At 42.2% G+C, this 66275-nt stretch overlaps 1 long non-coding RNA gene across 1 annotated transcript; it reads left to right on the top strand.

Moving 5' to 3' along the window:
• Positions 1–28792: 28792 nt before the first annotated feature.
• Positions 28793–47451, top strand: LOC125367167. Its single transcript, XR_007213999.1, has 3 exons — positions 28793–28846; positions 38752–38761; positions 47363–47451. It is a non-coding gene; the product is annotated as an uncharacterized LOC125367167 (long non-coding RNA).
• Positions 47452–66275: the final 18824 nt, after the last annotated feature.

Genomic DNA, 66275 nt, shown 5'->3' with positions numbered 1-66275 from the left:
CATCGTGGGCCAATCCACGCTGTACACAGGACCCTGGGCACCCCAGGGCCAGCCCTGGCGGCGGGGGGGGGGGGGGGGGGGAACGAGTTTTTCCCTCATCTCCATACTTTCTTAATTCAAGTACTGAAAGAGGCTCAACCCCTCATGGACCGAACCTCTGCCCTTTCTGCCATGAACATGCTTATCTAAATTCACCCCCATCACTAAATCCTTATAAATCCACATACCAAAAAACAGGACCTCTCCTATTGATGCCTATATTCTGATATGATTTCTCCAATCCTCCAGCATTACATTACTTCAAATGTTAAATAAAGGCCACTTTATGTCAATTCATTATCATTTATATTAAGTTATGTTATTAGTTATAATTTATATATATATGCAAACAAGTACTGAGGATCCTGGATGAACTATTCCTATTTAGAAAATGTTTTGTATTGTAATATATCATGCTTATGCAACCCTCTATCTGATGTGAACTGAAAGTAATAAGGCCAGTATTTAGGATGCACTATTCAAAGTACAAATAGTAACCAGAGTACAAGCCAAAGTATCCATAATTCTAATGGAATATCAATAAAAATAATACGTGCTTCTGATAATGAAAGCTAACTTAAGTGTGATCATTTCCTTTTTAAAATATAAAGGTACATTTTTAAATATACCCTCATGATCTAGAGGCTTAGGCTTATAGTTTAGCTACTCCAGAGGCTGAGATATGAGGATTATGGTTCAACCTGGCCTAGGCAGACATATTCAAGTTACTCTTATCTCTAGTTAATCAACACAAGAAGCCAGAACTGGAGGTGAGGCTTGAGGAATAGAAAACCATCTCTGGGGAAAAGACTGACCCAGAGTAGAAGGCCCACAACTGAACCTCCATACCCCTTACTGGCATTCACGTGCACATGCACGCACACATGCACACACACTTGCATGCACACACACAGTATATAGATTGAAATGCTCAACTAGCTCAATTTTCTGAGTGATGAAGCCAACAGAAAATGCAACAAGCTGTTATTACACCTTACTCAGACTAATGCCCGAGCCCAGTGACCCAGGCTGAGACCAGCTGTTAGGTGTGGGTGTTCTGCCCTGGGGGAATCTCACTCGGTCACTAATACCTTGCAGAGCCAACAGGACTCCTGTGTTTAGGGGCCTACATAGCCTGTTGTTCATTTAAACCTAACGGAGCTGTTCTGCCCACTCAGCAGACCCCACAACTACCTGTGTACCTCTTCCCCTCCTTCAGACAGAAGCCCCATGATGGCAGCGATGGGATGGTCACACAGGATTCATCAGCCATGGATTTGCCTTCATATGTGGCTGTACTGTTGGAACAGTACTAAGGATAGTCTCTCTTCAGAAAGACATTAACACCAGGGCCAGCGGTGTGTTCAAACTGAGCAATGAGTGATGAGTGTGAACAAGAAGGCAGAAGCTCCATGTCTGCCATTTTTTATTATCTTTTAAGTAGTTTTACAAAGGAGTCACCATTCAGCAAAGCAGTTTAGGAATATGGTGCCTGTTGAATCTTTTCAGCATTCTCACCCACCCCTCCCATCCCAACCCTTTCCCCACAGTTTTTTAATTTAAGGTTATACATTTATTTTTATGCCATTTAACAAAGCAGTTCACGTATGCAATGCATCTTGATCTGTGTCATCCCTTCAACATCTTTATGGCCTCCCTTTCCACCTGCCCATTCCCTTGTATTTCTCAACTCTGCAGTGTACAGTTGGTTCCTGCCCACTTTCTCCCCATCCCTCCACTACATCTTTCTACTCTTCTCCCCTTGCCCCCACCTTCCCCTCTCAAAAATACTCATTTACTTATTTTTTTGATTATATGATTTGTGCTCTCTATAGAGTCTATTATGTTTTTAGCTATGTTTTTAGCTAATTGTTATAATGAATTTTTTTTAATGAAAAAGGTAATCCTAAGATTCCCAGGATGCTGAGATTTGTGGACTGTTGTGTAAAGCTAGCCTGGGCAGAAAAGTCTATGGGACGCTTCTCACCAATTTATCAGTAAAAACTCTGGTAGCAGAGGCATGGCTCAAGAGATAGAGCACTAACGGTCAGCAAAATGCCAAGCAAGAGTAAAGGCTCTAAATATCAGTTCCAGTAACAGCCGCCAAAACAAAACTAAACAAAATAAATGTTTAAAAAATGCAGTAATTTGAGGTGTAGAAGAAAGGATGTGATTTACTAAATTTAGTATAGGCTAAAGGAAATGGCTTTATTTAGTCTACTGATCACAGAGACCCCCTGTTTGTAGGCTCTCATAGTCTTTGTGGCTTATAGTCTTAGTCTTTTGGCAAGAATATCCAAAACCCCAAAGCTTCATTCATGGTAAGTGCTCTAAACAATAAACCTTTAAAAATTCTTTTGTATGCAGTGTTAAGGTATTGTTCTAAATTTATATATGTTTAGATGTACAAACGTGATTTTTCTATAACTGCTTTGAGTATCTGCACAGTGAGCTGCTATTTAGGATTCTAGCTAAAAGCAGGAGGCTCTGTTTCGCTAAGCATTAACAGGCACTTACAAACACACCTTACTGTCTGGGTTGTGTCTGAACTCTGATATGCTTGTGCGATGTAGCTTCATTATAATGTAATATATGACTTTATATCAATGTTTACTGTGTCAAAGATGTCCTTTAGTTACTTTAAGCAATGAAGATTATAAGTACACACCTATAAATAGAAAATGTAATTTTTCAGATGCCATTCTAGCTAGTTTTAACCATGTAGAAAGATAAGCTTAGGATACTTAACAGTACTGGCTACTTTTCTTAGAAGAGAATGGTCCATTTGTGTGTGTGTGTGTGTGTGTGTGTGTGTGTGTATGATCTTTCAGAGAAAAATGTTCCCATTATTGCACTTAAATAATTTCAATATCTTTGTGTGTTTAGCTACAAGTGAATTATGTCTGTTTGATAACCTTGAAAATTATACTATTCTTAGGTTTACATGATTTGTAAATGAGTTTCAAGAAACATGTCTAACCATTGGATTTGAACTTGATAACGTTGCATATAGATTTATTATCATTAACCCTCCAGAAATTTAGAACTTCTCTAGCTTCTTTTGAAAAAGATTGGCATGTAAATTTTCTAGATTGCAATAAGACAAATACTGCAGTAATATTAATTACTGTCATTGATGACTAGTAAATACCATATTTGATTCTCCCCTGTAAAAAACAGACTATGGCTTCCACAAAACCTAACAGGGATATTACAGAATGAATAGAGGCAGACAGATTCAATTAAATCCTCTAAACAGGAAAGTAGATTCTCTGCTTGAGCAGAGAAAATCTGGGTATCTTTTGAAAGAAAGGATGTTAACATTCAAAAAGAGCAGAGAACATATCTAGAAAAGAGAGTAATTGAACTTCACTGGAATCTTTTGGGAGTGCGAATGTTAACTGACTATAAAGGCACATGTGGCGAGCCCAGCATCATTTCACATGCAATCTTGAAATGGTGACTGAGTGGCGGACTCCAAGTTCACCATTTTGCTCCACAATTTGTGTGTTCTTTTAGCAGAGCCAACTGGCTTGGCAAACTCCTCAAATATGTAAAAACCTTTTGATGGAGAAGAATACATGAATTTCTCTTTCAAAACATCTGCGATTGAAATGTAAATCTCAAAAACATTTCCTCATCAGTAAATTAAAAACTTGTTTATAGCATTCCAACATCTCCTTAAAGGTTTCAACACTAACTCTGCCACAAATTCTTAAACCATTGAAGGTGTTTTGGTGAGGGAAATCATTATTGTTAGTGGCTTTGTGTTGACAATTTTCTTTTGCCACCTGTTGAAGTACGATAACAGACTCCAGAGACACCATAGGAATCCCAACCATCTACCACTATGGAAAGCTATGAGTTTACCCATCACACCACATTTAATGCCCTCTCAGGCTTGAATCATGTCCACAAAGCTCTCTCTCTCTGTGTCTGATAAATCATGCTCTTCTTTTGTGTTTTCTTGCAGGAAGGAGGTTGAGGTAGAGGTAGGATTATTTGATGAGCAATAAGAAGACACAAATATATGCTCCACAGAAATAAAACCAGAAGAAGAGATTAGTTGCAACAACTCAACCATTCTATATTTTTCTCCTAGATAATTTTTCTTTCAAAATGGAGAAAAGGCACAGGAACATAATAAATTATACAGAACTCTCAGCATTCACGTACAATGAGACCGAAGGATGACTGTATTAGGAGAGAAACAGAAAGGTACAATGCCTATGTGCATCTGATCATACAAAATAATACTAGTTGAAATTAATTCTAGAAAATGAAAACAAGAGGTTATTTTTTGCTGTTTTTTATTTCCCTTTTTGTCTATCTTGATTGTCTAAATGTCTTTGGGAGTGTTAAAGGAGACAAAAATGTTGGAACAAAGGGTAAACAAATGGAGCAATGGTACTCTCTGGATACTATATAAAAAATGAACTACTGCCGTCTCTTCAACAAATGGTGCTATCCATGTGCAGCAAATGGAAGCTAGATCCTTATATATCTGCACCAGAATCAATTCAGAATGGATCAAACCATCGATGTAAGGTCAGATACAATGAATCCTACTAAACTGTTGATAGGAATGTAAACTTGTTCTACCCATCTGGAAAGCAGTTTCATTCTATCAAGCTGTATGGAGGTTCCTCAGAAGAATAAATCTAAAGCTTTCATGTGATCCAGCAATTTCAATCCTTGGCATTTGTCCAATGGACCATAAACCAGGCCACACTGAAGCCACCAGCACAAACATGTTCATTGAAGAATTATTTACCATAGCTAAGATATAGAATCAACCATGATTCCCTTCTGTAGATGACTAAATCAAGAAAATGTGGTATATGTACACATTGGAATTCTATGCTTCCATCAGCAAGAATGATATTGATGCATTCTTAAGAAAATGGAAAGACTTGGAAAATATTATGTGAAGCAAGTAAGACCAAAGAAAGATAGGTTGCATAGTTTCCCTCATTTGTGGTAACTATAACGTGCCTGGAAGTCCACAAGTAAACACACCATATTTTAATGTATACAAACACATACACACACACACACACACACACACACACACACACACACACATAGGTACTCTACCTGACTAATATATCTGTAACCCCTCTGTTTTTATCATTTTAAAATAATCCACAAAATCCAAAAAAGAATTGTTAAATTTTACTGTAGGTTGAATCTAGGTGGCTGCCAATGTACTTGGGCTTGGCCTCCGACATGGTTCTGTCTAAATGAGGCAGACACCTTTAAGGGGCGTGCATAATGTAAGGATTTGGGTCTTTTGGAGTGTCCACCAGAGAGCCCAGAGAGCAACTGTGGGACCTGGGTCTCCCCACTTTCTGGCTCCTGGTCATGAAGGAAGCTGCCCTCCACCAGGGTTCAACATAGGCTGTGCTGTGTCTTCCCCAAGCAATGATGTCACCACGCTTGGACTGGACGCTTGGATCTGTAGTCTGCAGATAAACCTTTCCTCTTATAATCTGATTTATCTCAGATGCTCATTGTAGTAATGGACTCTCAACTGGTCAACAATTTATCTATCTTAATCATGTTAGGTCTAGTTGAATTTTAAGCTTCAAAAGTATACTAGTCATTGTAACTTTAATATTATGTATTTTCAGAATATGGACAGTACATGTAATCATTTATTGTGTGTGGAAAATTACCTTTAAAATGATTGTGATTAGTGTTAAAGTTTTAGATTATATTTAGCTATTGACTGAAAGAACAGAACAGAACTAAATGTCACCTGTATATTTATTTTACATGTCTGTGTTTGGTATTTAATTGATTGCGTACTATATTTTTACAGTGAAAATACTCATATTACACAGAGTCAGTAGAGAACACTTCACCCTGGATAAAGTCATATTATCCGTGATATATGTTTATTTGGTATCAAAATAATCAACCTTGGATACAGCCATTTGGCACTGAGTATTCATGAATTTATCAGAGTATTAACTTTTCCCCCCTTTTCTGTGCTGTCAGTGGGGCTTGGACTCAGGGCCTCTAACTTAGCTTTTTCACTGTAGGATGGGACTCTGTCGTTTAAGCTACAGCCCTATTTCTGGCCTTTTGCTGGTTCCTTGGAGATAAAAAGGACCCTCAGATTTGTCTGTAGGCAGATTTCAGACCACAGTAGTCAGATCTCAGCTGTCTGAGTGAACCAAGAGTGGCAGGTGTGAGCCAGCAACTTTCCTTTTGGAAATTAAATTGTTTGAAAATTGACTTTCCTGGTAGTTGACTGATAGAGTAGTTATATCTAAACTAGTACTTAAGGCTGATAACAACCTAACTTCAGGCTTGAGTGCTGTGACTTCACCCGTAATCACATCCCAAGGTTTAGGATGCACACAGAAGTCTCTGAATTCTGACACCAGTGGAAGTTCATTTCAACTCTTGGGACTTTTGCATAAAATCAGTTCAAAACCAAAGAAGACAAAGTCAGGGGCACCCATCAGCCTGTCCCATGCTCCTGGCCATGCCCGTAGAAGTCAGCTTTCCTCCTGTGTTGTTTCTCGTTGACGTACCACAGAGCTCCAGGGTCGTAGAGAAAGGTCCAGCGCAGGGCACATTTTCTCTGTGCTCAGTCTGGGTGTGTCAGGATTTCTCAGGATGAATCCTGGGCAGCTCAAAAGCAGACTCAAACTCTGCCAAATGGCTCAGGAAGTATCTTGAAAAACGTTAGAGGCCTGATGACTTCAATTTAATAATTTCATGTAAAACATGGAATTACCTGTTTCTGTTTTGTTTTTTAAATTGCTCCAGGCCTCACGTCTCTATTGTACATTGTATGTGGGGAGCCAAAGGCTCAAGGACTTTTAACAAGGACATGGCTTGGTAAAGTATCATGGTGCCTGATGATCGTCACTTAAAAATGTGTGAGAAAAATCCCTTGGAATCTCTGCAGGCAGGGACATGGGGACTCTCTCCTTGTGCAATTCTTTTGAGACTGGACATTTCTTATTCTGCAGAGGCAGATATCAGCACAGAGCCCTGTCACAAATGCATCTTCTGTGGATGTCCAGTGGAGAGTTTGAACCTTTAAACCTGCTTCTCTAATTGCTGAAAATCCTGGCTTTTCTCTTCTTACATGGATGACTCCATCTTTTAGCAAAGACCTCATTTCTAAAGCGTTTTATGAGCTCTAACTTACTGAAAAAAAAAGCCTGAATTATGAATATCAAGAAGAAATTATATGTGAAAGAACTGTTTTTGAGTTTTTCCCCTCTACAAGGGCAAAAGGATAAGTACCTAGGAAGTGAAAGATGAATAACCACACTGGAAGCCACCACACCTAGGCCCCGGCCTGCTGTCCGCAAGTAATGAATGGCTCCGTGCTAGAAAGTCACTTCAATGTTGTGCAGCTCAAGGATTTTAATTTGTAAGGTGTTTGGTGTCAAACAGTATTTTTCAAGGCAAATTTTATTTCCAAATCAAGAACTGTTGAGATTATGCGTCAGAGGCCCTAAGGAGGTGACTGGAATGGAGAAATAGAAGGAGGCAGTTTGCTCTGTGGTGCTGTGGGTGATGAGTGGGAAAGGCCCAGGCCCTGGGGCCTATGTAGACGGGGGTAAGAATAGAACAGATGTGGTAATTTTCAACACACCAAGAGCCTGAAGTATATGTGTGCTGACTGAGTCCTTCATCTTTTATTTCTCAAAGCCAAAGAAAACCTTTCCAAATGAACTTTTTGAAGTATTAGTAACAAATTTATAACCACGTGGGCTCCAAAATTTACCCTCGTTTCCAACTCATAACCTTTATTTCCCAATATGTGCTAGATAAATGGAAAAATACAGTAGACAGAGGGAAAAGCTCCATGACTTGAGTCCTATTTCAGAGATATTATTGGCAATATTTTTGCAGCTCACAATTTCTTTCAGATGATTAAATGTAGTGCAAATTGAATACGCTATAAAACTCAACATATTGTGAAATTGAATGATGACAATTTTTACAAAATAGTATATGGCAAACATACTACATATTTTAAAAGATAAATGTAGAAGTGGAACTTGAATTACGTACTCACTGAGGTGTTAATAAGCATTACATTGTCCTACTGCTCTATGATGCATGCAGCACTTGTGTGTGTGTGTGTGTGTGTGTGTAAACATATGCATTTTCTCTTGGTGTTTTGTGGGCATCTAAATTTTGGTAGTGTTATTAAAATGTATTTGTGCAGAGTTGGTACATAGTTCAGGTGGTTAAGTAACCTGCCTGATGAGCATAGGCTCTGAGTTCTATTGCCAGTACTACCAAAAGCTAAGTAAAATAAATAAGTGTACATATATATTGTATACAATCAATGGTTCAAGTACGTAGCCTCAGCACCAAGAGTTTTATTTAACTCCTAACATGTCAACGTTCTCTCCTCTTTTCTGCCTTTGTCACAAAGATAAAACCACAAGGACATAAGGCAAGTATTTCTTTCCTCTTAGGTGAGTGAGTTTTGTCTACTTGCTATGGATTCTTTTGCTGTGTCTACAGTTTGTTCTGTCAAGCAGACTTTCATGAAAATCCATAGAAATGACACGAGCACCCATGGTTATCACAGACTGTATAGACTGGGTCTTTTGCTAGCTGCTTTGGTGGGGATTCTGATTTTTATTATTGTTTTGGAGTGTTCTTGTTCACTTTTGTGTCAGGACAGGGGTTGGAGCTGTGGGCCTTGGTGTTTTCTCTTTACTTTGGTAATCAATACTGACAGTCGACAGCACGAGCCACAGCTCTACAACCAGCCCGTTGATGGTCCACTGGAGATAAATGCGTGGACTTTTCTTCCAAGGCTAGTTTTGAACCTCAGTATTCAGACCTCGGCCTCCTGAATACCTAGGATAACAGATGTTAGCCACCAGTGCCTGGCTCTAGGGATTCTCCTTCTTCATAACCTGATGGTGTTATGTTCCTGTGTAACATTGCAGTAATTGAAAACATCGCCAGTGATGGCTTCTAAGGCATAAGCTATTCCCGAAGGCCCACAAGATCGGATCCCTCAGTACACACAGTGCACACACACACACAGTGCACACACAGTGCAGTGAAAGGCACTGAAGGGACTTTAATGATCCCTCCCTCCCTCATTTCACAAAGAAGTGACTTCTACTCAAAGACACTTAGATGCGCTTGGCCCCACAACCGTTCCGTGACAACTTCCAGCTGGAAACTGCACCACTGTCATTCACTCTTAGCTGCTGTTTTTCCACTCTTCTCTGCATGATGTTCTCAGACAGGAGCAGAATGGAAGATGTGCTGTGTGACATCGCACCTCCTTCTGCATTAATACGGTGATAGGAAAGCAAAGGTTTGGATGTTAGTATATACACAAGGTCAGTTAGAAACATTGGGCATAGCCTTTCAAACTGTTGGACAGAATGTTGTAAATAGGATTCAGTCTTCTTTCTCCACCAATGACTACTGGCCAGTCAATCTAATCCCCATGCCAGCACCCTGGCGCCTCTGCATGGCTTGGACCAGCCTCTCCCTTCCATGCACGACATCCTGCTCATACCGAGACCCCACTCACTGGAAATGCACGTGGTGACGGTCCACATCGTGGCCTGCCTGGCCTGGGGTGAGGAAGGTTTACTCTGACGTGAAGCATCACAGCTCCTCGCTGTAACTCCCATCATCATTGCCAGGATCAGCATAAATATTTCTGCCTCTGTGATCCATTTACGTGGGTACCAGTGCACCCGTTACTCATGCCCATCTGCTATGCTGGAGGCTGAGATCTGAGAATCTCAGTTCAAAGCCAGCCCCGGGCAGGAAAGCCTATGAAGCACTCACCTCCCATTAATCATCAAAAAAAAATCAGAAATGGAAAGGTGGCTCAAGTGGTAGAGTGCCAGCCTTCAGCGACAACACTCAGGGACAGCGACCTCACCCTGAGTTCAAGTCCACATGCTGGCACAAACACACAAAAATCCTATTTATACTCTATTCTAGGTAATGAGAAACATCATCTTATGACTTTAAGAAAGTGGATTCAAATTACTGTCAAAATGTTTTCCCCTTCAAATAATTATTCTTGGTTATCTAGTAAAAATATTCTGTAAACTGATAACTATTTTAATTTAATTGTTGTCATAATTTCCCTAAGCTGTCACATTGTATAATCAAGATTACCTCCTAAGGTATATTTAATCCTAGCCACTCCATCAAACTAATGAGCAATTGTGAAGTCTGTGGCTGAATTTCAGGAATGCAATCTATACAGTCTTTTACTTACCTTTGGATCTCCTTTCCCTGAACCTTCTTATGTAGTTCTAGTTTCCTAAATAGTGGTGTTGCACAAACTGCCCAAAGCATGCAAATTTTCTTGTTTGTAAAATCATTTCACATCATTATTTATATTTTACATTGATTCACATAATTCTTTGTATTTCTTTCCAATTATTGTTATCTCTTTCTTCCACATTCCTTTCCTGTTTTCTCTCTCCTGTTTCAACTTATTTCTCCCTTTTAGCATTTTTCTATTTGAATGATGCTAGCAGGATTTTCTATGAAAACCTACAGGCATATGAACAATGCAAATGTCACTGGAAAATTCTAGAATGTTATCAAATATATATGTATAGGTCCATCTTAGATCACCTCTTATGCAAATGTACTTTATAAGATTAACAATATTAATTTGAGGAGTAATCTGAAAAATGGACTCTAACGCCCTGAAAAAATTAACATGATAGTCCATTTGTATAAATGGTTCTGTGTGTATGTTTGTGTGTGTGTGTGTGTGTGTGTGTGTGTGTGTGTGTTGCATATGCATACGTGCTTGCCTAGTTTGGTTTTTTTTTTCTATTTAAAGCTGATGCTCTTCTTAAACCATACTTCCACTGTGACTAGTTGGTGGTTAATTGAAGATAAGGGTCTTTAGGATTTATCTGCCCACTCTGGCTTCAAATTGTGATCCTCATATCTCAGCCTCCTGAATAGCATGGGATACAGTTGTGAGCAACCAATACCTCGTGAACAGTCCATCCTTTTAGAGGTTTTCTAGTGATATGACATGCTATGAAACATATTTTCAGATGTCTCTTCTGAGACGTCCAGGTAATCAATAGTTTGCTCTACAGAAAGTGCACAGACATTACTCTACCAAATTGAAATGAAATATGTGCAAGTCTGGGTTTGTTCACTGGGATGCACCAAGTTTGGTGGCATCCGTTCTTCCCTGAGAGAGATGGGCTTGCCTAGAATCCGAGTCAGACCCGAATCTCGGGACCTCGCACGGCAGAAGATGAGCTTCACTCCTACTTACTCATGGCATGATTTATTAGAACTGTCTCCCGAGCAGCACCCCGGCAAGAGATTAGAGTTCAACTTACACTCCTGTTTCCCTCATAAATCCCTCTTTTGGAATGATTTATAACTTTGTGGTTTTTATGCATGTTTTCCTGAAACTTGGCATATAGCTACCTACACAGTGAGTCGCTAGCTCCTTGAATTTAATTGAAACTGGTTTAGTCTATTTCTTTCATCTCTCTCAGATCACACACACACACACACACACAAACACACACACACACACACACATCACATGGGACATCACAAATTATATGTTCCAAAATAGGGCATCTGCCTCCAGGGAGTGGATGACAGCTACCATCTGAGCCCTCAGGAACCCCTGTCCATATGCTACACGGTGACAGATTCGTAAAGCTTTAACTGTATGTCACGGGGAACAGTTATTAGGTCATAAACTCCTTTCATTCTTTCTCAATAGAAATTTCCCAGAACCTTATCTTGGCCTGCTGATAGTGTGATATGAATTTAAGGTACTTAGGGCTTTCATTTTTGCTATTTCTGCATAGAGACATTTTCAGCACTTGGATTTACATTCTATGTTTGTTTTTTCAGTGCTGTGCATTGACTCCAGGGCCAGATCATGCTAAGCAATTTCTCTACTACCCAGTCGCATCCCAAACATTGTTTGATGAGATGTGATTTTGGGAACGGATTCAAAACTAATTCCGTATACATAAATCAGGATAAAACAAATGAAAAAACTGATATCATTTCAGGGACACACTATTTAATATGGGGGTCAGGGTCTCCTAGGGGTCAGGGTCTCCTGGGGTCAAGGTCTCCTGGGGTCAGGATTTACTGGGGGTTGGGATCTCCTGGGGTCAAGGTCTCCTGGGGTCAGGATCTACTGGGGTCAGGGTCTTCTGGGGTCATGGTATCCTGGGGGTCAGCATCTCCTGGGGGTCAGGGTCTCCCAGGAGTCAGGATTTCCTGGGGGTCAAGGTCTCCTGGGGTCAGGGTCTCTTGGGAGTCAGGGTTTCCTGTGGGCCGGGTCTCCTGGGGGTCAGGTCTGGGGGTCAGGGTTTCCTGGAATGAGGATCCCCTGGGGGTTGGGTTCTCCTGGGGGTGAGGGTCTCCTGGGGGTGAGGTTCTCCTGAGGTCAGCATTTCCTGGGATCATGGTCTCCTGAGGGTTGGAATATCCAGGGCTCAGGGTCTCCTGGGGAGAGGGTTTCCTGGGGGTCAGGTCTCCTAGGTGCTGGGTGTCCTTGGAGTCAGGGTATCCTGGGGGTCAGGGATGGGAGTCAGGGTCACCTGGGTCAGGGTATCCTAGGGTCGGGGTCACTTGGGGATTGGAGTCTCCTGGGGGGTAAGGGTCTTGGGGTAAAGTCTCCTGGGGGGGGTCAAGGTCTCCTGGGAGTTGGGGTCTCCTGGGAGTCAGGGTCTCCTGGGGTCGGGCTCTCCTGGGGTCAGGGTTTGGAGGTCAGGGTCTCCTGGGGTCAGCATCTCCTGGGGGTTGGGGTCTCCAGAGGGTGAGGTTCTCCTGAGGTCAGAGTCTCCTGGGTTCAGGGTCTTCTGGGGGTTGGGGTTTCTGGAGGTCAGGGTCTCCTGGAGTTGTGGTTTCCTGGGAGTTGGGTCTCCTAGGGGTTGGGGTGTCCTTGGAGTCAGGGTCTCCTGGGGGTCAGGGGTGGTGGTCAAGATCACCTGGGTTCAGGGTCTCCTAGGGTCGGGGTCACCTGGGAGTCAGGGTCTCTTGGGGGTCAGAGTATCCTGGGGGTAAGGGTCTCCTGGGATCAGGGTCTCCTGGGGGTCTAGGTCTCTTGGGGTTAGAGTCTCTTGGGGTCGGGGTATCCTGGGGTTCAGGGCTTGGGATCAGGGTCTCTGGTGTCATGGTCTGGGGGTCAGGGTCTCCTGGGGATCAGGGTCTGGGAATCACGGTTTCCTGGGGTCAAGATTTCCTGGGAATCTGGTCTCCTGGGGTTCAGGCTTTCCTGGGGTTGGGGTCTCCTGGGGTTCAGGGTCCCTTGGGGGTCAGGGTCTCCATGGCTGGGGGGGCAGCATTTTCACCAGGTTGGGGGAGAGGGTTCCCTTTTGTGGAGTGCAGACCAGACCCTCTGTGCTGGAGGCCCCAGTGGAGTGGGCAGGGGCTAGCTCCTTAAGATATGTCAGGATATGAGTACAGTAAGTACAGCACACTTTCAAAGTCAGAAGAATTCAAGCTTTATTGCAATCAAAATAGTGACAGCTGACCTGCCAGGGACACAGTGCAGACTTGGGAGTGTTGTAGAGCTGACTCCATCTTGATTAGTGATACATGGTAGGAAATGCTGGGGGAGTAGAGCTGACTATCTTGATTATTAGGTCAACCTGACCCCCAAATTCTGCTTCTATAAATGGCTTGCTTAACTTGCTTGTTGCTTGCTCTACCTTCCCCCCCTCCCCGCATCAATCTCCTACATCTGTGTCATGCTTGCTTGTTTGTTTCTTCCTCAACTCCTTGTGTCAACCCCTTACATCTGTGCTATGCTTTTACCTTTATAAACCCCAATTTGAGGACTGCTTGGGGTCATGGTGGCAGCTCCCGAGTCTGTGCTGTGTCCATGGATGTTCAGTTTGCTTTATACTTCCCCAATAAACCCATATTTTTGCTTTAGATTCTCTGAATGGTGAACTCTTAGAGGGACAGGAAGCCCTCTCCCTAGAACCCCATAATATTGGTTCCCTGACTGGGAAGAGTCCTTAACCACCTTCTTTTTTTTGTGGGAGGGTGGGAGGGAGGGGAAGGTGCCTGGGGTGAAGAAAAGAAACCTCCAGAGGTGTAGTTGTGTGTGTCTGAGGTTGGTCGACCAATTTGTTTGTGTCTCTGTTTCTGTTTCTGTATGGGAAAAGTGCACTGTTTGTGGGCCTGAGACAGAGAGACGCTGGATGCAGGAGCTGTCTAAGGCCAGGGTGGTCAAGGATGCCTTGACCCCCTTCTGAAGTTCCTCAGAGTGTAGGGCATATATGTTGAACTTGTTCCTTATTTTGTGTATGGTTGTGGCTATCTGTGTCTGTTCTGGATTCTACTTTTGCTTGCTATACGGCGTGTTTTACAGGAAGACATGGGATAAACGACATCCACTGAGGAACTTCCCTAGACATGGTCTTACAACATTTTAAATATTTTGGGAGAAAAAGGAGGTAAGTTATCTGTTGATTGTGTTTTCCCAGGGAAACGGACTGCTTTCTGCTGGCTTGCATGGCCCACCCTCAGCACTGGGTGGCCCTGTGTCCTGAAAAAACTTCAACCACAGTTTTAGCCTTGAAATCATGGCCAATGCTTCCTAAACAGCTAAATGGAGGAGGAGGAGGAGGAGGAGGAGGAGGAGGAGGAGGAGGAGGAGGAGGAGGAGGAGGAGGAGGAGGAGGAGGAGGAGGAGGAGGAGGAGGAGGAGGAGGAGGAGGAGGAGGAGGAGGAGGAGGAGGAGGAGGAGGAGGAGGAGGAGGAGGAGGAGGAGGAGGAGGAGGAGGAGGAGGAGGAGGAGGAGGAGGAGGAGGAGGAGGAGGAGGAGGAGGAGGAGGAGGAGGAGGAGGAGGAGGAGGAGGAGGAGGAGGAGGAGGAGGAGGAGGAGGAGGAGGAGGAGGAGGAGGAGGAGGAGGAGGAGGAGGAGGAGGAGGAGGAGGAGGAGGAGGAGGAGGAGGAGGAGGAGGAGGAGGAGGAGGAGGAGGAGGAGGAGGAGGAGGAGGAGGAGGAGGAGGAGGAGGAGGAGGAGGAGGAGGAGGAGGAGGGGAGGAGGAGGAACTTTCCATGAGACTCATGTTCCCTTCTCCTCTAGTTATCTATTCAATTGGAGATAACAGAATCCCCCTTCTCAGAGGAACCTCAGGAATTAAGTTTTTCTGACTCATCAACCCACTTGGGCTGAGGTAACAGAGAACGAAAGGGAGTTTGAGCCCTGTGCAATGAGGCCAGAGAAGGAAAGACAAAGTACCAGAAAAGTAAAGTGGAAGTTACAAAAGGGCCAGGAGAATATCCACAAGCCTTTTTACTTGTTTGTGGACAAAAAGGCTGGGGTAAGAAAAAGCACGCGCCCTGGGAATTTCCAGGGCCCTGTGGTGTTGCCACCGCTCTGACAGCCAGTGTGTCAATGCTGGACATGCCATCCAAACATTATTTAGAGATCTTCCGGAAGTAAGTCTGTGTCTCTGTCCTGTTTTGTTATATTTTGCTACATTCTGTGTTTGCCTTAGTCTTGAGTCTCTTGTTCTGTTCAGTCTTAGGCCTCTATATGGGAAATCAAAGCCAGCTTTGTGCTGTGTCCCTTTCTATAATGAGGCAGCTGGGAGTGTGGAGGCAGCTGAGGACATTGTACTAACATCTAGCTAAAGTTGACAAATTGAAATTGTGAAATGCTCCTGGCTAAAATTGGCCTAAGATAGTCAGGCCACCTGGTGGGCTAAGAGATCAGTCTCAGGTACCTGCCCTTCTTCCAACTGAAGATAAATAAAGGGTCAATTGATATGTAAGATGCTCTAGTAAATTAGGATAAAGACTAGAGTCAAGTGCTGTCTGTGGGCTGAGTCTGGCTCCAGGTACCCCCTTCCATGTATCTTCAGCAGAAAAGTATTTGGTGTTTTGGTTTTGGCTTAAATCCTGATCACCTGCAAATGTAAGATTGCCACTGAAAATGTATTGCCCAATGTTCATTTTTGTTCTCTTTAAGAACTTTTGCATGAGTGTGTGAGTATAAACATGTTCAAGATTAAAAACTGTCACCATGATGTAAGAATGGGTGAGTTTCAAAAGGTTTGGGGCATTATCTAAAGTCTAAAAGGATATGGCATTGTTTTAAAGAGAAACAGTTAAAAGGATTTCTGTAATTTGTGGTTGAAAATTTTGGTATCTTAATGCATTATTAATGCATTTAGGATGTTTGCACTGTCATAAAGCTATCTGGTTCAGCAAAGGCACTGGGAACTTAATTTATTTCCCCTGTAAAATTTGGGACTGAATGTCAGAAATTAGGATATTAATGTTTGGTTATCACTGTTAAAGAACTTCTTGGGCTTCTCATTCAGAGACAAAGAGGAAAATACAGGAAAAACCTGGGGAAGGCCTGTGTGCCAATCCTCAGGAGTGAGGGGTGATCTGGCAAAAGTGCCTCTTAGTCAGTTCACACATGGTAGCACAGGCCCTAGTGCAGAGTCCATGCATGGTGAGTCAGGCTATAGGGGGAGGCCATGCATGGTGGAAGAGGGTAAGCTGGCATCAAGGCAGCTCATCAAGCTCTAAGGAGTGGGATGTATATGCCCATTCTGCAAGACAGGCCAATGGAGACCTTTCTTTGTCCTCTTTTGTTTCAGATGAACACTGGAAACCTGATGGTAAAATGAATAATTTGATTGGTATTTCTAAAATTGCCCCTTAGGATGGATTAAAACTGGAAAATCTTAAAAGAGAATTAAAAAAGGTTTATTTGGATGATGAAACTTGACTTCTGTGCTAATTTGCAATTTGGATGTATTGAAAAAGTGAAGATGCTAAGTCTGGATTCTTGTGCTTGTAATTCTGGTATTTGTAATTCTTGCATGAAGGAAAACCTCAATTGAGTTCAGATGTTCTAGGCAGTAACTTGGCCTGAAGAAAATAAATGGTCTTTTAAAATGAGCAGCCTGAAGCAATGCATGGTACCTGTCTAAGCTTCAGAGTTCTTCATAGCAAGTGAAAGCCAAAGTATAACTGATAAAGCAGAAGTTAGCAAAAGGCTTTAGAAATCAAGAATGCATTTCTAGATAAAAAAAAATTGGAAGTAAAACTTGTCCTAGATGTTTGTTTCAAATTGGATAAAGGAAAAATTAGGGCTAACAAGATGATTTAATTGCTACTCCAGTTTGCCTTGCAAGTTTTCTGTAAAAATTATAAAAATTGCAGACAGGCCACAGAGAAGGACAGATGATTCCTACAAGTTTGTCAGATGTAACTTTGATCCTTAATAAGTTCCAGGTAAGATCATGCTTAAAAAGTACTTCTGTGTAGACCACCTTGTTACTTTTAACTGGAGTAAAGTAGCCTTTTGTAAGACTCATTGATCTGAAATCTGCGTTTCAAAGCCAGCCCAGGCAGAGAAAGGTCCCTGTGAAAGTCTTCATCTCTAATCAGCCAGTGGAGCTCTGGGAACAGAGTTGTGAGTTGTGTGGAGCTCAAAGTGGCAGAGTGCTAGTCTTGAGCTGGAGAGCTGAAGGACATCATTCAGGCCCTGAGTTCAAGTCCCGAGACAGTAATAGTGGAAAAGTCACTCCTGGGACCTTACATTCCAGCCTTTTAATAATTATGAAAAGGGGTGCCAACTCTCTCTGGCTACTTCCTGCTGGCAAGGAGCATTGACATTAGGGATTAAAGGTGGATATGTGGCCCCACTGGGAGGAGGCAGCAAGCAGCAGTTGTCCCTTGGTGGTAAGGTCTTAGACAGAGTCTCCAAGAGTTCTCCTGATGCAAGGATTGGGTCTTCAGGTATTGAAGACAGCTTTACCTTGGTAGGTCTAAGGGAGGGCACAGGTGTACCTTGAAGTAAATGTTGGTATAGAAGAGGTAAGAGCAGAAGGCCTTTTTTTGTTGACAGATGAATTTACTGTGGCTGTCCCTTGAGCTTGACTGAGGGTGTAGTTGGTCAGTAGAAGCTGGTGAAGGCCTTTCCACTCTGGCTTTTTTATCTGGGCCTTAGAAGGGGAGACTCTATATCCTTTGGCCAATAGGAAGTTGAGGAGGTCAGCTGTGTGTTGTTAGGCAAATTCAAGGGGAGGGCTGTAAAGCAAGATATCATCCACTTACTGAAGAATGACATTAGGAGATGCCTGAAGAGAGGAGATCCTTTGCTAAAGCTTGTCCAAAAAATGGGGACTATCTCGAGGGAGGACTGTTCAGGTTAGCTGTTGTGTCCTGGAGGTATATGGGTCCATCCAGTAAAAGCAAAAAGGTCCTGACAGTTGAAATGTAAGGGGTTGTTAAAAAAAAATGCATCCTTGGGCTGGGAATATGGCCTAGTGGCAAGAGCGTTTGCCTCCTACACATGAAGCTCTCGGTTCGATTCCCCAGCACCACATATATGGAAAACGGCCAGAAGGGGCGCTGTAGCTCAGGTGGCAGAGTGCTAGCCTTGAGGAGGAAGAAGACAGGGACAGGGCTCAGACCCTGAGTCCAAGGCCCAGGACTAGCCAAAAAAAAAAAAAAATGCATCCCTAAAGTCCAGCAATGAGATGTCGGTGGTGCCAGGAGGAATGGCTGAGGTTTAAACAGGTGGGGGCTCCTGCATTGAGCCCCTCCCGGGGGTGGACCTTACAGTCATCTCCCCTCTAACATTTGCATTAGCCTCTGTGTCATCAGGCCTCTAACCTCCCCTCCTGGAATGTTTTCAGAACTGGCATTTGATCATTGGCAATATTATCCCTCTAGCCCTCCCATCCAAGGCTAATTTCTTCTTTGCCTCAGACATTGAGAAAGTGTAGAGCTGGAAATTTTGGACTGGGAACTCTTTTTTAAAAGAAATTTTTATTGTCAAACTGATGTACAGAGAGTTTACAGTTTCATACATTAGGCATTGGATACATTTATTGTACTGTTTGTTTCCTCCTCCCTCATTCCACCTCCCTCCTCCCCCTTTCCCTTTTCCCCCCCCATGAGTTGTTCAGTTCATTTACACCAAACAGTTTTGCAATTATTGCTTTTGTAGTCGTTTGTCTTTTTTACCCTGTGTCTCTCAATTTTGGTATTGCCTTTCAGTTTCCTAGTTCTAATACCAGTATACACGATTTCCAATGTACTCAGATAAGATACACAGATAGTGCAGGTACGACCACAGGAAAGGGATACAAGAAGATCGTCAATAATAGAAGCTATGGTTTCACATAGCACATTTAAAGTAGTTACAACAGTGATATAACATTTGTTTCCATAACATGGATTTCATTTCCCTTAGCATCATCTTATGTGTTCATAAGGGTATCACTATTGACTGGAAACTCTTGAGAGAGATTTTCTGTAATAACTGCTTGTTCTTGGATAGGAGGTTCAGGGCTGAGTCTAATGCTGGAATGAAAGGAGTAATATGGGTGACATTCCAGGCAGTTGAGTGCCCCTTTTTAACAAATGAGTGTAAGGCTGGAGGGACCCAAACTCGTGTTTACAGAAGATTTGGTTAAGGACCAGGTGGGTTCTGACCTTTGGTACATTAACATTTTACAAAATGACAGATTTTTTGAAAATGGTGAGATGCAATATAAGGGAAAGTAGAAAATCTACAGTGTTAATGAGTTACAACTATAATTATACTGTATAATAACCTAAAGTTAAATGAAACATAACTTCTAGTAACAATAAATCCCATGTTACTTAAGGGTTTTTTTTTTTGTTGTTGTTGTTGTTTGGCCATGGGGCTTGAACTAAGGGCCTGGGTGTAACCCTTGAGCTTTTTGCTCAAGGGTAGCACTCTACAACATTGAGCCTCAGCTCCAATTCTGGTTTTCTTGTTAATTGGAAATAAGAATCTCACAAGCTTTCCTGCCTGGGTTGGCTTTGAGCTGCAGTCCTCAGATATCAGCCTCCTGAGTATCTAGGACTACAGCTGTGAGCCACCAGTGCACAGACACTTAGGTTTTGTTGTTGTTGTTGTTGTTGTTTTTCCAGTCCTTGGCCTTGGACTCAGGGCCTAAACACTGTTCCTGGCTTCTTTTTACTCAAGGCTAGCACTCTGCCACTTGAGCCACAGTGCCACTTCTGGCCATTTTCTATATATGTGGTGCTGGGGAATCGAACCCAGGGCTTCATGTACAGTGGCAAGAACTCTTGCTACTAGGCCATATTCCCAGCCCAGCACTTAGGTTTTTAATGTGACATGTGCTTACTGAAAATATGTTGGATTGACAGCAAAACTGCTTCTAAGTGATAAAACTAACCATTGTCTTAACTCCCACATGAGGGACTGGTTTAAAAAATGCTTCTCATAGGAGTGTTGCTCAGAGTGGAAGAAACTTGAAAGCTATCACAAGAACCTTAGATATATTTTAACTTACCCATAATAGGTCAAGTAGTGCTATTTGAAATGAATCCTCAGTTCATTGTTGCTAGCCAGTTATGTTTATCCTATAAATCTGTATTCAAGATGAATAAATTCTAGATCTGAATGTCCTAGATCTGAATGTCCTATTTGTGGATCTTTTGTAAACCACAAGACTTAAAATCTTGTAATCTATAGGATCACCAGATGTTTTGTATTACATATGACTAAATTAGATAGTTATACCACTCTATTCTCTAGCGGTTTAATTTTTCTCAAATATTCAACTACATGTAAATGCGGCTATTTGACACAGCTTTTGGACTCCACCAGTATGGTTTGAAGGCTGAGTAGAATGTTGTTGGCGTCATATGTGCTTGCCCACTTGAACATACTTGAAATTATTGAAGGAACTTAAAGACATAAGTAAATGATGTCAGTTGTTGGAGCTCTTTTACTTTGGAGTGTCACATTGCTGTAGGACTAAAGTTTTGAGTTGTCACTAGGTATTTAAAAGTGACTGAATACTAGACAGGGTCCCATTTAATGTCATACCCTTAATTTCCTTAAATGAGTACAGCAAGTTGAACTTTGAAAACTTGTATCTCCCTTCTCTTCCTTCTATATACCTGTAACAACTCATTATAGTCAATGTTTGATACATAATTATACTCTCAAGCTGGAGTGTACTTTACTACAAATCAGGCTATTACTCCCTAAACTCATCTGTAAATATTAGTTTACCTGGAAATGAACTTTTCATGGGACTTTTTATTCTGGGTAGAACATAGGTTCAGCAGCTAATCTTGAGTAGGAGTCCCATACCTCTTTTTGTCTAGGGAATCCATTAACAATTCTTTTATGCTTTAAGATTGCTTTGTTTGTTTTGAAATATGAACCTGAATTATTTGAATTAAAATACATGAAAGATATTTTGAATAAGACTAGGAATAGTTGATCACCTGACTTCTTGGCTTGTGTGAATTTTATTGGGATGCCTAAAAAATAACGTGCCTCTATATTATAATGGTGCCAACACCCCGAAGAACGACTAAAGTCCAGCTTGAAAGAGCAAAAGGCTTTCATAGAGGGTACTTGCAGAGAAATGGATGACTATAAGGGTATGTATTGTTGAAACTATCTTCCAGGGTGCTGTTTTTGTATGTTTGTGTCTGAGTCCTTCACTGAGCATTTTCTCCACCTGATGGTGAAAGACTCACTTGATCTAGTTGAGGGGGACCAATATGTCAAAGCTTGGTTCTTTAATTCAGCATAATTACTTCTAGTCTTTTACCTGACTTTGGATCCAGTCCTGAATTGCCTCAGAACACCATGGGGGGAAAATGGTGATCCATACCCCAAGTACTAGCCTGGATTTCAAGCTGAATTAGTTCCTTTCAAAATAGAACACTATCTCCATATTGCTGCTGGTCCCATGTCGGAGGCTTTCTGTTGGTGTTGAGTACAACCTAGGCTGAGGGTTTCTGATTGCCCTCTGACCATTCACAGCAATGCTCCACCCCCAAAAAGAGGAGTATCCTGTTCCAGATAAGTGTGCCAGGACAAACCTAGAACTTGGCAAGTTCTACTGTGGAAGTGAGTCTGGTGTTTGTTAGTGGTAGTAAATAGTTTTCCACACATAATGACTTTGTTATATTATTGGCTATTCCAAGAATAAACATCTGAGAACCAGCTTGATTAGCTGTAAGATTAAGTTTAATCAGAAGGTCTTAGACATTGATGAAAAGTGACCTTTGTTATATTTATTCCTGAAGATGATCCATAGATGCCTTTCCCATGTTTCAATCTATAACTCATTATCCATTTTTATTATTTTAGTAGAGCATAGATTAGTAATTCTTTGAAGGAAAGACCTGTTGTATGCTTATTAATCCCTTTTGGTGGGAATGTATGTTGGAAGACTTAAAACTGAGTGCAGAAGTGAAGTGTTTTTTATATCTCTCTGATAAAATCTGAGGAATAAACATTAGGGCAGCAAGGCACCTGAGAGACTTCCTGTTATACGGGAAGAAGTTAAACAGTTGAAGTTTGAGTTCATTTCCTAAGAAAGGTTTAGAGGACTTCTGAACAAAAACATAGATGTATTTAAGAAAGTTGTGTATTTGTGATGTTCTGGCCAGTTTCTGGATTTGTTCAAGGTATGGGGAAAGGTCTCCTAGGATATTTGTCTGTCTATAGTGAGAAGTGATGAATGCAGGTCCTTGACATGCATCTAAGGATAGCAGTCACAGAATGAATAGGAAGCAATTCTGTCCATTGGCATTTTTGCATTAAAAAGACTTGATAGAAATAATGACTCTGATGGAAAAATATTGAACAGAATAGGCACAGAAACTTTTCAGGCATTATTGCTAGGTGCATTAATGTTCTTCCTATTCTGCTAACTCTAGAAGAGAAGCATCAAAGCCCAGCATGGCTGTATCCTGCAATGTCAGGTGAAGGGAAAAGTTACTAAGTCTTCCTGTAATGAAGCCTTTCTACTGCGGATTTATGTGACCACTTTACACTTCATCTCCACCATCGTGCTACTACATCCACATTTCCCTTATCCAAATCTTTATTGCTGATCTTTCAATTTTTCCTCTAGGCTGATACCTGGTCAGCTAGGCCACTGGCCATGGCTTAGATGTCTGTGTAAATTGTTTGGACCCTTTATCCTTCACACCAGACATGATTAGTTACATTGTTTGAAACCTTATTCAAGGGTTCCAGGGCTCATATGTGGATGAACTTGCAGTAGTTTCTTCATTCTCCAGGTGTAAGCTTCTTAGATTTATAGGCTTGTGCTCTGTTGCTTGACTCATGCCTCCTGCCCTATTATTTTTTTCTGTTCTGAAGATGATGTCTTTGGGACATTTCACTCCAACCATGAATTATGATGCTTCAGATCCTTAGCCTCCTGAGTAGCTAAAATGATAGGCATGAGCTCCTGGTAATTGGTTTTGATTTTCAATGTGATCCTAATCTTGACCATCTCCCACAGTTTATTATTTTATTTGCTCTTTGGTGGGCATGGGGACACTTTATCGCAAGTTTCTAATTGGCCTTATAAGTCGTAACGCATTCATACACCAATGATGCATGTGTGATTATTCCAAATGACATATATGCTAGCCTCAATTATATGTCCAGACAGGGGAGGTCTGGATGGGTCCCAAATGTATTAGACCAAGTGACCAAAACAGAACTCTAATAAATGATTTCTTATCTGCATTTTAACATGTGGCCGTGACAGGGTATAGATCAATATCCAATATTGCCTGAGTTTCCCTTCACATGCATATTGCTGCAAAAACAAGGCTAGAGAAACAAATTGGCTTCATAAACCTTTACCTTCTCAGGTGACTAGTGACACCTACTATATCTCTAGAACTTAGATCGCTGGATTCCCCATTTCAGGAATCAAGACAAAATATGTATTATGGTGATGAAATACAGTGGTTTCTCTTCTTTAATATTAACTAAAGTACATAATTGGGAGTAGAGTTACAGAAGGAAAGTCAAAGGCTTAGGGGGGTTCCCAAATGAGAAATGTAAAGTGTCTTGGTAGACAGAAGAAGGCATATGGGGCCTTCGGCTAAGTTGCTATTAACAATACCAAGGTGCTAAGTGTTTGTACTTACCCAACAGGAAAGACACTACTGTTGGGCAGAGGAGTCCGACCCACATGTTCAACATAGCCATAATTCAGAGTTGAATACAGATATATTGCAAGAGTGGGTAGTATGATAGTATAATTGGCTCTTGGCTACCTGGTTTGAGCCATCTATATAAAATAGTGGCACTATTGACTACAGAAAAGTATGTCTAGGAAGAATGCGTTATGTTACACTTTATTTTATGACTTAGGAAAATATAGCTCAGAGTTTTAGGAGAGTTTTGAGTAGGAAATTGTCTCCATGTTCAGGACTCAAAACTACTGGGCTATGGGTGAGATATCATCTTTTTCTCAAATGGGAAATAATTCTGCACCACAGGTTTGAACTGATTCTAGAACCCTATGGGTTTGCATCTTAAGTGTTTGGGTTTACCAGAGATGTCAGGATATTTACCCCCAGAATGATAGGACTATGTGACTTAATAGATCCTAGCAGGAGGACATGTTATAATGCAGCTTGGAGCTAGAGATAGGCATTGTTCCTGAACTTACAGATATCCTCACTGGATGCTTCTAGAACCATAGAATGCCTCAAGACATGAGCAGTTTCTCAGGATGAACCCCGACAGGGTGCCCTGCCTAATACGGAGAAAACTCTCCCAGAGATTTCCCAGTGGGTTCACTAGAAAGCTACTGTGGATACCTGTGTTCTTTAGATTTGAGCATCCAAACAATTCTACTTGCTGTGACATAAGCCACCAAGACATATAGCTTTGGGTAAGTGTTGACTGCAAGAATAATTCTTGTTTAATTTGTGTGGAAATCAGTAAGGAAATGAGCTTCAATCCCAATGGAGGTGATGCTGCTTCCCAAACTGGTAGGAACTGAGGATTATATTTAACTTGGAAGTTTCAGGGTTTAAACTGTGGAAGCTCACTAGGAACTGTGAGCAAATAGACCCAGAAGACTATTCTGACCTCTCAATTCTTTGATCTAGCACAGGGAAAAATGCCCCATTTTGGCATGGGAGGTCCAGGGATAAGCATAGCATACAGGAAAGGCTTATTTCATGGTGTGGGAATACCTTCCAGACTTCCCTTAAACCACTGAAAGTTTGGAATAGTCATATTTTACTAAGTGGGGGGTCTGTAATGATTGCCTACTTTCTACACGTGAGCCCAATGGCAGAATATCATAGGTCCTCTCTGCAATGTTGAATATTGGATTCTACTAATGTCCATGGATGGGGATGTAGCATAGTCAACATGTTGATGTACTATCAAAAGGTTACCACAACCAAGGGAGGTAACATGTCTACCAATTCACAGAGGTATCCTTTTGTGATGAGAAAAAACTTGATCTGACAACCTAAACTATTGTACGTCAGCTACAGTAACATTGTACACTGCATGCATTGCTCTAATATGCTCTTTAGTTAGAGAAGGTGACGCTGAACTGGGGCCCAGGATGCTGTATATTTGAAATGTGCAGGTAGAATATATCTTCTGTGTGATTTTTTTTACTCCTAGTTCTCTGGGCTTTGGGGAAACTTTATAAATTGCAGAAGCATATTTAATCATGATGTCGATTGCCCTCCAAGCCAGAGGAGGACTACTAAGAATTGTTCCCTTAGTGGTTAAGCCATGTTCAAGTGAAATTTACCTCCAAATTTATCAAAGAAATTGACCACCAAAATTCTCCCCTGAGTATCTTACTATTGCCAATATACATACCTGTACTGGCTTCTGATATCAGGGACTTTGACTAAAGGAGTCAAGCCTTGATCCATGTGTCTTCCTGTTTATTTGTCAAGGGAGGTCTACACTGCTGATGCTGGTTTCATCAACCTTAGTGTCTCACCATTCCCTGGGTGGGGGAAGGGGGTGGTAAGCTTGAGTCTAGCCTGAGGCAAATGTGTATCTGACATTCTGTGGTGTCTGACATGCCAAAAACTGAGATTGGAGTTTTCACTTCTCAGATGAACATGATTTCTGTGGGCACTGAAGGAGGCAATGAAACTCTCAAACTTCCATGTCCACTAAGGAGATTTAAGTAAGAAATGGTCATAGAAACTCCACTAAATGTTCTGAGGGATTTACAGAGTGTTTTATATCTAAGATTGTTTATGCTTAAGTCTTATCCATGTGATCAATCATTATTGGTAATGACTTTGAAAGCTATAGTTCATCTAACTTCTTTGTCAGTGTCTACTTCTTAAAATATTGAACTAAAGAACTTTATAAGGGTTTCTTTAGTTTTTGCAAGAACATACTGGGAGGCAATTTGTAGCTTGACAAAAACATTCCTCATATGAATTGACAACTTTTTTTTTTTTGCCAGTCCTGGGGCTTGGACTCAGGGCCTGAGCACTGGCCCTGGCTTCTTTTTGCTCAAGGCTAGCACTCCGCCACTCTGGATCAATTATAAAGTTTACTACTTGGCCCCAGATCCCCAAGCTCTAACAACAGTCCATGTTAAGTTCATAACTACCATCCAGATACCCAAGTATCCTCTGAAAGCATCACAGATATACAAAGTGAATTGGTTTTCCACAGTCCTGGGAGAGACTGGGAGGACAAGGGCATTGTCACAAAGTGAGTGACAATTGCCCTTCAATCTCCTAGAATCCTATGTAGTGCCTCTCTATGAGAACAAGAATCTGCTCCTTAATCCCCGTAGCCTCACAAGTCGTCCAGTGCAAATTATGTAAACCACAGTATGTGAAGCATTTATACCTCTGAGGGACTGAGCAATCTCTCTTAAAACTTTTTTTTTTCACGGAGATAAAATTCAGAAATACCCAGTCATATAGGAAACTAGATTTGCTAGCAACTGCATAGTTTAATTGCCCTGAAAGCTTTCTGGTTCTGGATTTATTTTTTAGGGAAGTTATGATTTTTTATTGGTCATGGGCCTTGAACTCAGGGACTGGGCTTTGAACTAGAGTACATTTTGTTATAAAAAATAAAACACAACAACTACTTATTTATTGTCAAAGTGATGAACAGTGGGGTTACAGTTTCATACATAATTCAGTGAATACCTTTCTTATTCAACTTGTTACCTCCTCCCTCATTTTCCCCAACCTCTCCCCTCCCACTCTCCCTCTCCCCCTGTACAGTTGGTTAACACCCAATGGTTTTCTAAGAATTGCTATGGATTCTTTTGTCTTTTTATCCTTTGTCTCTTGGTTTTCATATTCACTGTCCCTTCCCTAGTTCTAATACACATATATACAGTATCCAGGGTACTCAAATTAGATACAGTGATAGCGGGGGTACAACTACTGGAAGGAAATACAAGAGAAACAAAAAAAAAAGCTATGGTTTCACATGGCATGTTGAGGGGCTGGGAATATGGCCTAGTGGCAAGAGTGCTTACCTCATATACATGAAGCCCTGGATTCAATTTGCCAACACCACATATATAGAAAAGGGCCAGAAGTGGCACTGTGGCTCAAGTGACAGAGTGCTATCCTTGAGCAAAAAGAAACCAGGGACAGTGCTCAGGCCCTCATTCCAAAGGCCAGGACAAGCCAAAAAAAAAAAAAAAAGGCATGTTGAGAATAATTACAGCAATGACATAACACTTCTTTCCATAACATGGAGTTCATTTCACTTAGCATCATCTTATGTGGCCATAAGGGCATAGCTATTGGGCTATTGTGATCTTCTGCTAGGACTAGCCTAAACCTGTACTAATTATTCCCTATAAGGGAAAACACAGAGTCCAGGTATCTTTGTGTCTGGCTCACTTCACTTAGTATTCTTTTCCCAAGTCCTTCCATTTCCTTATGAATGGGGCATAGAATTCCATTGTGTATATGTGCTTTTTCTCCAAATTTCAAATTTCCTTACAATCAACAGATGAAAACATAAAAATGTCATTCCTCTCAAGACAATTAAATGTCACTGGATTTTTTTTAATACATCAGATTCAAATGGCAGAGAAAAAAAAAAGAAAAACAACGGATCTCATGTTTTCCATGGGTGCTCTATGCCAGTGCCAGTGGCTCCTGCCTTTCATCCCCATAACCCAGGAGGCTGAGATCTGAGGATCACAGTTCAAAGCTGGCCTAACCAGGAAAGTCCATAAGGCTCTGATCTCCAATGCAGCAGTAAAAAAAAAAGCCCAAAGTGGAGCTATGGCTCAAATGGTAGAGAACCCAGCCTTGGACACACACACACACACACACACACACACACACACACACGAGCTCAGGTACAGTGCCTAGGCCACGAGTTCAAGCAGCAGGACTGGCACAAACAGAAATTGGTACTCACCAGAAAGGTGCCATGACCTAAGAGAAATTCTTCCATTATCACTTGAGGCTGAAACACCTATGCATGTGGTAGAGGAAGAGGAGATTGCAAAGATCGAAGCCTGAAGACCAGGAGTGATATTGAGCTCAAGGAGAAGACCCTGAAGGCCATGGCTCGTGTCACTGTCACCTCCCTGAGTCTGATTCCAGAGGGCACTGGGTGTCACCTGGATTCCCTTGGAAAAGGGAAGCACCTGGGAGGTGACCAGGTGCAGGGCCACGGGCATCATGGGAAGGCACAGATTCAGCTGCCTGCCTTGAAATGTAGAGGGGTGTTTGTAGCCAGGCATGTTAGCCAGGGCTTGGAGGATATTATGTAAGACACATCACAAATGGTTGGGCATGGTGGCTCATGCCTGTAACACTGGCTACCCAGGAGGCTGAGGTCTGGGGATCACAGTTCAAAGCCAGCCAGAGTAGGAAAGTCTGTGAGATTCTCATCTCCAGTGAACCACCAGAAAACCAGAAGCGGTGCTGTGGCTAAAGTGGTAGAGTGCTAGCCTTGAGCTGAAGAGCTCAGGGACAGTGCCCAGTCCCTGAGTTCAAGTCCCAGGACTGGCAAAAGAAAAAAGTTGAGGGTGAAATAAACTCAGAAAGGAGAGAAGAGAGGGAGATAGTATCCTACCCAGAATTCCCAACTTCTCCTGGGCAACGTGACAGATGAGCACCTTCAAACATCTGGACAGACATGTGCCACAGCTCTGCTGCTCCTCACATGGCATGGTCTTCCTGCTGTCGCTCTCGATGTACATCACCAGCCTGCAGGCAACAGGGAGACATGGCAGCTCTGCTGTGCCTAAAGTTCGAACCTATTCATCTATCTTTGGCTACCAGTTTTGTAGTATGTGTGTGAGAAAGAAAGTACTGGGCTTGGGCAGTTTCCCATGCTCTTTTTTGTCAGTGGTGAGACTTGAACTCAGGGCCTGGGTGCTGTTCCTGAGCTTGTCCACTTAAGGCTAGTATTCTGCCACTTTGAGCCACATATGACACCAATTCCGATTTTCTGGTAGTTCATTAAAGATCAGAGTCCCACGGACTTTCCCATCCTGGCTGGCCTCAAAGCTTGGTCCTCTGGATCTCAGCCTCCCGGGTAGCTAGGATTACAGGTGGGAGCCACAGACACCTAAGCTCATTCAGGATTTTTTAATTTATTTCTTGACACACACTCAATATTTTCCTTTTGTGGTTTCTGCCATTGCTTCTTTCTCAGAACAGCCTTGTCTCTATTTAGACATATTTTCTTCCAGCTGGTAATGATTATGATTATTTGGGGCAGGGGGAGAACTGAGAAGGCTGTAATTTTTTAATCCATCTAGAATGGACTTTTATATGATGCTATTAGAGAAAATCAGTTTTTCCTACACAGTTAACCAATTGTCCACAGTATTTTCTTTTTGTAAAATTTTAATCAACAACAAAAAAAACCCTTTCAAGATTAAAGACATTTTTTTAAATTTAACTGAGTACTGTATTAATAGTAAGTCCATAGGGATAGGAGTGGGAGGGAAGGGATGTAGGGAGAAAAAAATCTAGTCCCTCAAGGGATTCACCATTCTTGGCTCACAGAAACCCCACATGATGGCTTTACACGAGGATTTACCCCCTAAAAGTGGTATCCTTTCTAGAGACTCATGGGTTCTGATGCCTGCTTGTCTTTTGTATTTTTATGCTCAATCCCGCCATCTGACTTGTTCACCAAAATATTACCAGGGCTGCAAAACAGGAACAGCAAAAAAAGAAAAAATAAATCCACAGCCATATCCCAGAGTCTCTTCTGTCCCCTGGCTGCTGAGAATACTTTGTGTCACAAAATTAAATCTCGAAAGTCTAGAAATGGCCATGCATCTGGTGGCACATGCCTTAAGTCCCAGTTAGTCAGGAGGCTGAGATTCAGAAGATCAGAATCTGAAGCCAGCCCAGGCAGGAAAAAGCCCCATGAGAAACCCTTATCTCCAGTGAGCTAGCAAAAAGCCATAGTGGAGGTGTGACTTGACTGGGAGAGGGCCAGCCTTGTATGGGCCAGGTCCACCACGGCTCACAATTCTCACATTCACCTGGAGACCATAATAGACTCTCTGTGCACTCCACAGCCAGGATGTGGCAGGCTGTCCTTTAGTCCCTCCTGGGGAGAGTCTCACCTCACCTGGCAAGCTGAGCAGCAGCTTTTCGAGTTTATGAAACAGAATATAGAGAACCACAAGGAAGGCTTTGGCTCAAATGGGAGTGGATGGGCTGCAAAGGAAGCAGATGGTCATAAACATGAAATCCTGCAGGAAACAGCCAAGTCGCTAGAGAATTCTTTGTGGAACACGCGAGAAGAATGTCCAGCCATCTCCAATGTCCAGAGTGAACAGGTTATAATCCTCAAACATGACAAGAAATTAAAAGCATACTAGCTACCTGATTTTGTTTTTTGTTTTTGTCAGTCATGGGACTTGAACTCAGGGCCTGGGTGCTGTCCCTGAGCTTTGCCACTCAAGACTACTGCTCTACCACTTGAGCCACAGCCCCACTTTTGGTTTTCTGGTGATTCACTGGAGATAAAAGTCTCACAGGCTTTCCTGCATGGGCTGGCTTTGCACCTCAGTCCTCAGATCTCAGGCGAGCACTACTAGTGCCAGGCTCAAGATGGTCATTATGAGGCAGGGGGAGGGAGCAGCAAGGCCCCCCTTTTCCTGGGTGAGCCTCTGCAGGTGGGTGCAGCAGAACAGCATGCCATTGAAGAGGGTCAGCAGGTACTGCTGCACCCTGCAGATAGCAGGGGCCAGGGCACTGATGACCATCTTCAGCCCCACTGTCTCAGTCATGTTCCAGAAGGCGGTGAGGCACTGCTGGGTGATTCGACACAGGGCCTGCAAGGAGCCACAGGCACCATGAGGGAGGTGGAAACCCTGCTGGGTGCCCATGGCTCAGACCGTCATCCTTGCCACTCAGGAGGCTGAGATCCAGAGGATTGCAGCTCAAAGCCAAATGCCAGGCAAGAAAGTCTGTGTTGACTCCTTTCCCATGAACCACCAACAAAAGGGCTGGGAGTGGAGCTGTGGCCTAAGTGGTAGAGCACCAGCCTTAAAAGAGGAAGGCTAGTGACAGCACCTGGGCCCTGAGTTCAAGTCTCGTACTGGCACAAAACACAAAAACAAAAACAAAAATATCTATTTGCAAGGCATAAGAAATTGAGACTGTACACCACACCTAACTGTAACCCCTACGTACATCACCTTTACAAAAAATGTTTAAGAATTAAAAGAAACAAAAAATAATTTTCTTTCTTATTTTTGCCGGTCCTGAGTCTTGAACTCAGGGCCTGGGTACTGTCTTTGAGCTTCTTTTGCCCAAGGCTAGTGCTCTATTACTTGGATTTGCTCAAGGCTAACATTCTACAGTGCCACAGTGCCACTTCCTGTTTCCTCGTAGTTCACTGGAGATGAGTCTTATGGACTTTCCTGCCTTGGCTGGAGCCTCAATTCTTTGATGTCAGTTTTCTGAGTAGATGAGACTACAGGTGTGAGCCATGGCACCCAGCTGCCTATTTCTTAATCATACAAGTACTTCTGAGTTCTCGCTCACCTCGTTTAGAGGAGGCTTTTTTTTTTTTTTTTGGCCAGTCCTGGGCCTTGAACTCAGGGCCTAAGCACTGTCCCTGGCTTCTTTTTTGCTCAAGGCTAGCACTCTGCCACTTGAGCCACAGCGCCACTTATGGCCGTTTTCTGTATATGTGGTGCTGGGGAATCAAACCCAGGGCCTCATGTATACAAGGCAAGCACTCTTGCCACTAGGCCATATCCCCAGCCCTAGAGGAGGCTTCTTGTGTGGGGAGTTCAGAGCATGGTCCTCATCAGGATTTACAGCCACAGTGCTGGTTCTTGGGGTCAGATGAGAACTCGAAAATATACAAGAGTTGATTTAGCAGTATTGAGTTTTCCAAAGTTCTAGCTAAAGCCCATTGCTAGCCTTGTACAAATAAAGCTCAGGGACAGTGGCCAGGCCTTAAGTTCAAGTCCTGGGACCAATACAAATTATTATTATTACATTCAAGAAAATGTTAGGGTATAATAAGGGTATAGTTTCTCATAAAAATAAATAGCTTTTAACTCATTTCTATTTACCTAACACTGTGATTTTTGGGTGCCTTTAAGGTTATTCCCTGACTAATTTATTGTATCTTTCATTTACAAATTCCAAGTTATTTTCTATGTGTGTTTTAAGTAGAAACCTTAAAATATTTGTTTTATTTTTTACACATAGGCTTGTATAGGCATGATGAAAATAATAAAATAGATTAAGTACTTCATAAGAGATAAAAGAATATATAATACATAAATATATACATATACATATATAAAAATATATATTTTTATATATACATATACATATATAAAAATATATATATACAGCTTTATTTCAGCAAACACTTCAAAGGGAACTTTCATATTTGCACTTGGTGAGAATAAGGAATAAGGGCTTCTGTGCTACAGTTTTCAGTTTTCCACATCTTAGAATGCAATCAAGCCATTCACTCCTCTAATCCTAGCTGTCCTGAGAGTTTGAAAGGACTTGTGGTTCAAGGCCAGCTGGAGAAAATAAAGGTTGGCAGGACCCCATCTCAACCAAGAAAAGCTGAGTGTTGTGGCAGGTGCTTATCATCTCAGGCACACAGGAATGTAAGAGGATTACAATCTAGGACAGCCTGGACAGAGAAGTCTACAAGACTCCATGGTAAGAGAAGCAGCTGAGTATGGGAATCTAAGCCTGTTATGCCAGGAAACAAACAGCAGGAGGACCCAGTCCAGGTCTAAGCGAAAAGTGACGCTCCCTAATCTCAAAAATAGAGTCAAGAGGGCTGCAAGTGTGGTTCATGTGAGCAAGCACCGGGACTTGAGTTCAAACCCAATTACTGCCAAGAAGAAAAGAAAAACATCAAAAACAAAAGACTGGGGACCTAGCTCAAGTGATCGAGCAACTGCCTAGCACACACAGTTCAAAATTCCGCACTGTCATGGAGACAAAAACAGAACGTTCATCCGTCATAGACTCCCTCATGGATTTTCCATTTGATATAGCTAAGGAGAAACATGGGTTCCTTTAATTGGCCCCCATTGGTACTCTTAGGATGCAATTCAGTGGAATTTTCTGTAGAAGGAAAACGACAGTCTCCATGAGCAAGTTGAGCAAGAATTGTCCTCACTGCCTTACATATGAAACTGTAACCCCTCTGTACTTCACTTTGACAATAAAGGGAAAAAAATTAAATAAAAAAATTTAAAAAGCCAGGCATTTGTGGCTCACGCCTGCCATCCTAGTTACTCAGGAGGCTGAGATCTGAGTATCACAGTTCGAAGCCAACCAGGGCAGGAAAGTCTGTGAGACTCTTATCTCCAATGAATGACCAGAAAATTGGAAGTGGTGCTATGGCTCAAATGGTAAAGTGCTAGCCTCAGCAAAAGAGCTCAAGGCAGCAACCAGGCCCTGAGTTCAAGGCCTACAATAAAATAAACATTAATTTTTTTTTAGTAAAGCTTACCTAGTTTTAAAGAGCTGGCCAATCTGAACTTTGGCTTGTTAACTCTGAGGGCTCTTCAAAACCTCCATGGAATCTGTCTCTCTCTTTGTCTCTCTCTCCCCCTCTCTCTCTCTCTCTCTGAGTGAACTACTTGTAAATGCCTCTTTAATCTTGCATTGTGTACACTGTAATGAATGATTTCATGATTACACACACAGGCACCCATTCACACATGAATACAAACACACACATATGTATGCCTAGGCACTGGAGGAGTTAACGTATAATTTGACATTCTGTTATTAAGCTAAACTCAATACACAAAGAAGAATTTTATGAAAAATGTGACCTAAATTACATGAGAAACAGAAACCTATGGGGTTTATATTTTTCATTTCTAGACTTTCTCACTAAAGTAGGCTAAGTCATAATGAATGACTATGGCTTATTATCACACTGTAAAGAATATATTTATTCATAATTGTTAGGTTTATGAAAATCAGAAGTGTATTTTCCTGACTAGTGGCTATCCCAATAATCATCTTAAATGCCAATTGAGGCTTGGTGTTTTTCCAATCAATAGTGTCAAAAATAACAATAAGGGGGCTGGGGATATGGCCTAGTGGCAAGAGTGCTTGCCTCGTATACATGAAGCCCTGGGTTCGATTCCCCAGCACCACATATACAGAAAATGGCCAGAAGTGGCGCTGTGGCTCGAGTGGCAGAGTGTTGCCTTGAGCAAAAAGAAGCCAGCGACAATGCTCAGGCCCTGAGTCCAAGGCCCAGGACTGGCAAAAATAAAAATAAAATAAAAAAAAAAAACAGTAAGGGGGCTGGGAATATGGCCTAGTGGCAAGAGTGCTTGCATTGTATACATGAAGCCCTGGGTTTGATTCCTCAGCACCACATATATAGAAAAGGCCATAAGTGGTGCTGTGGCTCAAGTGGCAGAGTACTAGCCTTGAGCAAAAAGAAGCCAGAGACAGTGCGCAGGCCCTGAGTCCAAGCCCCAAGACGGGCAAAAACAAAACAAAACAGTAAGGATATTATCATAGCTTTTAATTCAAGTAAAAATTTGAAATGTAATTTAAAGTAAATTAACTGTATGCATATGAAACTTGTTTTCAATATAACTTAATATTTTATTATTTATATATACACATATGGATATGTGTGTCTGTGTGCATTTTGGCAAAAAGTCATATATTCATATATACCATTGTACAGTTTTGCTGTTATATACTTGGGGACGGGCTAGATTCTCATGGTAGGACAAAAATGTAGACTCGATTAAATGTTTGTTGTTTTTCAAAATGAAATTTTATAAAAGTTGATATTAAATATAAATATTGATACATAAATATTAAAAATTTTTAGTTTTATTTATTGATTTGCCTTTTGACAACTGCAGAGACATCACTGAGCCTGAGTTTGGTGCTCTTCCCTATGCCTGGGCCATACTGAGATTTCACTTTGTAATTAGAAGCAGTCCATGCCACGTGCCAGGGTTCAGAATCCTCAAACTTTGCTGTAAGTGCTGTGTTTGGTTAGTGTAGTAAATGGTAATAACCATTTACTATCTTAATTCTGATTATGTATCCAAGTTTATGATCAAAATATAATATATTTAACAGTGATTAACAACCAACTTGCTCAGGTCCTTTTGATAACGTATCTGAGATCCAAATTAACACTTTCTCAAGTCCACTTATGAAACATATTTTTAAATTTTTAATTTATTTTAGTAATCTGATGTTCTAATGATTATTTCTAACACATACAACAAGTTTGATATTGAGGTCTTATAATGAACATGTGTCCATACAAATAAATAATGTTTTTTCTTTTTGGTGTCTTCAGTGAGTCTTTTTTTTTTCCTAATATAGAAAAAATAATTGAATGTCTGTTAGACACTTAGCTAATTTTGTTAAAAAACGTATTGTGGTAAATTTAGTTAGAAATGGATAAGTTGTAGGAAGTGCGTAATTTTTGGTTTTGTCTGACTTCTTAATAAGAAGCTGGTTGTATAAAAGCAGACATCAATGGATCCTTAATGAATGACACAGGAAGTTTCCACATAGTAAAATCAGTTACTGAGTCATGAGTGCTTATCTCCAAGACTTTGCAACTTCTAACTCTTCCTAATATCCCTAAAGTAAAATACCCATAGAGTTAGGTATTTCTTAATCTTTCTTCATGAAGTGCTAAGATACATATTTTAACTTGGATTTTTCACAGCTCTCCATGAGGAATCATAAAATAAGATGTATTTTACTCATAACCGGACATATGGAATTGTAACTTCTTGCACAATCCCTTAATAAAGATATAACTCAAATGCAAATATAATAGTCCTGAGAATGTTTGAGGTTTTGGGTTAAAATATGTATACCTTATTTGTTAATATTTTCTGTACACAAAGGTTTTAGGGCCATTGAGAATTTATGAAATGAATTCAATCATAACTTTCATTAGGTAAATATGAACTTATTTAGCATAAAGGGTAGAAGAGTGTGGGGCACACCTGGAAGTCAACTAGCTGGCTCCACCTGTTTCTCAGTCCTAGGGCCACATATGGCTAATCTGGCAGCCTCTAGGCCCTGGCTCTTCCACCCTTAGGGACAGCTCGTGCCTCCCCTTATACCCCTCCCCTTCCTGCCTATCTTTGACCTGATTGGCTCCTGTGCCTTATTTTAGTTACACGTGTTCCCCTCCATAAAGGAGATCTTTCGCTGACTTGACTCACAGGCCTTCTGATTGTCCTCCCATCTGCCGACCCTTCCCTTTCTTTGCTCCTCGGGTCCGGGCTTGCCTTCCCTGTATCTCCCGCGGATCGGGGAGCGTGGGGGGCTAAAAACCCCGACAGAAGAGGATATTCATACATATTTTGGTCATTCGTGATTAAATTAATACATTTGGGGAATATTTTGGAATATTAAGAGTGGCAGTTAATAAAACATCTGAATCTCAGCAATGCCAGGGAGAAATAATCCATTTTGTGTTTTTTGTATCACAGTCAATATAAACATTGTATTATTCTTAAAAGGAATTGAGAAATAGATAAACTGGTGACCAAGTGCAAAATTATGACATGAAAATAAAAAGAAAAAATTACATTACCAAATTAAAGTCCTTCCTTCTTTGATGAGATTATTTTTAGTTTTGTTTTCTGTGGGTTTTTTTTTTTTGCATGCTCTTGTCATTGTTTTGAAACCTCTTCACACTCATAATACAATGGTAACTATAGGAGTATCTCACAGCAAGTGTAAATTCTTAATGTTTTAAACTGGGTTTCTGGATCCATTTTATTTTCAAATATGATTGTTTATGGTGATCAAGTTCTATTTGGCCACTATCAGTAACTTGTAATGTGAGTTGTTTTTGTAACCTGACTTTAGCATGTACATCACATATGCTACATCACATATGCTACATCACAGATATTTACTTGGTTCCTACAACATACAAACTGGTGTCTTTACTTGATTCTTATATGTTGTTTTCCCTGCTGCCTCCTTTCTTGGTATTTGCTCCTACTTGGCCCATTTTGATGATTCTGTATCATCTGCCCAGTATCCAACCCTGGGGTGTTTGGGACCTCTGTCCATGAATGTATTACCCCTGTATCTGGACTCATTCTTCAGATAATTTGTTCACAATACCAACTTTGAATTTGATGGCATATAGCAAATTTATGTCTCCATTCTGTGTGGCATCTTAAAAATGCCAGTTGTATACCCAAAGGCATACTCAAGTCACAAGTGGATTCTGTTGTACATGCTATAATAAGCCCATAAGGTCTGCAGAAAGGACAGGAGTCTCAAACTATTCCTTGAACATTTGCTATCTTTCCCAGGTGCCCTCAACCACCCTGAAATTGAGATTATGTACTTAGTTGTAGTAGTAAGAATATACATTTACATCCTCTAAGCTTCTCCTAGTGTGCCAGAGGAAAAGGGAGACGATGAGTTCCACATAGTTTAGGCAGCCTGAAGAGCTAATTCCATCAAGGTAGTGCTCAGCCTGGGATATGACATGCCTTCCTATTCTTGTTACTCAAAGACAGTGACAGACATAATTTCTTTTCCCAAATGAGAGAACAGTAGATTAGCATCCAACTTACTTGAAGGAGGCCAGTGATCATGTAATTTAAATTTTTTTAGATATACTTCATACAATATGAAAGAATGAAATACACAGTGCTCATTTGGGCTCCCTGCCAAGAAGGCAGCATTGCAATTTATCCAAACCAGCTGCTTGAGGCAGAGTAATCCCACTCTTTCATGTGGCCTTTGCTGAGGCCATGCAGCATTTTGTGTATGTTCGAGGGGCGGGGGGCGGGAAAGAAGAGATTTCTACTATTAAAAGGTAAGAATTCCAAAAAGCACCAATAAGAATTTCAAAGAACTTTAGATAGACCAAGATCTCCTTGCTGGGCAATTACACATCAAGCATAGTTTGGTTTTGTTTTAATTTGTTAAGAATAATTTAATTTTTTCTTACCAAATTGTTTTTTCTTTACCAAGACTGAAAGTTTTACTTGGAGTATTAATGGTATTTTTAATCAGTGTCAAAAATTGCCTTGTAATTGTGAAATTGAACATTTAAGTGGTTCTCACTCTCACATGATTTAGTTCTTCCACTTTATGAACCAGTCCAGCATCTGCAAGCAATACTTGTCAAGTGAAAAACATATTGAAAATAATATCCCCTTCAGAAATCATACCTGTGATTTTATGTGGCAAAAGTTTTTTTTCATGTGATTTGAGATTACCTGCCTGTTCTTAATGTAAATACTTATAATAAATGTAAATACTTGTAATAAACATAAGTAGTTATAATAAATAAATAAACGACAAACAAACATTTAGTGATGGAAATAATAGGCTACCTCTCTTAAAAACAAAACCTCTCTTAAGAACAAAACAAAACACTGACTATTCCATGGAACTGTGAAGTCTCATCTTTTCCATGAGAGGAAAACAAGTAAAAGTAACTATTTTTCAACTTCATAGTTACCAATCCAATAGGTTTCACCAATGGAATGGCATAGGCGGTTAATAGTTTTAAATAAATATGAATCTTTTACCATGAATATGTACCAAGAAAAACATTTAAATTCTCAGTGAATCACACAAGTGAACAGATATTATTTTCTTTAACACAAGTTGGCATTATAAAGAGCAGGTGTACAACAAGTACTGAAAAGCTGCTTTTATTCAGAAACACTCCTTCTGACTTGGGTCCATGAATTAATTGAAAGCAAATGAAAATATTGGTATCTCAGCTCTGCTTTGCATCTGTCTCCTTCACTCTGACTCTAGCAAGCAAAAAGAACAACACTGATGATCAATAACATTCTGTAAGAAAAAAAACAAAGTACCTTCTAACCCCAATCAGATGGCAGTGAGTCCTAGTGTAACAAGGCCATGCCTGACCAATAATGAGACTAGGATCAATGAGTGTACCTGTCACTGACACCTCTGGCCACTAGAACACCTCTTGATTGAAACTGATTAATGAGCATATATACCTGTCTCTCTCACCCACCCCAACCCCTCCCAATTCTTACTCCTCTGTTTAAACATAAAGCGAATGTCTGTGTAAGGAAAGTAGTTGGACATTTGGAAATCATACCTCTTCTCTTCCCATAGTATGCCTGTGCCACATTGTTTCCTTTCTCTGACTTTCATGCTTACTTTTCTTTTATTTAGCAAACTAGATTGAGTAACAAGACCTGATATTTGGGCCTTGGACTTCAAACCTGGTAACTAGTGCCTAAAAAGCTAGTACCAGATCTGGAGATGGAATGGGTTCTGTTATCAAGCTTGACTTTACTCTTCACTCACCAATGTTGGAAGGATTCTGGGAATCAAAATTTTTCTTCAGTAGAGCCAGTAATGTGTCTTCAAGTTTTGAATCTTCATTACTACTTCAGAAGTAGTAATGTAATAATCAAATAACTGTAGTAATCAAATAACCACCATTTTAAAGCTGAGTCACTAAAAGTTTTCTACATAGGTTTGATAGACAGCTATAAGTGAAGGCATTCACCAATGAATTAGATGTAGAGATGCACCATTCATTAAAAACTAATGAATGACCCGTGGCCAACACTAGTAATTCCTAACTACTCAGTAAACTGAGAGAGAAAAGATCAAGTTTGGAAGCCATCTAGCGAAGAAAAATTTTCAAGATCCTATTTCTATTATATCCATCAAAAGGCAAGGATATGAGTACCTCATGAAAGATGGCGGAGATGAAGATGTGACTCTGGACAGGAAGCCTCTTCAAGTGCTGCACATCACCAACCTAAAGACTGTACTGGAACAGGGAGGCCAAGAGCCAGCAGAAGAGTGCCCTGGTCAAGAGGCTCACCTCAAGGCATTCTTGTTTGTGTCTGTGATTTTCTGGTTGGTCTTTTCAGTTATTCCTTCTTGAGTTTATCTTAGATATCAGGTTTATCACACTGAAAGCTTTATAAATATATGTTATATACATTTTAATGGAAAACATATATTTTATAATTACAGGGTTCATCACTTATAGTCCACAACGTAAGTGGCTAGAGGAGCAGTGCATTCCTTGAGCACTGACTACAAACAAGTACTCAGATCTGCTCCTGTGGACTTGAGGCTCACTGAAGTCAAGCTGACTGCTGCCTAAGCTATTGCTATGCTAACACAAAAGCAGTAGAATTGACTGCTATTGACCACCTAAATTGGAATTAGGCCCACTAAATTAGGCCACTAAATTAGAATTGACCCCCTAAAATAATTCTCTCTGTACGGGCTCTCTCTGTACAGGACCAGCTGCATCTTAGTCTAGGTACTAAGGAGTCACTGCAGCTCTAAGTCCCTGCAACATGTATTTCACAGTGCCTTTCTGGAGACATTGCCTTAATCCAAATAAGTGACTTTATCAGAGAACTTCAGGTGTGTAGCATGTAGAGAGATCTGAGGCCTGGGGTCTGAAGAGGGGCCTAAGGCCTGCAGAGAGACCTGAGGCCTGTGGAGAAACCTGAGGCCTATGAAGAGGGCCTGAGGACAGGAGAGCACTGCAGGAAGGAGGAATAGAAAGAAGTTAGCTCCTTTGGAGGTTTGGAGGTTGAGGCTGTTAGTGGCTTGGAGTTAAAGGCTGCTCTGGATTCTGGGTGATGGGTAGTTAGCCAAGGACAAAGTAGTTGCATGCACAGTCACATGCCTAAACAGACTGCAACCATGAAGGTTCAGGCAGTGAGGCTGAAGGGGCCCCAGCAATAATTTCCTTATTCTCAAAAGTCATCTAGATTGTCATCTCAAATGTCCCTTGAGTAGAAATTCTGTAGCTGGCTTTGATAACCCTTCAGGGATTATGAAATTGATATATTGTACTTGTTGTTGTTCTGTCTATTTTTGTGTGTACCAAGAGGTGAGTACAGAATTTCAATAAAGCACTAACAGGAAAGAGCTGGAGAGGGTCCAATGTCCAAAGTGGGTGAATGGTTAAATAAACCAATTTGTCCACACTAATAAATAGTATGCACAAAGGGGCTAAAAAGGAGCTCTTCCTTTCTGTACCAACATGGAAAGACATTATTGATTTTAAAACATTGCAGGTTGGCATGGTGGTGCATGCCTCTAATCCCAGATACTCAGGAGTCAGAGCAGGAAACTTGTGAATTCAAGTCCAACCTGGGCAGTGGGAGTGGTGAAGCCCTATCTTAAAAACTAAAATAATCTCAGTGCTAGTGGCTCCTGACTGTAAACTAGCTACTCAGAAGGATGAGTCCTGGAGACACTTATCTCCAGTTAACCACCTAAAAACTGGAAGTGGCTCTGTGACTCAAAGGAGTAAAGCACTAGCGTTGAGTAAAAGAAGCCCAGGGACAGTGCCTAGGCCCTGAGTTCAAGGCCCATGATTGATAAAAATAAAAACAAAAGAGCTAGGGCTTAGCTCAAATGGAAGAACACTTATTTAGCCTGAATAAGGCACTGGATTCAATAACCAGCATTAAAAAGAAATTGCAGGGCATATATTCATATTTTAAAAGCATTTTCTAATTTCCTGAGCGCACCCATCTTGCAAGGTGAAGTTGTACAAATGTTCCTCTCTGCTCTACTGCAGAGCAGCATGGTAAGTGAGGTCTATGTCCTCACCACTCCATCTGCCCAAATCAGGACCCTCCCCCCTCCCAAGGAGGCACTGGGAGGGGAAACTCCACTACCCTACATTCAAAAATCTCCAGGGAGCCTTATAGCCATGACCTCTGCACTGTCCCCTGCCTGTCCCATAGAAGGAAGCATGTCTAATTGGCATGCTGTCCGAGGACACAACACAGTCACAAACAGAAGAATGAGCCTAGGACAGAAACTATCACTCCTGTGATCCCTAAGATAAACCTCAGAAACAAGAGCTTGCCTGTTCATCTACCTGGATGTGTGCTTTTCTGGGTACAGGAAATTCAGCCCTAATGCATGGGAATAGAGAGTGTTCTGGCTATTTCTTTCACACTTGCAGGACCCAGTTCCTACCCTTGTAAAGTCAGGCACATAGTTCCTCAGACCAATAAGTTCACTTTCGATGGCAAGCACTGTCTTAAGGAGAGTCAAATCTTCTTTCAATTAGCCAGCTATGCAAATAAAAAGAGTGAGGACAATCTTATAAAAACCCACTTCACATGTAGAAATAGTGCAAATGACTCCAAAATTTCTGCCTACTTCTAAGGAAGTTGCAGATTGCTATATGTGAAATCCTGGAAGAAAAGAGCCCAGAACTTGAACAATTATTGTGTCTGGATCTGTCATCCTCTGTCCTCTAGAAACTATACAGGGACCCACAAACCACATGCACACACACACACACACACACCCTGCACGTGCATACCCACGCATGCACCTACCTATTTATACATATATAAATGCATATATATTAATGTATCTGTGTATAGAATGCAAAACAATAAAACCTTGCTATGTAGAATGATGAGGCTGAACCCCTACAAGACAGGGGCGCATGCCCTCTCCCCTTCCTGCAGGGTGGCGGGTGTGCTTTGTCTCCCATTCAAGTCTGGAGGGGACAGTGTCCCCTGGGTACACTCATCTGGCACGGGCAAGGAAGGACGAAATCCTAAGCGGGGCAGATTGTAGATGGATTTCAAGGAAAACCACAAAACCCTACAATATGTTACCCTCCGCCTGAGTCTACTTTAGAAGCTCTGAGAGCGATGGATTAAAGCCGGGCCAAGGCAGGGATTCCTGATGCTCCATGATACTATTAGGGTCAGAACCGGCTTTGGGGGGGGGGGAGGTGGGCAGAGGGAAGACAAGTTCTGGCAGGGTAGACCCCGAGGTTTATCAGTCCCCGACGGACAGGAGTACAGACTTGGAAGGACATGGGGCCAGGAACAACCACCACCGCCCCCCCCGCCCCCCCCCCAACTCTCGGAGACTCAGAAGCACCCTGACCCCTGGAGTCACGTGTCTCAATGGTCGTGTGTCCCTCTCCCTCCCTCCTGTCCTGTGTTTGGAAGGTGCCCGCCCAGGGTGTGGGGGACTTCCAGGCCCCAGCACCCTTCGGTCCCTGTGGGCAGTGGGGTGGGCCTTGGAGGGGGTTCGTGGGGGTCATGGGTGGGCCAGGGACCGGGTAACCGGGACCAGGCCGGGGATCCCGGGGGTACCCGAGGTCCCAGGGTGGGGTGGGGCAGGGATGCTGACCTTCCAGAGCCAGCATGGAGGGGAAGTCCTTGCAGTTGGCCACGCTGGTGGAGTCGGTGACACATGTCTTCCAGAGGTTGGCGAAATAGGTGGCGGTGGAGATAACCGTGCCGTGGATGGTGGACACCTTCCAGTAGTTGGTGGACAGCTTGGAGGACACCAGCACCCAGCTGGAGATGGAGACCATGAAAGCGATGATCTCCTAAGATCTCAGAGGTGGTGCTCGCCTTGCCACTGTGCTCAAAGCCATCGCAATCTTCCTGGCATGTGCGGAGACCCCGCCCGGTACCCAGGCCTGCCAGGCTCCGCCCCCAGCCCCGCCCCGGATGCGCAGGCCACGCCCATCGGCGGGCCACGCCCCGATACGACGACCACCCCTACCAGAGGCTACAGATGGGGTGGCCTGGCGCTAGGGGGCGCGCATGCCCCCCCACCTCGGCTCCACCCTGTCCGCCATGGTCTGGCCCGGGAAGTGCCCAGGGGCAGTTGTGCCTGCACTGCGGAGGAAGGCCATCCCGCGCCTCTGAAGCTCTGAACCTCTCCTCACTCCCCAAATCTCCCGCCCACGGACCCGCAGACAGTAACCTCAGCCAAGTGGGCACTGCAGAGGTGGGCCGCAGGGGCCCTGTCAGAGTGGACCTAGCGGCCGCCGTGCCCCCGCAGACCCGGCCGGCCTCGGCCTGCCGAGCTCCAGTGCCCGTCCGGGAGGGGGGTGGGGTGTGCTCCCGGAAGCGGACCTCCCTGTGGATCCGGAGGACAGTCGCTGTCCTCGGGGCGGCGGGGCAGGTGGCAGCCCTGGCTAGAGGGGGGCGCGGACCCGCGGGCCCAGCCTGTGCCCTTATCCTGGGCGCTCACCCGGGTGAACCTGGTGTGAGTGGGGGTGGGGGGCCAGTCAGTCCCCTGTCGCCCCCCACTCCCTATCCGGGGAGCCCCTGTGCGAAGGGGGAGCTGTCACCGCAGGCAGGCTTGGCTCAGACCCATCTTGGCTCTTTTTATTTTTAAAAAAAAAACAACTTCCACCTTTGGTGCCTAATTAAAGAATAAACCCATTCATTACTCCATCCCCTTGCTGCCCTCTGAAGGCAAATAAAGATCAGGGTGTGCTTCTGGCCGCGAGGTCACCAACCCCAGCATCAGAGGCTGACACAGACACTGACTTCATTATAGGGTAATTATTTGTCTACATAGCAGTGCTTGCAGGTCTTGCTGTGTGTGACCTTTGGGCATTCACTTCTTGCCAACCCTCACCCAAGGCCTCAAACATACATATCAGTCTGCTACCTAAAGGCCAGTTGGGAGCTTTTCAGGATCTTTGTGAAGGGACATTTTGTTGTCCCGTGTGTGTGCGTGTGTGTGCATGTGTGTGCATGCCAGTACTGGGGCTTACAACCAGAACTTGGGGCTCTAGGTTTTCTTGCTCCTAGCTAGTCTGTACCCACTTGAGTCATTCCTTCAGTCTGGCATTTTGGTAGTTAATTGGAGATAAAGTTTCAGAGACTTTTCTGCTTGGGCTGGCTTTTATTCTGGGTCATCCAGACCTCAGTTTCCTGTATGGCTAGAATTACAGGCGTGAGCCACCTCCGTCACCACAAAAACAAACAAACAAAAAAACGAGATGCCCATCTGTGTTGCTTTATGACTATAATTCTTCTACTCCGGAGCTGAGATCCATGGATTGTGATTTGAAACCAGCTGGGACAGAAATGTCTAATTAACCACCAAGAAGCCAGAAGTGGAGGTTGGCTCCCATGGCAAAGTGATGGCCTTGAGCTAATGCATACGTATGCATACAAAAGAACTACCCCAAATCATAAGAGTGCAGAGGGAAACCAGGTGACAGTGGAGACAGAAAGTTTGCCAACAGGAGACTGTTCCCAGGTTTCTAAGTCTCATATACTATAAGGAAGAAAGCAAAGAATAAAATTCTGTTACAGAATCATCTTTGATCTATGTCTGTGTGTCTGGAAGAAGTCAGTGGCGGAAGTTCATTTTTCCTTATGATTGTCCAGGTGTCTTTGTTGAAAATCAAATGTTATTCAAGTGTATTTATAATCAAATTGACAGCTAGAAGTTTCTTTGTTAAATATTGCTTCTTTTTTTGATTTTTAGATACTGTAATCTGGGGAAAGAATTCATTGGGAAGACATACATTTTCTGATAGCCTTCATGGAAAACAGACGCTGTGACTTTAAAATTGGAGTATCTATCTCTCTCTCTCTCTGATTAATTTCCATATTAACCTCAATATGAGATTCAATAATAATTGAATCCTACCTTAATATATTGATGGTTAATATACTATTAGTTAATAATGTATTATGTATATTACATATAATATAGTTTATATACTATATTATTAGATAATATATTAATCATCAATATATTAGTGTGGGATCCAATTGCTATTAATACTAATTATTAATAAAACCAATTTATCATTATATAAATTATATATTATTAATACCATTAAATATTGGTTATTGCATTGAGTTTTATGTAATCATAATTATATTATTTTAATTATGTTAATTATTAACTAATACTATTAACCATCAATATATTAATAATTCTACATTAATAACACAACATATTGCAAACCTCATTTGAAAATTAAGGGACCTTACCAGGCAAAATTAAGGACTATGTTGGTGCTGTTGTCCTAAGTAAACGTTCACTATACTTGTTACTAAAGAAAGACCACTGGCTTCCGCTTAGCTGTCCATTGAACAGGCTAGGAGTATCACAAGGAAATTAGTGAGTGAACTCAAGTAAGTGACTTCTCCTTCGATATTTTTTTCATTCTAAAGAAAGAAAAGCAGTTCTTAAACTGTTCCTATTCTAATGGGATTTGGCAAAAAAAAAAAAAAAAAACAGTTAGTTCAGGGAAATCCTTTTGTGAAATGTAAATAAAATAAATTAAAAAATACATGATAGTTGATAAACTCAAAGTGTTTCCCTTAAATGTCTGAGTAGCAGGCATCTCCTTGGCAGCCATTGTATTCTTACTCTGCTTGTCATTAGAGATGTGTCCAGTTTTGTAGGACCAGAGCAGGAGAGAAATGCTCCCTCCCTTGACTGGGTGTGTCCACGTAAGAGGGGAGTGGCCAGCCCTTGGCTGTCTCTCCTGAGCTGGCCTGTCCAGGTGCATTTGCCTGTTCATGACACCTGTAATTCAATAGCTAGTTACCTTCTGATAAGGATTCTCTGATCACTTACAATGTGCCATAAGCCTTGGTCTCACTCCATTCTTAAGTGTTGTGGTTTAAACACAGAATTTTAACAACTTTCACCTCCCAACATAAACAGCAGCTATGAAAAATGTCAAAGGGTTTTCAGGATGTGGGTTCTGTGGCATGGATTGGAATGATTCACAGAACACCATGGAAATTTCCTGAAGTACCACCCTCTCCTTCCCCCACCTACAGCCCCACACCAAGAAGAAACAATGTCAGGCATGAGAAGATGTGAGTCTGATAATACACTTTTGAGTGGTGTTGGTGAACACCAAAACTCATTATTTGCTTTTAATCTTATATTCAAGTATGTGGAATTTATGCACTTGAAATATCTTTTTTACAATTTCAGTAAAAATCAACACTATATTTTAAATATTGAAAGTGGGCTATTTATATTTGGTTTAGTTCTGGAATAATTTTCATCATTATTTTAACAAATGCTACTGGGCTGGGACTATGGCTTAGTGGTAGAGTACTTGCCTCATATACATGAAGCCCTGAGTTCAATTCCTCAGCACCACATAATATAAAAAAAGCCAGAAGGGACACTGTGGCTCAAGTGGTAGAGTGCTAGCCTTGAGCAAAAAGAAGCCAGGGGAAGGGTTTAGGCCCTGAATTTAAGGTGCAGGACTGGCAAAAAAAATTTTTAAGAAAAGTGAAGGGGGAAAAACACTACCAACTATTCACATCTAATAGATGAGTTTTAAGGAAATGCTCTCACTTGTTAAGCCAAGGAACAACAAGATTAAACACCAGGTCATTTGAAACAATAGCAAAACTAGGATCCTAGTTGTCAACTACTTATTTTTATATAAACCCTGGGTATACCTATGTTTCCTGTACCTTTCATGCAGAGGAATTGGGAAAGTACAGATTATCTATGTCCTATAAAAGACTTTTGGAACATGAAAAAGGACCACTTGTGCATGAATGCTGCCTCGTGAAGCGAAACATAATAAGAACTACAAGGAAGGTGACTTAATTAGTCCACCCTGGAGGCTAGCTCACGGAGAAGCTAAGAATTTAGACTTCGGTCCAGTGGAATTCCCAATGCCCTTCACAGTACCCTCCCCTGCCCAATCACATATTAATAGCCAGTGGTTCTTAGCAATTCCTTTCAAGCCCTGTTTTCTATATAACCTGATACATTCTTTTCAAAGAAGCGTGCTCCCCCTTCTTCTACCCCTGCCGGAGAAATTCCCCCATAGGCTCTGGAGACACAACTTGCCCAGGGACCTGGCTCCAAGCATCTGACTCGCAGCTCAGCACAGCCAAGGTCTCCCAGCGTTCGGCCACCTCCTTGGCCACACTGCCCACCTGCTGGTGCTTGCTCCAGGCCTCCAGTGTCCCTCTGACACCCGTGGCCGCCAGGATTTCCGGCGTGATGGGCAAGCGGGAGAGCAGCCTCAAGGATCGGCAGAGCAAGTCCGTGTCCATGCTGGAGCAAAGGCGCTCCTGGAGCTGCTGAACAGCCCCACACACCCACTGGGCTGCTCCCATCCTGATGCCAATGCTGTCCCTGTCCGCAGAGATGCACAGGCCACTCCCCTGTCTTCCTGGATGCGTGGGTCACCTGCCCTGCTCGTGGAACTCGTTCTCTGTTTGGTCAGTCCATCGCAGCGGGGCACTTCCACCATGCTGGTTGCTGTGGGCTACTTGAAGTACATCCTTAATAACACATATTTTCTTGAAAGAAAAGAGTTACTTTGAATGACACTAGAGAATAAACTGAGATAGGACTGTGAGATCACAGTAAGAGACCAGGAAATAATGATAGCAGAGAGTCTACTTAAAAAGTGTACGGAATAGGGAGCCCCGGTGGGCACTGGAGCGACAATTCATGCTAACAAGAAAAACCATATTCCAGATCATTCTGTATTCTACTTCTTTGCCTCACCAAAGTTACCTAAGTAGCAGGCAATTAACCATTGAATGAAACTTCCATGACATGGAGAAAAATAAACTCTTAAAACATAAAATGATTACTCTGATACCTTGTCACAGCACAGAAACCTGCTTAGAATAATCCAAAGTAGTTGGCCACTGGTGGCTGAGACTTGTAATCCAAGTTATTCAGGGGGCTGAGATTTAAGCATGGTAGTTCAAAGCCAGCTCAGGCAGAAAATGATTTGAGACCCTTATGTCCAATTAACCAACAGAAAAAGCACAGGTGATGTCATGTCTCAAGTTGTAAATCACTAGACTCATGCTGAAATGGTCACGGACTGCCCAGCCTCAGAGTCCAAGCTCCATGACAGACAAAAATATGTAATTCATATTTAATGATATCATTCTCAACAAACATCGATAAACACAGGATAACTACTTTTTAATTTCTTTCTTTTTTTTTTTTTTTGTTAATCGGAGAAGGATCCTTGCCAACAATTCTGCCTAAGGCTTGCCACAAATCAAGATCCTCAAGATCTCAACCTCCTGAGCAGTTAGGAATATAGGCATGACATGTTGGAGCTCATGATTTCTTACTAACTTACATTAGTTATCCAAGGGAGAGTTTCTTGTGGTATTTTCAGACTGCAAGCCATATGTTCTTATCATACTCATATGTCTTATCATTCTCTAGTACTTGCCTGCCTCCTGACTATACACATCTTCATTCACTGTTTCCATTTGCCCACCTCCTCCAGCTAATATTTTTCATATAGGGCCTGTTTAGCTTTCCTGTTATTCTTTGAGTTTATTAATTTTACCAAGGGGTTCATCATGGCACTTAATGACACACATTACATTTTAATCAGAATAATTCTACTGCTTAATCTTTCCTAAATCTTCAAGTTTTTATTTGGCTTTGTGTTGTGCTAGTACTGGAGCTTGCATTCAGGGGCTCGTGAGCTTTCTTCTTTTTGTTTTTTCTCAAGGATGGTGTGCTGCCACTTAAATCTCAGCTTCACTATGGCTTTCTGCTTGTTAATCAGCAGACTTTACTGCTGGAACTGATTTCACACCACTCTCAGATTTCCCACTTCCAAGTAGCTAGGATTATAGGTAAGGTGATTGGTGTGTGTGTGTGTGTGTGTGTGTGTGTGTGTGTGTGTATGTGTGTTCTAGTCCTGGAGCTTGAACTCAGGGCATGATACTGTCCCTGAATTCTCAAAGCTACCACTCTACAACTTGAACCACAGTTTCCAGCCCTTGGTGGCCAATTGGACAGGCTTTCTTGCTTCGTGTAAAAACATGATCTTGGGTACTCAGGAGGCTATGATCAGAGAATCACAGGTCAACGCCAGCTTGGGCAGGAAAGTCTGTGAGAGTCTTATGTCCAATTAATCACCAGAAAACAGGAAGTGGCATTTCTGCTCAAGTGGTAGAGTTCTAGCCAAGAGCTGAAGGGCTCAGGGACAGCGCCCAGGAGCAGAGTTCCTACCCCCAGTATACGGGTCAGTGTCTGATGGCCCATGCCTCTGATCCTCAGGAGGCTGAGATCTGATGGTGGTTTGAAGCTGTAAGGGATTTTCAAGTAAAGAACCAATGACGGATAAGAGAGAATTTTATTCATCCTGATGCTAAATCCAAGGCCTGTGTGGCAAGCCCAACTAATTTTTTAAATGTAAGTTTGTTTTCAAGGTGATGTGCAGAGGAGTTATATTTACATACATGAGGAAGTGTGAACTCAGTGTCTGGGCCTTGCCTTTAAGAAGATTTTGCTCAAGTTTAGGATTCTACTACTTGAAGCAAATCTCCCCTTGTGCTATTTGGTAGCTAATTGAGTTATGGTCGCCCAGATTTTTCTACTGAGTTGACCTCGCTGTAATCTGAGATCTAAGGCTGATAGCTGCCTGAGTTGACAGAATAATATGCATGTGCCATGAATGCCCAGCCCTATTAAATTATTCTGTTCCTTTCCTATACAAGGATCCATCCATACAATTTCTTAAGTTTGAAATATTTACAGGTACAATAGTTCGTTGTTAACAAGTATGTAGGGTATAAATTTGTGCATGCGTGTGTGTGTGTATGTGTGTGTGTGTACCAGAAGTAAGTCTTGAACTCATAGCCTAGGCTGTGTATCTGAGGTTTGTTGCTTATGGCTTACCCTAGTGATTGATGCACAGTTCCACTTCCTACCTAAGTGATGGTAAATTGGTGATGCATCTCACATGCTTTCCTGCTATGACTGGGTGGAAAATATGTTATTTAGGCCTCAGCCAGGTAAGTAGCTTGTATTACAGGACTCAGCTGCTAGCATGCAACTAGGTACAGAATTTATGAATATATTGCTCTCTAATATATTCTGAAAATCATTACAAAGATATCCAACACACCTCTGTAGTTCCCATGGCCCATTGTACCATCTCTTCAGGCAAAGATAGTTGATGGTCTTGCGGAGGATATGGAGAAAACTTTCCTAATTTCACTTTAAGTCCAAGAACTTCTGGAAAATTCCAAATGTTCACAATCTCGTATTCTGCTTCCAATTTCCTTTGGTCATGCAAAATCACTTCATCTCCAGAAGGATTGTGAAATTGGATATTCTTCAGAAAAGGACGGAGCTAAAAGAGATACATTAGATTAGGGTGAAGTACATGCCAGAGTTAAGATTGAAGACCTGAATTAATGAAAGCCCAAGATTGCCCTCAATTTCTGGTTCAGAATTCAAGAGTATCAGAGGCATGTCATGAAGTATCCCATAAGAAAATCAAAGGAAGAATAAAAATAATCTTTCTGAATCCTTATAACTCAGCAAGGAAATAGACCAAGATAAGTAGCCCTCGAATGGGAGAAGGGCTTTAGTAACTGTATAAGACAACAGCCTGATTCTTAAAATCTACTCAGAGGTCAAACATTAAACTCAACACAAAACAAATTCTCAAAGAAACATCAGCCAAATTAATAAATATGCTCAAATCTAAAAGAGATTTCTCTGAGGAATAAATAAGAAAGGCCAATTGATACATGTGGATATACTGGACAACACTGGCCACAAAAGAAATGCAAAGGATAAGAACATTGCCATTCTACCTCACGCTAGTTACTCTGCCCATTATGCAGAAAACTAACAATTACAGATGCTGTCATGGATATGGACAAAAAGGAACACTACCTCACTGGTAGTAGGAATGTAAACTTGTTCAGTCACTCTTGAAAGTTTATGAAGACTCCTCAAAGGTAAACATAGAACTTCCCTATGACCAAGGAATTCCCATCCTGGGCATTCATCCAATAGAACACAAATGAGGCCACAAGTAAAAGTGCCACCCAATCACATACATTGTAGCATTTACTATAGCTATGATGTGGAACCAACCCAGATGCCTTTCAGAAGATGAATGGATCAACACTGTGTGGTTTATATACAACATTTCATTATGAGTCTATCTGAAAGAATGATCTTGCTACCTACATAAGGAAATGGAAATATTGGCAAATGTAATAGTAAGATAAGTAAGCCAGACACAAAGAAACATAGGTTGTATGGTTTCTCTCACTGCTGTAACTAAAATATGCCATATGTATTATATATATACAAGTAACAGCACTGATTGGTAAAAGACAAAACTTACACTTATGCCAAATTATACAGGAGTCTACAGATTCACATATTGAGTCCAAAGGAGAATATTCTCAGATCATAAAGGCTCAAGCTATATGCATATTTATTGAATTTATCACATTTATTGAAATAAACTCCCAAGAAATGGAACAAGAGATTTTTGTATTTTGCTTTTGCATTTTGTTTCTTTGGTTTCTCTTTTGTCACTGGTTGTGATTTCTTTCTTGTATGTAAATTTATCTGTTTTGTTGAGGTTAAGGGAGAGCACAGAAATGGTGGGGCAAATGATGAAAGAATGCAGTAGTGATTCATACTAGACACTAGGTTGAAACTCAAATATACAACTTGTTGGCGAGGGGTTCAGCAGGGAAAAACTGAGAGAAATGAGGGAAGAGTTGGCACCATTCAAAAAGAAATGTACCCATTACCTGATTATGTAACTGCAATCCCTCAGTACATCATGTTTAAAATGACAATTTAAGATTGCCTCATCCCAGCTGGGAAAAGCCCATAGCAATGCAGGACACACACACAATCCAGGACCAGTAAGTTCCCCATTGCCCTCCCCCCAAATGGGAGATCACCTCTGGCAGAGACCCAAAACCTGACATAGAGTTCATCACAAGGGAACAAAGAAACTACTTCCCCTTTACCCCCAGAGAGAGAGAGAAGCTGCCACCTGGATAAGGTGCAGATGCCATGTAGCTCCCTCTCCCGTGGGACCTATGGCCCCACTAATAAACCTACCTATGAACCTTCTTCTCCTGTCTGTGATTATCTCTGCTTGGTCCCCTGGGATGGCCAAGACATATCCTTTCAGCTATTACATAAGACAAGAAAAACAGGAAGAGAAAGAATAAAGAGAAAGGGGAGTTTGAGATAGTGAGATCTCTTCTAGGCTTGCTGGGGTCAGGGTAACTGAGATATAGTCAGACCATGATGTCCATGACCCAGCTGAAAATAGTGGCTTGGAGCTTGGGTGAGGCTAGAAGGGGAGACTTGGAAGTGGGAGATCCTACCACTTCTAGAAGGTTTCAGGAATGGGAGATGTCCAGCCCCAGTAAAACAACAATTGGCCTCCAGTGTGGCGATGTCCACACCTACCCTCAAACAGTGCGATCCTAGACAAACCACATCCCTTTCTGATTTTGATTCAGTAAGCACAGAGTGATGGACCAGATCTCAAACATTAAGTTGCCAATGGCTGATGGGTCATTTGCTCTGGATGACCAAGAAGAATGCTTGTTGCTGAGCAGTATGCAGCAGGACAATCCAGTCCCCAACTTTCTAATAGGAAAGACACATAAATATGCCCTCTCTGTATTGAGCGATTAACAACTACCATAAAAGCAAAGAGTGCAAGGCAGCAGGAGGGAGTCCTGAGAGGAAGTGCCAGGCTAGGGAAATGCCAGCAAGCCCCTCAGAGATGAAATTTGATTTTGGGCTTGAAGAAGAGAAACTTCCCCAGCAGCGGCAAGGCCAAGCACAAAGGTCTGAGAAAGTGATTTAATTTAGAATACCAGGGAAATGGTATTGACCCCAGAGCTCTAGGAAACCTTAAAGGAGGCCAGGAGAATTAAGTAGGTTAAGCCTTTCTCAGCTTGCTATGAGTGGCCACAGGCTAAAGCTAATAAACAGGATGTTAATATGCTTGTTGAATACAAGGGCAACACAGTTAGAAAGCTGTTTTGAAAAGCTGTGTAAGAAGGAAAGGCGCTTCACACATCTGAGGTCCTAATTTTTCTTTCTGATCTTTAAGTCCTCATTTTTTTGGTCTTGTTTTTAAATAGTGACATAAAAATGTGAAGCGTGGTTGATGATTCACAGCCTTATTCAGACACAAGAGTTTAGGTGTATTTTATTCTCGGAGTAAACCATTTCCAATCACTATGACATCAATTTCAAGATCCTACAGCTCCAGAGACAGAGCAAGTCTCAGGCCCTGCTGGGACATGGTTGGGATATGATGTCACAGAGGCGAGATGCTGCCTTTCAATCAATCACACTAATCACTGTGTACTTATTAGGCAAGTGTTTACCACTTGAACAACAGCCCTTAGCACTTTTGCATCATGAGTGTGTCTTTCAAGTAAGATCTCACACTTGCCTAAGCAGCCACAGACCTCTATCTTCCCTCCCCTACCCCCACCCCCAGCACAGACTACTTCAATCCTAAAGTGGTTCTTTCCCTGTGTTCTCTACACTTGATACAAGTGATACAATGATCTTTGATTCTAAGAGCAGAAGGCCTGGCATCACTTGACTCTTTAGGAAATCCAATATCCCAGTCCATATTGTAAAACCCTGGAGGTTCTTTTTCTCCTGTTGCTCAGGAAGAGCTAATTTCCTTCCTCAGATCCTCCACCCCCAGATTTTTCTTGGTGTCCACTGGACTTTCAAACTTTCTTGCTGCTTTGTTCTTCCCTTCAAATCACTATTTACTTCCTGCTGTTGTTTGAACTTTAGTGAAGAAGAAAAAATGCAAAGGTTAAAAGGCAGAGGACTGGCTGCAAGAAAGGGAGATGTTTCTTTCAGGTTTTTTTGTTTTGTTTTGTTTTTGCCAGTCCTGGGGCTTGGACTCAGAGCCTGAGCACTGTCCCTGGCTTCTTTTTGCTCAAGGCTAGCACTCTGCCACTTGAGCCACAGCGCCACTTCTGGCCATTTCTGTATATGTGGTGCTGGGGAATTAGGCCTGAGAGGCAGATATTATACTCAACATTTCAACTTCTGCTTCTGATCCTCCAGCACCCACACCACTCTGCCCTGTTGCTCCCCAAGAGACTTCAAAGTACTCCTCCCCCCACACCAATATCCTCTCCTGCTGGCTCTCCTTTTCCTTTGTGAATTTCATGTTCCAAAGTCCTGAAAAACAAATTGAAAATCACCTTCAGTAAACTTACAAGTTCATTAGCATGTTCTTAGTGGTGAATGTGTTATTAAATGCTCACCAGAAATAGGCCCAGCAACCACCTAAAAGCCTTACCTGACTCGCTTGCAGGACTTAAACTCCAGATATCTCACAAATTTCCAAATACCAACATTGCCTTGAAATTTTAACTTACAGGCAGTTGGTAGAGCCTCTAAATGTATTTCTGTAAATGTCCTTAAACAGTAATTAAATATTAATGTGCTCAAGACAGATGAGGGTCATGGTTCAGAGCCATTGTTGGCAGTAGTCTTCAATTAACCACCAAAAAGCCTGAAATAGCCATGGGGCTCAAGTGGTAGAGTGCCAGCCTTGAAAGAAATACTTAAGGGAGAGTAAAACTGCGAGTCACAAACAAAAGAATAAATAAAATGTAAAAAAAATGCTCATTTTCTCACACAATCTTGGTCAGTGATTAGGAAAAAATGTAGCTAACAATATGCTACCATTTACACAGTGGGAAGACAACCCAGGCAGAAAAAGTATGAGAGTCTTCAGTCCAATGAACCAGCAAAAAGCCAAATGTGTTGCCATAGCTCAAGTGGCAGAGCACTAGCTTTGAGTGAAAAAGTCCAGCAAGTGTTCTAGGCCCTGAGTTCAAGCCTCACTACTGGCACAAAGACACATAAATATAATAAGCTTGTGGACTCCCAAATTCTAAGGCAAGTTTTAACTCAGAGCCTGGGTGCTATCTCTTAATGTTTCTGTTGAAGGCTAGCACTTCTGGATTTGTTTTTAATTGAAGCTAAGAGTCTCCTGGACTTTTCCACCCAGAATGGCTTAGAATCACAACCTTCAGATCTCCCCTGGCTGAGTAGCTAGGATTAGAGGCATGAGCCAACTCAGGCTCTCGGGCTCCATGCTACTTTAAACAGCACACAAAGCATACGATTGTATAATAATGCATGGCATGGCAGCGGTGGGTTTTTTTCCTCCTAGGTTTAGGTCTTCTAGCATCCACTATTTATATATCTATTTATTGGTATTACTTTCCTCTAATGAAGTGGCAATGACCACTGGACCAAAGCATTTCAGGGTATTTATCTTCTCGTGAAAATATTCTAACCAAAGTTTAAATGAACTAAATAGTGGCTCTTTAATGTTTTAGTCATGGGAAGTTGTGCCTTATTGTCACTTATTACTTACTTAAATAAGTTGGTTCTCCTCGCAAAGCACACTCATTAAAACACATTACAAGATCTGTACATCAGATTTAGGTAACATTTTCTTCTTTAAACTTGACTGGTTCCATCAATATTATTCTTACTTCTATTTGACATTGGGAATTTTAATCTGTAAGTAGATTCCTCCTTCACAATAAGGTGATAGCCTCTTTATACTTAGATGCACTCCAAATGACAATTAAATTAGGAGCTCATTCTGGGAAATTGGTGGAACTCCTGTATGATGTGGGAGGTGACACCATGCCCTTGTTGAGAATATGCCAGAGGTGGCCCTTGGTGTTACCATCCTTGCTTCGCGCTGCAGCTCAGCATGCAAATCGGGGTTCGCTAATGAAAAACTGCGGGTGATGGTCACAGAACGTGAGCTCTTAGAGAAAAAAGAGACAAAATTGGTCTTCACTGCTATTACACCTGCTGTGTAAGGAGAATGGAAATGATAAATATGGTAACTCACTTATTCTTTCCAAAACACTACCTTAACAACTGCGTTGGGTGGTGATTCAAAATTATACTCTCGTACTTATGTACTAGAAAAGTTTTGGCATCATATTATAAGAAAGTATTCTGAGAACACACTATACAGGCTTTCTACTGATTGACACACATGCAATGTCTGTATGTTGGCAGAGAAGGCACGTGCAACTGGAGTAACCTCAGATTCTGTCAGAATTACTGCACAGACAGTGTCTCTCACTAGTGAAGATGTATTTCAGCACCTAATATGAATTGGTGGGGCTTAAATGAATTCTGAATATAAAACTGTAAGGGATATGATACACTCTTCAATGAAATGGCAACCAGCATGAAAACACACCTGTGAGGTCAGTTAGGAATGATTAAGTGATGCTGTCTCCATTTAAGTGACGGGGACTGGTGTCTCGTGCCTCTAAACCTAGGTACGGAGGAGGCTAAGATCTGAAAATCAAAGTTCAGAGCCATCCTGAGCAAAAGAGTCTGTGAGGCTCCTCTCTCCAGCAAGCTACCCAGAAGCATTGGAAGTGGAGCTGTGGCTCAAGTGGTAGAGCACTCACCTTGAGCAAAAGAAGAACAAGGGCAGATCTGAATTCAAAACCACAGGACCAGCAAAAAAAAAAAAGGAGATAAAAAAAATTTTCAGAGAGAAAGAGGAAGATGGTGGAAGTGCAGCTGGGATGGAACCGAGCTCTCGTCAAGAAACCAGCGTTGGCATAGCAGACAGGATGCTTGTGGCCATCACTCACATGCAACATGGTCTGCAGGTCCAGGAACAGAAATGCAAATCCTGCTGGCCACAGATGGATGCAGTGTGAGGAAAGTCTGGAAAGCGAAGGGAAAACATGCGTGCCCCACAAGAGACATGCTCACTCCTGCCCCCAGAAGAGATGGAGGGAGGCTTCCCCCAAGCCTGCCACCAGTAGAGAAGACAAGAGCACCATCTCTGATCACACCATCAACCCTGCCAGAGCCGCTACCAGATAGCTCAGGCCTGACAAGCAGCTACTGCAACATAGTTTTTCACCAGGGCAAAGGAACCTGACCGGTGAGAATCGGCTCTGCCCAGGGAAGGGTGCCCCATGCAGGAGAAAAACTTCCTTTACCTGCGAGGCGCAGGGAGTTGCAGCCCCATCCTTCTGCAGTGAACAAAGATAGCCCTTTCAGATAGCTGCAGCTGAAACTGCAGTTCAGCCAGCTGCAGGAAACAAAATGACAAAAAGTCTGTAATATATCCCTGGAAAAATTAAAAAACAAATACTGGATAGGCCATAAAAGCTGACAGCAGCTCCAGACTTGGCCAAAAGATCTTTTTTTTTTTTTTTTCAAATTTTTATTATCAAGCTGGTGTACAGAGAGGTTACAGTTTCATACGTTAGGCATTGGATACATTTCTTGTACTGTTTGTTACCTTGTCCCTCATGCCCCCTCCCTCCCCCCCTTTCCCTCCCCCCCCCAGGTGTTCAGTTCACTTACACCAAACAGTTTTGCAAGTATTGCTTTTGTAGTTATTTCTCTTTTTTTACCCTGTGTCTCTCAAATTTGGTATTCCCTTTGAATTTCCTACTTCCAATACCAGTAAACACGGTTTCCAATATACTCAGATAAGATTACAGAGATAGTGTAGGTACAACCATAGGAAGGTAATACAAGAACATCATCAATAATAGAAACTACACATACACATAGGACGTTGAAAGTAGTTACAACTGTGATATAACAATTGTTTCCATAACATGGAGTTCATTTCACTTAGCATCATCTTATGTGTTCATAAGGGTATAGCTATTGGGCCTTGTGATGCTCTGCTATGGCTTGCCTAAACCTGTACTAATTATTCCCAATAAGGGAGGCCATAGAGTCCATGTTACTTTGGGTCTGGCTCACTTCACTTAGTATAACTTTTTCCAAGTCCTTCCATTTCCTTACAAATGGAACAATGTCATTCTTTCTGATAGAGGCATAAAATTCCATTGTGTATATGTACCACATTTTCCTGATCCATTCGTCTATGGAGGGGCATCTGGGTTGGTTCCAGATTCTCGCTATGACAAATTGTGCTGCGATGAACATTGTTGTGCTGGTGGCATTACTGTGATTTTGTTTGTGGGCTTTTGGATAGATACCCAAAAGTGGGGCTGCTGGGTCATAGGGGAGTTCTATATTGAGCCTTCTGAGGAATCTCCATACTGCTTGCCAGAGTGGCTGAACCAGTTTACATTCCCACCAACAATGAAGTAGGGTTCCCTTTTTGGCCAAAAGATCTTATGAGGAGCTAGCCCCTCTGGGAAAAGCCACTGCGTCTAGACAGGTCACACCCCCAAGCACACACAAGCTCACGCGAAGGGGCCCCAAGCTACAGACACCAGTTACCTCCTCCCGGTGTGACACAAAGCAGGCCATCCTCCCACTAAATTAGTCTGCAAGTAGGAGCGCAAAGACCCCAAATCTGTAAGGAAGAACCTTTTTTCTTCCTGCTCTAACAAACTGATTTGAGAAACCAACTAAGCCACAGGAAAACTGACCTCCACAAGGAAATCAAAGGTTCCATCAAAAGACTGGATAGGGGTTGGGGATATAGCCTAGTGGCAAGAGTGCCTGCCTCGGATACACGAGGCCCTAGGTTCGATTCCCCAGCACCACATATACAGAAAATGGCCAGAAGCGGCGCTGTGGCTCAAGTGGCAGAGTGCTAGCCTTGAGCGGGAAGAAGCCAGGGACAGTGCTCAGGCCCTGAGTCCAAGGCCCAGGACTGGCCAAAAAAAAAAAAAAGACTGGATAGCAGACACCAGAGAGACACAAACTCCCCCAAGTAAAGTGAAGAAAATTTCTCTATATTTTCTTATTACTTTTAATTATTTATATTTGACTTTTTTCCCTTTTCCCCAATTTTTTTTCTTTTCATAACTGCTCTGTTCATTCCTAGATACACAGCCAATTATGATTACTAAGCCTCCTTCTTCATTGTGTGCATACTTAATTCAGACTATATTTTCATTACTCTATTTTCTATTTCTCAATCTTAGTATTTTTAATTTTAGTATTATTATGTCATATACAGAGTTTTTAGTTTTCATATTTTTCTTTCCTTCTTTTCCTTTTTTTTTTGTATTGTCTTTTTACTTTCTCTGAATTTAGGTCTTATCTTTTTGTTCCTTTTCTTCTCTACATTCCTCTTCTCTTATTTTCTCCTCCTATTTTTTATTATATCTCTTAATTCTGGGTCTTTTACTCCTTTTTTCTTGGTCCATTGATCCCTAGTTGTTTGTCATTGAGCTAAACTGTACTTGTATTCATTTTGATTGTGTCAAGGTGGCTTATTGTGTTATCCTTTTGGTCCAGATTGTATTAAACCTCATGATAGATTTGTTACCTGATTACAACTATATAAAATCCCCACTCATGAATCACAATATCCTTCCACTAACAAAGAAAAGCAGAGATAGATAGAGGAATACCTATCAATGATTTTGGACCTCTAAAATCAGTGCAACTACAGGATTCAGAGGTGTTTTTTTTTCTTCTTAAAACCATGTTCAGTGGTTGTATTTGGATCAGCTTTTATATCCAAAATCAGAGAAAAGAGTGAAAACACCTACGCATGCATGTGACCTCTAAATTCTGTGCAACTACAGGGCTCTCTAGGTTGGTTCTTGTCTTAAAATTGTGTTCTGGTGGGCTGGGGATATAGCCTAGTGGCAAGAGTGCCTGCCTCGGATACACGAGGCCCTAGGTTCGATTCCCCAGCACCACATATACAGAAAAACGGCCAGAAGCGGCGCTGTGGCTCAAGTGGCAGAGTGCTAGCCTTGAGCGGGAAGAAGCCAGGGACAGTGCTCAGGCCCTGAGTCCAAGGCCCAGGACTGGCCAAAAAAAAAAAAAAATTGTGTTCTGGTGTGTTGTTGGGTTTGCTTTCATTTCCAAATGTGCAAAACAAATCATAGAAACACTAGAAAAATGGCAAGTAACAGAACCTCAGCTCCCATTCAAAATAAACAGAAAACAGAGCAGTCAATGAAAAACCTAGAACATAGTTCTAAAACTGCTGTGCAAACAGTACTGGTAAACATGCTGAAAAGAATAATCAAAGCCTTAACACAGCTATGCATGAGGATGATGAGGCTATCCAAAGATTACCAGAGGATTTCATAAAATAAACAAACTTAAAACTGCATGAATTCAAACAGAAGGAAAAGGAGTCCAGTGAAAGAAGGGAGCACTGAAAGCCAAATCAAGGTAGTAGAGAAGCCCACACAAGTTCTAAAACAAACCTTCAACAAAGGCACTGAAGCCAACAAAGCTGATAAATTAGAAAGAAAGAAAAACAAAGTGGAAAGTCTTGACAGAAGATTAGATAACACATATGGTAGAATCTCTGAACTTGAAGACAATCTAGACTTCATAGAAAAAGAGCAGACAATTATTCAAAACAAACCCAAGAAATGAAATAGATCTCTTCAGCAGCTCCAAGATACAACCAGAAAGCTTAATTTAAGGCTACTCAGTGTTGAGCAGGGCCTAAGGAAGCAAGCTAATGGAATAGGAACTATATTTAAAAGAATCTAGGAAGGAATTTCCAAAACATGAAATAGGATAAGCCCATCCAGATACAAGAAGCCTTTAGAACCCCAAACAGACCAGACTAGAATAGCACATCCCACCAACCACATTGTCATTTTCACAGGACCAATAAAGACCAAGGAAACGATCCTTAAAGCTGCCACAGAGAAAAAAAATCACCTATGAAGGAAAACTAATAAGAATAATGACAGATTTCTCAGCAGAGACCATGGAAACAAGAAGAGCTTGGAATGAGGTATGCCACACCTTGATGAAAAATAACTACCAACCAAGAATGCTGTTCTCAGCTATGCTTGCATTCATAACCAAAGTACAAATAAAAACCTTCCATATCAAGGGGAAAAAATGAAACAATATACCTATAACAAAGAGGCATTACAGAAAACATCCAAAGACTTTCTACACATAGAAAGCTAACAAGAACACAATATTGACAGAAAAACAGCTCCTAAACAGAGAACCAGGTAATGATAGTAAGAATTGAAAAGTCACAGTCCCTAAGAAGATGGATAGCATGGCAGGAACTACCAAACACCTCTCAATCCTAACTCTCAGTATTAATGGACTTAACTATCCAATTAAATGACATAGACTGATTGGTTGGATCAAAAAGCAAGATCCATCTTTCAACTGTCATCAAGAGACACATCTTGCCCACAAAAACAAATAGCCTCTGAAAGTGAAAGGTTGGAATAAAATATATTAAACAAATGGCCCCCATAAACAGGCTGGAGTTGCAATCCTACTATCAGATAAAATAGACTTCAAATTAAAATTAGTGATAACAGACAAAGAAGAGCTGGGATGAAGCTCAGTGACAAAGTGCTTGCCTATCAAGTGCAATGTCCTGGGGTTATTACTGTATTTTATTATTAAGTAGTTGTACAACTATTTAACGAGTGAGGTTATGAGCACAATGCAACTTGATCAATCTCACCCCTCCCATTGAGCTTTGTTAATATGATGCTGAAATTAATATGGAAATTTGTTTCATGTCTGTTGGTTGGTAATGGAAAATTTGTGTGCATCTCAATAGTCCACATGGTGATTTGTTATAACCATGTAGAGAATATAAATTTCATTTAATTTTTTTAATTTGTTTGTTGTGCCAGTACTGGGGCTTGAACTCAGGACCTCAAGCTTTCATTTGACTTTTTCACGCAAGGCTGGTCTTCTACCAATTGAGCCAGAGTTCCAGTTCTTGCAGTTTCTTACTGGTTAATGGAAGATAAAAGTTACACACACTTTTCTGTCCCAGGTGGCTTCAAACCACAACCCTCCTATATCAGCCACCTGAGCAACAAGGGATACAGGCAGCGGCTATAAAGCCACAGGTTGAGAATCTGAATTTTAATCAAACTAGTTTCTATGTACAACGAATGGTAGAGGCTGGGGATATGGCCTAGTGGCAAGAGAGCTTGCCTCGTATACATGAGGCCCTGCGTTCGATTCCCCAGCACCACATATACAGAAAACTGCCAGAAGTGGCGCTGTGGCTCAAGTGGCAGAGTAGCTGCTAGCCTTGAGCAAAAGGAAGCCAGGGACAGTGCTCAGGCCCTGAGTTCAAGGCCCAGGACTGGCCAAAAGAAGAAGAAAAAAAAAAAAGAACGAATGGTAGAGTTCATGTAAATAGCTTTACACTAAATGTCAGTGATCTTTATTAATAAAAGGATAAAGCAGGGAGAAGTGGCGGCGGTGGGGGGGGAAGGAGAAACTTTTCTTCTACTACTCTGAAGAAAAACCAAAGATTGTCTAGAAATCTTTATCATTAGGCAAAAAAATTATGTTGCTTTTATAGATATTATTTTTTTCTAGGCATGTAATTTCTGCTTCTTTTCTCATAGAAACATTATGATTGGGAACATGTTAACTGCAAGGGAGTCACAAAGGAAATGGAGGCAAGACTAGAAATTAGGATCTCAATGTAAGAGTTTCTGAAACCATAATTTTCTGGAGAGAAGAAGAATAAATTTCTTAAAGCATGCTGAGATTTAAAAAAAAATTCTCTGGTCTTGGCTTCTGTATCTTTTGGGATAACCCATGCTCGTGAAGAAGCATGTTTTTCTACATTTTCCATGAAATACTCATTAATTTTTTCAAATACAAAAATCTCAAGATACTTCTGTTTATTTCCCTCTGACACCTAAGGGAATTTAAATAATACCAGTATTATCATTTTCATCCTGCAATGCTCATTTCTGATAGAGTACTGGATGAATTGTGATACAAATATGTCAAATGGTACTTATGGCTCTCTCTAACTTGGGCAAAATATTCTTTTTCTCTCTCTCTTCACACAAGGCTTATCACTCACCGGTGACAACCATTTGGTTTAAATAAAACCTTTTTCCTACTGAATTCTAAAAGACTTAAATTCATCTGGGGCTTTAGCTGGTCTAATTATGAAAGACTGGTATGTTTTATTTTTTAGTCCTGAAGACAAGGTTGTTTCATTCTTGCTTTAGCGAAGCCTCTGGGTGATTTGCATGACAAAAGTTGTTCACATGATAAATTGCTTCAGAGACTTAACACTTATTCCTTTGAGATTGTTCTGACTTCCCCAAATCATATTTTTTTTTCTAATTCTGGCTGTAGACACACACTGCAACCCACAAGGAAGGACAAAGGATCCTTGTGTTGAAATCTTTCCTTTCAGAAGCTCAGATAGCAAACTAGAGACTCATGAACGGAACTAATTGTCATCTTGAGCAATGGGAACAGGTACAGGCGGGCATGGAAACCTTAAACAGAGGACGGCCAAGCAAGTGGGCATCTCGCGGGGGTCTCGCTGGCCTCCGAGCTCCCCTGGAGGAGTGGATCTGGGGATGGCGGGGCTGAGCCGCCTCACAGTGAAGTCCCCCAGACTCAGCTCAAGGGAACCAGCAGAGAGCCCACAGCTCAGGGGGGGAGCATCAGCCGGGAGCACAGGGGCACAGGGACGCGGAACTGGCGCCGCGTGGGGCCAGGGAGGAAGATGGCCCCACGCAGGACTATGATTATTGGGAAGGGGGGGGATGACACACCGCCGCCGTGTGGGCCTTGGTCCACACACGAACCCCACCTGCGCCCCAAACCTGCCTGCGCCCCAAACCCAACTGCGCCGCAACCCCACCTACGCCCCAGGCCCACCTGCACCCCGGCCCTACCTGCGCCCCAGCCCCACCTGTGCCCCGGACCCACCTGCGCCCTGGCCTTGCACTAGCGTGGGCCTCGTGGGCACGGTGCGATTGCGTGGGTTTCCAAATCGGTTTCAGTTGCCATGCTGCGTTTCGCTCTGTGGGCAGCATTGTGGATAATCACAGCCGAGGAGGTCTGGATCCAGTGCTCTCATAAAGTAGGAGACCCCTGGTCCCCAGCCACAGCTTTGTTCTCTGGTCCCTTTCTTTGCACATTTCCTGCGTCTTTCTCTTCTTTGTGCCGGTGCTGAGGCTTGAACCCGGGGCCGGGCGCTGCCAGAGCTTGGCACTCAGGTGAACGTCCTGCCCCCTGAGCCACAGCTCCGCTGCCAGTTTTGGGGATGGTCGGCTGGAGTCAGGTTCTGCCGTCGCTGCCACTCCACCGCCATGCTCGGATCTCAGCCCCGTGAGCACCTGGGGAGCGATGCTCCATGCTTGGATCTCAGTCGCCTGGGTGCCCGGGGCGCGATGCTCAATGCTGGGATCTCAGCCCCCTGGGTGCCCGGGGCACAGGCCTGAGCCCCGGCGCGGCTTCCTTAATGATGTCCTGAAAGAAATGGTGCCTGTGCTCACCTCCAACCCTCAGCACCTTGGACGCCCTCTCTTTAAACCACCTTTGCGCCTGGCCTGGGGGAGCTCATTGGTAGAGATGATTAAGACACCAGTGCATATGGGATATCCGCACAAAGCCAAGTTTGTCTCCATGGACTTAAAAACAAAATGACAGTGTGAAGTTTTTCCTTTATTCTGCCCCCTTCCTTCCCTCCTTCCTCCTGAGTCTATTGTTTGTTTCCTTCCTTCGTTCCTTCGTTCCTTCGTTCCTTCCTTCTTTCTTCCCTCCCTCACTTCCTTCCTCCCTTCCTTCCTTCGTTCCTTCCATAAACCTATGCCCATGTGGTCTCTGAGAGCATGTAGGGAAGAAGGAAACACAGAAATGCTTCTGCCTATTCCAGCTTGAGTTGCTTTTGTAAAACGAGAGGTGCCAATCAAATCTCCTGAAGCCAGGTACTGATGGCTCATACCCATAATTCTAACTACTCAGGAGGCTGAGAAACACAGGCTCAAATTGCAAAGCTCACTAGACCAGAAAGGTTCCAAAGACTCCATCTACAATGAACCAGCAGAAAGCTAGGCTGGAAGTACGGCATTAGTGGTAGAGTGACAGCTGTGGAAAAGAAAACTGAACAAGGGAGGGTTCAAGCTGGCAGAAAGAAAAGAAGTGATAGATGGATGATAGAGAATAAACAGATGGTAGGTAGGTAGGTAGGTGGACAGACAGACAGACAGGTAGGTAGGTAGAGATATAGATAGCACACCAGGTAACCCATTTCTTTTCCTTTTTCTTTATGTCCATTGTGGCATATGAACTCAGGTCCTGGGCAGGCACTGTCCCTGAGCTTCTTTTTGCTCAAGGCTAGCACTCTACTACTTGAGCCACAGCACCACTTCTGGCCTTTTCTGTTTACATGGTACTGAGGAATCGAACCCAGGGCTTCATGCATGCTAGGCAAACACTCTACCACTAAGCCACATTCCCAGCATGAGTAGCACATTTCTTACCTGAGTGTGCCAGAAACCTTCTGAAACTTTTATTTATCTACACTATGAAGACCGAAGGCACAACAGAATAAATATAAACATATTGTTTCAGAGAAAGCATTAGATATTAGGGGGTTATAATTTCTGAATCAAGATAATATGAAACCATGTCCTTTCCTTTAG

The sequence above is a fragment of the Perognathus longimembris genome, chromosome 18 (assembly GCF_023159225.1).
Source record: "Perognathus longimembris pacificus isolate PPM17 chromosome 18, ASM2315922v1, whole genome shotgun sequence".
NCBI classification, from domain to species: Eukaryota; Metazoa; Chordata; class Mammalia; order Rodentia; family Heteromyidae; genus Perognathus; species Perognathus longimembris.
Note: the sequence above shows the minus strand (reverse complement) of the source record. Positions and strands in the feature narration are given on the sequence as shown.